The sequence below is a fragment of the Arachis stenosperma genome, chromosome 9 (assembly GCF_014773155.1).
Source record: "Arachis stenosperma cultivar V10309 chromosome 9, arast.V10309.gnm1.PFL2, whole genome shotgun sequence".
Lineage (NCBI taxonomy): Eukaryota > Viridiplantae > Streptophyta > Magnoliopsida > Fabales > Fabaceae > Arachis > Arachis stenosperma.
This window is the reverse complement of record NC_080385.1, coordinates 18964641-19036729: the sequence shown is the minus strand read 5'-3', so window position 1 is coordinate 19036729 and position 72089 is coordinate 18964641. Positions and strand designations below refer to the sequence as shown.

General features: G+C 37.4%; 1 protein-coding gene, 2 non-coding genes and 1 pseudogene across 3 annotated transcripts; all 4 read right to left on the bottom strand.

Annotated features, from left to right (window-relative positions):
* Positions 1-26251: 26251 nt before the first annotated feature.
* On the bottom strand, positions 26252-36367 carry LOC130949198 (uncharacterized; annotated as a pseudogene).
* Positions 36368-36743: 376 nt separating this feature from the next.
* On the bottom strand, positions 36744-41600 carry LOC130948468 (uncharacterized). The gene is made up of 9 exons (XM_057877212.1): positions 41244-41600; positions 41041-41171; positions 40669-40818; positions 40310-40501; positions 40146-40226; positions 38955-39035; positions 38768-38824; positions 37214-37294; positions 36744-36831 (listed from the first exon to the last, which is right to left on the bottom strand). The coding sequence occupies exons 1-9, from the start codon at positions 41276-41278 to the stop codon at positions 36809-36811; spliced, it is 831 nt and encodes a 276-aa protein (XP_057733195.1). The 5' UTR covers positions 41279-41600; the 3' UTR covers positions 36744-36808.
* Positions 41601-57864: 16264 nt separating this feature from the next.
* On the bottom strand, positions 57865-57972 carry LOC130953804 (small nucleolar RNA R71). The gene has a single exon (XR_009075965.1). It is a non-coding gene; the product is annotated as a small nucleolar RNA R71 (small nucleolar RNA).
* A 7554-nt stretch (positions 57973-65526) lies between these two features.
* On the bottom strand, positions 65527-65634 carry LOC130952546 (small nucleolar RNA R71). Its single transcript, XR_009074725.1, has one exon. It is a non-coding gene; the product is annotated as a small nucleolar RNA R71 (small nucleolar RNA).
* Between the last annotated feature and the right edge of the window lie 6455 nt (positions 65635-72089).

The window sequence follows — 72089 nt, the reverse complement described above, 5'->3', positions numbered from 1 at the left end:
CAAAACAGAGTCAGACAGAGCCCCCACAGTCAAACTCTAAGTTTGGTGTTGGGAGGCCACAACCAAATTCTAAGTTTGGTGTTGAACCCCCACATTCAAACTCTAAGTTTGGTGTTGGGAGGTTCCAACATTGCTCTGAGTATCTGTGAGGCTCCATGAGAGCCCACTGTCAAGCTACTGACATTAAAGAAGCGCTTGTTGGGAGGCAACCCAATGTTATATTTAATCTATTTCCCTTTGTTATTTTATGTTTTCTGTAGGATGATGATCATGGGAAGTCACAAAATCAATTGAAAAAGCAAAAACAGAATGAAAAATAGAAAGAAAAATAGCACACCCTGGAAGAAGACCTTGTTGGCATTTAAACGCCAGTAAGGGCAGCAAATGGGCGTTTAACGCCCAGTCTGGCACCATTCTGGGCGTTTAACGCCAGAAAGGGGCACCAGACTGGCGTTAAACGCCAGGAAAGGGCAAGAAGTTGGCGTTAAACGCCAAAAATGGGCACCAGCCTGGCGTTTAACGCCAGAATTGGCACAGAGAGCATTTTTGCTCGCCATTTGGTGTAGGGATAAAATTTTCTTGACACCTCAGGATCTGTGGACCCCACAGGATCCCCACCTACCCCACCACCCTCTCTCTTCTTCTTCACCCATTCACCAACCACCTCAACCACTCTTTCCCAAAAACCCCTCACCTATCAAATCCCATCTTTCTCTTCATCACTCACATCCATTCTTCATAAAACCTCACCTACCTCACCATTCAAATTCAAACCACTTTCCCTCCCAAACCTACCCATTCATAACCGAACCCTACCCCTCTCTCCACCCCTATATAAACCCATCTTCACTCCTTCATTTTCACACAACCTAAACACTACTTCTTTCCCTTTGGCCGAACCACAAAGACATCTCCATCTCCTCTATTTCTTCTTCTTCTACTCTCTTCTTTCTTCTTTTGCTCGAGGATGAACAAACCTTTTAAGTTTGGTGTGGTAAAAGTATTGCTTTTTGTTTTTCCATAACCATTTATGGCATCCAAGGCCGGAGAAACCTCTAGAAAGAGGAAAGGGAAGGCAAAAGCTTCCACCTCCGAGTCATGGGAGATGGAGAGATTCATTTCAAGGGTGCATCAAGACCACTTCTATGAAGTTGTGGCCTTGAAGAAGGTGATCCCCGAGGTTCCTTTCAAACTCAAAAAGAGTGAATATCCGGAGATCCGACATGAGATTTGAAGAAGAGGTTGGGAAGTTCTTACCAACCCCATTCAACAAGTCGGAATCTTAATGGTTCAAGAGTTCTATGCCAATGCATGAATCACCAAGAGCCATGATCAAAGTGTGAACCCGAACCCAAAGAATTGGCTTACAATGGTTCGGGGGAAATACTTAGATTTTAGTCCGGAAAATGTAAGGTTGGCATTCAACTTGCCCATGATGCAAGGAGATGAACACCCTTACACTAGAAGGGTCAACTTTGATCAAAGGTTGGACCAAGTCCTCATAGACATTTGTGAAGAGGGCGCTCAATGGAAGAGAGATTCAAGAGGGAAGCCGGTTTAACTGAGAAGGCATGACCTCAAGTCTGTGGCTAGGGGATGGTTGGAGTTTATCCAATGCTCAATCATTCCCACTAGCAACCGGTCTAAAGTTACTATAGACCGGGCCATCATGATTCATAGCATCATGATTGGAGAGGAAGTAGAAGTTCATGAGGTTATAGCCCAAGAACTTTATAAGGTGGCGGACAAGTCCTCTACCTTGGCAAGGTTAGCCTTTCCTCATCTCATTTGTCACCTCTGTTATTCAGTTGGAATTGACATAGAGGGAGACACCCTCATTGATGAAGACAAGCCCATCACTAAGAAAAGGATGGAGCAAACAAGAGATCCCACTCATCATGAAATCCCTGAGATACCTCAAGGGATGCACTTTCCTCCACAAAACTATTAGGAGCAAATCAACACCTCCCTAGGAGAATTGAGTTCCAACATGGGACAACTAAGGGTGGAGCACCAAGAACATTCCATCCTCCTCCATGAAATTAGAGAAGATCAAAGAATCATGAGAGAGGAGCAACAAAGGCAAGGAAGAGACATTGAGGAGCTCAAGCACTCCATAAGATCTTCAAGAGGAAGAACAAGCCGCCATCACTAAGGTGGACCCGTTCTTTAATTTCTTTGTTCTTTATTTTTCTGTTTTTCGAATTTTCATGCTTATGTTTATCTATGTTTGTGTCTCGTGATCATTAGTGTCTTAGTGTCTATGCCTTAAAGTTATGAATGTCCTATGAATCCATCACCTTTCTTGAATGAAAAATGTTCTTAATTGAAAAAGAGAAGAATTGCATGAATTTTGAATTTTATAACAGATTAATTATTTTGATGTGGTGGCAATACTTTTGTTTTCTGAATGTATGCTTAAACAGTGCATATGTCTTTTGAATTTGTTGTTCATGAATGTTGGCTCTTGAAAGAATGATGAAAAAGGAGACATGTTACTAAGGATCTAAAAAATCATAAAAATGATTCTTGAAGCAAGAAAAAGCAGTGAATTCAAAAAAAAAGAGAAGAAGTTTATGCGAAAAAAAGAGAAAAAAAGAAGAAGGAGAAAAACGAAGAAAAAAAGGGGAAGAGAAAAGAAAAAAATAATGAAGTTGTGATCCAAGGCAAAAAGAGTGTGCTTAAGAACCCTGGACACCTCTAATTGGGGACTCTAGCAAAGCTGAGTCACACTCTGAAAAGGTTCACCCAATTATGTGTCTGTGGCATGTATGTATCCGGTGGTAATACTGGAAGACAGAGTGCTTTGGGCCACGGCCAAGACTCATAAAGTAGCTGTGTTCAAGAATCATCATACATAACTAGGAGAATCAATAACACTATCTGGATTCTGAGTTCCTATAGAAGTCAATCATTCTGAATTTGAAAGGATAAAGTGAGATGCCAAAACTGTTCAGAGGCAAAAAGCTAAAAGCCCCGCTCATCTAATTAATACTGATCTTCATAGATGTTTTTGGAATTCATTGTATATTCTCTTCTTTTTATCTTATTTGATTTTCAGTTGCTTGAGGACAAGCAACAATTTAAGTTTGGTATTGTGATGAGCGGATAATTTGTACGCTTTTTGGCATTGTTTTTAGTATGTTTCTAGTAGGATTTAGTTAGTTTTTAGTATATTTTTATTAGTTTTTAGTTAAAATTCACTTTTCTGGACTTTACTATGAGTTTGTGTGTTTTTCTGCGATTTCAGGTATTTTCTGGCTGAAATTGAGGGACCTGAGCAAAAATCTGATTCAGAGACTGAAAAGGACTGCAGATGCTGTTGGATTCTGACCTCCCTGCACTCGAAGTGGATTTTCTAGAGCTACAGAAACCCAATTGGCGCGCTCTCAAATGCGTTGAAAAGTAGACATTTTGGGCTTTTCAGCAATGTATAATAGTCCATACTTTGCCCAAGATTTGATGGCCCAAACCGGCGTTCCAAATCAGCTCAAAACTGCCCGGCGTTAAACGCCGGAACTGGCACAAGAATGGGAGTTAAACGCCCAAACTGGCACAAAAGCTGGCGTTTAACTCCAAGAAAAGTTTCTACACATGAAAGCTTCAATGCTCAGCCCAAGCACACACCAAGTGGGCCCGGAAGTGGATTTTTATGTCATTTACTCATTTCTGTAAACCCTAAGCTACTAGTTCTCTACAAATAGGACCTTTTACTATTGTATTTTCATCTTTTAATCACTTTAGATCTCTAGATCATCTTTAGATCTTTGAATCTTTGGATCCTTGATCATCTTGGTTCTTTAGGTTCCCTCTCTGGGGCCGAAGCCAATGATCACTTTTGTTCTTATGTATTTTCAACGGTGGAGTTTCTACAAACCATAGATTAAGGTGTGGAGCTCTGCTGTACCTCGAGTATTAATGCAATTACTATTGTTCTTCTATTCAATTCAGCTTGTTCTTATTCTAAGATATTCATTCGTACCCAAGAACATGATGAATGTGATGATTATGTGACGCTCATCATCATTCTCACTCATGAACGCGTGCCTGACAACCACCCCCGTTCTACAAGCAAACAAGGCTTGAATGTTTATCTCTTGGATTCTTTAATCAGAATCTTCGTGGTATAAGCTAGAATTGATGGCGGCATTCAAGAGAATCCGAAAGGTCTAAACCTTGTCTGTGGTATTCTGAGTAGGATTCAATGATTGAATGACTGTGACGAGCTTCAAACTCTTGAAGGCTGGGCGTTAGTGACAGACGCAAAAGAATCAATGGATTCTATTCGAACCTGATTGAGAACCGACAGATGATTAGCCGTGCCGTGACAGGGTGCATTGAACATTTTTACTGAGAGGACGGGACTGTAGCCACTGACAACGGTGATGCCCAACATACAGCTTGCCATGGAAAGGAGTAAGAAGGATTGGATGAAGACAGTAGGAAAGCAGAGAGACGGAAGGGACAAAGCATCTCCATACGCTTATCTGAAATTCTCACCAATGAATTACATAAGTATCTCTATCTTTATTTTATGTTTTATTCATAAATCATCCATAACCATTTGAATCTGCCTGACTGAGATTTACAAGGTGACCATAGCTTGCTTCATACCAACAATCTCCGTGGGATCGACCCTTACTCGCGTAAGGTTTATTACTTGGACGACCCAGTGCACTTGCTGGTTAGTTGTGCGAAGTTGTGATAAAGAGTTGAGATTTCAATTGAGCGTACCATGTTGATGGCGCCATTGATGATCACAATTTCGTGCACCAGACGTGAACTCTATCGTTAGGTGGGCAACACACAGAGGAGATGCACCGCATTAATAAGGAAGCCTCCACTTCAGGTGGACGTTAGATGTTACTTTTTGGTTGTGATTTCGATGCTAGTTTTGTAATTTTTGTTATTGTTAATGGTTATTCAAATGCAAATTTTATGATTATCATTTGCTATTTATTGTGCTTTAATGATAGTTCTTATGTTATAATTTAGTATTTAACAACAACAACAATGATCATAGAAGTCATAATAATCATCATGATATCGATAATAACAATAATAACCACTAAAATAACCATAACTATACCTAGTAACCATAAACAATATCATCATAATTGGCAAAAAAAAGTACATTACTACTCTCGACCATAAGCAATATCAAATACATGTACTACTCTCGATCTTCACGGTCATGTTGACCACCTTGTGCGGCACAGGTAGGATGAGGTGCCTCTAGACAACCACCCATACCACATAGCGGAGGATGGACATCTCTGTATTCTCAAACAAGTGGAGGGTATGTTGGTGGATATGCGGTCTAATTTACGGGTGTATCTCATGGTGGGGGTGGATCGGATGCCCCATCGATGTGATAGCTCATGTGGCCTTTGAGATCCCCCGAGCCTCTGATGATGAAGATGATAGATCATCCATGTGACGTGGGACATATGCTGAGAGAGATAGAGAGGTATGTATTTGTGCAAACGATTGTGTCTGTGTAACACTAATCATGGCTCCCAAGACATCGGAGGTTGGGTCGAACAAAGTCTGAATCCAATCCAATATAAACCCAGTCTATGACTCAAAATCCTGTGCTTGAAGCACTGGCTGGTAAGACTGTGAGGCAAGAATATCTGTCTGACTAAATAAAGGATCAAAGGAAATATCTCATTGATACCTAGGATCTGCCTATGAGTCATGTCCCTGATAGATAGGCCCAGCCCCTGATGTCTATGTTTGGTGGGGTAGCCTGAGTGTCAAGAAATATGCGGTCCAAGTCCTCCAACAGAGGTAACCACCTCATGTGCACACGTCAGATGTATCTGGAATTAGAATGCCTCATAGGATATGCATAATGTACCCTCGGGAGTACTGAAGTAGTCGCTTATCTGTCACTGATGGAGAAAAAATTATCGGTAAAGATTTTCACTAAAATAGTAGCTTTACAAGTATAGTTCTAAACCGATAATTCAACCTCAATAAAATTTAATATGTTTGTCACTTAAGCAAACCCAGTAAAATTAACCGAAGTATTAAATCTCGGGTCGTCTCTCAAGGAATTGCAGAGAAGTGTATTTATAATTGGTTATGAAAAAGTATATTTTTGTGTTTTTAAAATGAGAAACAAGAAAGTAAAAATGGCAATAAATAAACTAATAAATAATAAAACTCTTAGTAAGGATTGAGAGTTAGAAATCCTATCCTTATTATCGTTATCAATTGTGATGGTAATTGCCTTTTGCTTTCACTTAGTTAACCTCTAACAATGAAGGTAAGTCAAGTGAGTGAAATCAACTTAGGTTCACAAGTCCTAATCTAAGACTAGATTTAGTGAAGTCTAAGCCAACTAGCAAGTCTCAATTACCAATCAGCAAAAGACTTTTGATAACTCAAGAGTCTCTAAGTAATCAATCCAAGTTAAGAACATAAAAACCTAAATTAAAATCCTTCCAAGCATTTTATCAAACACTTGGAAGGCACAAAATAAAAACATAGAAAAATAATAAGAGATAATAAAATCTAAGATACCCAATTGCAAGACAACAATAACAAATGAAGAGAGAAGCAATAAACATAAAATACCTCAATTGCATTAATAAGAAATTGAATCTAACATGAAGAATTCATAAACTAAATTAGCAAAATAAGAAAATCGTAAAGGAAAATAGATAACTGAAGTACTAGAATAATAGAATGTAGAAGAGAAACTAAATTGAAGCAATATAGAAATCTGAATTGGGAAAGAAATAAAACTAAAAACCTAAAACCTAAAGAGAGGAGAGAGCCTCTCTCTCCAGAAAACTACATCTAAAACCTAATGTATGAATAATGATAAGTGACTCCTTGATTCTCCCACTCTACAGCCTCTAATCTGTGTTTTTGGGCTTGAAACTAGGCCAAAAAGAGCCCAGAAATCGCCCCCAGCGAGTTCTGATATCTGCAGCACGTGACACTTTGTCACGCGTACGCATCGCTCGTCTTCTGCACCAGTCATGCGTACGCGTCATATCACGCGTGCGCGTCGCTGCCAACTTCTCAAAACTTTATTTTCTTGTGTTCCTTCCACTTTTGCATGTTTTCTTTCCATCCTCTAAGCCATTCCAGCCCTTTAAACCCTGAAAGCACTCAGCAAACATATCACGACATCGAATGGTAATAAGGAAGAATTAAAATTAGCAAAATTAAGGGCAAAGAAGCATGTTTTCAATCATAGTACAAAATTAGGAAGGAAAATGTAAAACATGCGAATTATATGAATAAGTATGAGAATAATGGATAAAATCTACTAAATTAAGCACAAGATAAACCCTAAAAATGGGCCGCATCCTTAGCCAACTCACTATAAATAGTGTCTTTGAACAACGATAAGTTGACGGTCCATTTATTCTACCCCTGTCTGTAATTTGAACATGGTACATGTCCTAGTAACTGCTGACACAAGTCCTTTATAAAACGCCCGTCATAGTAATGCTTCCAACTACTAACGCAGCCAATAACAGGGTCTCCATCAATATTCAGACCCATCTAATATGATACGTCCTATAATGTAATCGTCATCTCTCCACATGGAATATGAAAAGTATGAGACTCTGGCCGCCATCTCTCCACCAACGCGGATACCAAAGGTCAGTCATGGTCCCACTCAACCATGTAGGTCACATGCTTGAAACAATCCATCGGAGGTACACCCCGATATGCTCGTCGAGTCTCGCTGGTAAATTTTGATGTGTTCGCAAGACCCTATTAGGCTAAAAAAATATTTAAAATTTATGTCAAATACATGCTTAAACTAATGTACATATTTTATACTTATTAAACTCATAATTTAAACACAGTTGGCCAACTCTGCCAGCAATGTACTCTGCCTGGTCTAATCTATATAGCCTATCCTCGTAATCTACTGACGATCGGTCCATCAAAGTATCTAAAGTAAAATATTTACAAAATTAATATAAATAATTTTTAAATCCACAAAATTAAAAAAATACTAATTTAATACATTATTCTAAACAGTAAGGTTGTGAGAACCGGACTGATCAATAAACGGTCAACTGACTAATTCAATGGTTTAATAGTCTAAACAGAGTCAAATTGTGGTTGAACCGGTTTAATTGAATATAATATTATAATAAGACATTCCAATAAAAAGCAACAGGTCCATAAAATATATTTAGAAATATGAGATTACCAAATAGAAATCAATGTTAACAAATCATACTTCATTTACAATTCCCATTAAAACTTAATAAAATTATAGGCTCATCTCTCATATGATAATGACCTATGAGCACTATGTAATTGTAAAACTATTTTCATAGTTATGATTGAGTGAATCCCTATATTCATCTAACTAAGAGTGAGTACTCTGCATAAAATAGCTGCAACAACAAATAACACATCATGTTCCACCTCTGTCTTGTGCTTTCAACAGCGTTTACAATGATTTCACTAAGAATTCAAAATTTGAAAAAGGTTTCATTCAAAAGATATGATTTTGAACAATTAAGAAAAATAAACTCCACAACCACAAAGAATAAACCAAAGGCAACTAATATTACCTTCTAGATAAACATGTTCCACCTCAATGACGGCAACAACTACCTAGAGAAAAAGCACTGAATAAGCATTGAAGATTGAAGAATAAATCAATAAAATTTTTAAAAATAAAACTAATGAAGCACTTAAGCAAGCAAGCGACAAGCAGTGGCTAGTAAGGAAGGAGTCGAGGAGTACTTACCGTTGAGGTGAGCAACAGCGAGATCATTGAAGAGGAGAGCCACAAGATGAGCAACGCGCGACGGTGAGGTGGGCGACGTGAGCAACGTGCAACGGTGAGGTGGGCGATGTGAGCAACGTGCAACAATGAGGTGGGATGCGAGCGACAGCGATGGTAGAGGATTGGAGGCGTGGTTTTGGCATTTTGCTAATGGTTGGGGTTAGTGGGTTACACAAATTAGGATTGAGATTTTGGGAGAGAGAAGGGAGAGGGAGGTTCTCCGTGCCGGTTGCCTTTTTTTGGGAAATCAAAACGACGCAGTTTTAATTATGGATAGCAAATTGGCACTTTGAAAAACCGGGCCAGTTCATCCGATTTGCCAATTAACTACCGGTTTTGACAAGTTTTTTTTTACCAATTTTTTGCAGAATGATTTTAAGAGTCAACCAGACTGACTAGATTACCGATTCTGGTTAACCTGGTTGAACCAAATAGTTTAGTCCAATTTTTAGAACCTTGCTAAACAGCAAGGTTCTGAGAACCAGACCAATTATTGAATTGCTCTAGTAACTAGTTTACTGGTCCAATCGGTCTAACTGTGGTTCAACCAAAAAAATCGTCTTAGAATAAAATAATAAAAAATATAAATAAACATTCTAAAATATAATTATAGTAGTCTAATATAAATTTTAAAATATCTTCTAAATTTAAAACACTACAGAAAATGTTATCTTCCAAATTAATAATCATCATAGTCTCAAATCTTAAAGATTTTTAGTACAATTAACCACTCAGAAAAAAATAAAAATAAAAAATAATAATTAATTATCATGTCCCAGCCAAACAACTTAAGGACCATGTCTAAAATATTTCTGCACAGCAACATAAGCAGAATGAAAAATTCTCCAAAAAGTCCTCCTTCCCAAAAAGAATATAAGCTTTAAGTAGATACTCATAAAAGGGATCAACCCCGATAAAATAATTCAGGAAAAAATCCATACAAGAAATATATAGGTAAGTTCATTAGCATTTGTGGGTTAAGATAAAAGTATTATAATGTATCAACAGCATTACCATAAACAACAGCAGCATGTTCATATTAAAATCAACGGACCATCCTTGCCTGATAATGTTCACTGGCACCAGAAAGTATGCCCTGTTTTGGCACATATTGTTACTTTAGAGTAGATAGATAACATAAATTTTAATAATATGAAAGTCAATGTAATTATATCAATAGTTTTAATACAAAAATGAATACTAATATGCAAACTGCATGAGTGCGCAAAATAACTAATTTCAACAGATGTTATTCCTTAATCACTGGTAGTTCAAACAACTTTAGCTATTTCTCAAGTCAAGAAATCTAAGATATTTTTTAGTATTGAATATAAGTGCCACTATAGCAAGAAATCTAAAATATTTTTTCTGAACACTCAAGCTTTCTCTTGTGAAACACTTAAAAGGGAGATCGTACCTTAACCTTCAAGAGTTTCCTTTCCAAAACACTTTTAAGCTCCTCAGTTTCCTAATGGTCCAAAAGAAAATTACCCAAATTAAAAACTTCAAAAACCCTAATGCCATAAAACGATGAACTTCAAAGGGGCTTTGAACAAAAGAAAGGGATATAAACGACATGCGTTTGGGGAATCAAAATTTAGAAAGAGTAGCAGCATAACAAAGCCATTTTCATCAATAATTTCAACAATGATATTGAAATCAGAAATCATAACAAAGTCATTTTCGTCAACAATAATATTAAAATTAGGAATTAGAAATCAGAAATCATAACAAAGTCATTTTCATCAATAATTTCAATAACACAAAATTTATGTAATCATAACAAAGTATAAAAGGAAAAATCCTATAAGCACTGTCACTAACCTTTGACAATGATGGAGCTCGACAGCGGTGGAGCACGATGAAGAGCAGGACGACGACGAGACAGCGAGCAACTTGAATAGAGAAGCCGCGGGAGGATGGACACCGAGCAAAGCTAGAACCGAGGGTTTGGTCTCAGAACCTTGGCGAAGAGGGAAGCCGTGGAAGTGCCGACAACCACAGATAGCGGCGGTGGAACCGTTAAAGAAGCTATGGTTTTGGTTTTGGATTTTTGTCTTTTGGAATTTTGAAGAAGGAGGGTTTTTTGTTGAGTGAGAGTGACAAACGCACGAAGAAGGGAGGGTCGAGGAAAAGGGGGTGTTGTTTTTTTTTTAATATACAAAATGACATCGTTTAGAAAGAACCGGTTGATTTTCGGTTCAGTCCAACTGGCCAATTCAACAGTTTTTGAAAATTTTTCTAATTAATGGTTTTACTCATAGAATCAGACCGATTTTATCGTCGATTTTTGGTTGGACTGGTTTTACCAGCTGGTCCAGTGCAATTTTCAAAACCATGCTAAACAGTTAACAAAAATATCTCTAAATAACTTTTATAATGATTTTTAAAGCATTAACTCTAATTTTTTATTCCTATACTTCTAAGTAATTAACTAAAAATAATTATTCCTATATTTTGTTGAATAATTAATTCTAAATGATTATTTTTATATTTCTAAATAATTCATTTTAAATGGTTATTTTTATATTTTTAATTAATTAATTCTATATAATTAGTAATTTAATAATATCTAATGCTAACTAATTATACCAAAAATTTTATTATAAACTTAATAAAATAATATCAAAACAAAATCATTTAAAAACAAAAAAGTAATTTATATATAACTTAATTGAAATTTTACTTGAGAAGAGGAGAGAGTAAAGATGAAAATAAAAGGAAGAGTGAAAGAGTTCGTCGCATGTGAAAAGTGAAAAAATGAGGAGGACCATCTTATTTTTATACTTAATATGAACTTATCTGTATCAGTAGACAAACTCTTTACTTTTTATGAAATTTATTGATGCAGTAGATGAACTTCATCAAATTAGCTAAATTTGCTAATGTATTGGACGAACTTGCTCCAACTTTCAAAAAAAATTCGAAAAATAAAGATAAAAAATTTTTCACCAATGACATGTATTTTTTCAAGACATTTATGCTGTGAGAATTGCTTAAAGATGAAATGCCCAAAGAAGTATTTCCTATAATAGTTCTACAATGTCTTTAAATACAACATTAAATAAATAATTTTGTTAAATAGATATCTTTATACCATTATAAATGATGTTATATATATATATAGTTTTAAATGAATTGTGAAACATGACAACATGCTACTAGATAACATTAAAAAGTAATATTTCAAGCAGTTTGGCAAATCAAGAGAAATTATTTTCCGTCAAGTGGGTTAACTTCATGAATAAGTCTATATGATTTAACCACTTGAATTTATTAGCTTTATTAGCACTAATGTTGTTTGTCACTTGCACAAAGCACTCTATGGTTTGAAATAAGTTCCTTGAGCTTGGTTCATTACCCTTAGTGCTACTCTTTTTAAATATGGATTTACTAACGCTAAATTTGACTCTTCTCCTTTTGTTCATTTTTTTTCTCATTCTTGTGTTTATATTTTGGTATATGTTGATGATATCTCGTCTTTGGTTGTCGAACTAAAATCAATTTTTTAAAGACCTTAGAACTCTTCATTATTTTTTAGGCCTTGAAGTGACATATCCATCTAATTCTAAACTTCATATATCTCAAACGAAATACATTACTGATTTGTTTAGAAAAACAGACATGGACAAGTCAAAAAGTGCTCTTATATTTATGCTGATAACTGAGAAACTTAGTACAAAAAATACTGATATCTTTGACAAATTTATCATGTATAAATCTGTTGTAGAAAGTTTGCAATATGCAACATTCACACATTCTGAAATAGCATATTCAGTTAATCGTGTGAGTCAATTTATACAAAAATCCCTTTAACAATATTAGATAGCAGTTAAACGAATTTTTAGATATTTTTTGAGTTGTTCCTCTCATGGTCTTCTTTTTTCAAATATTAATGAATTTTGAATTCTTGCTTTTTTCTGACAATAATTGAACAAATGACTTGGATGACTATAAATCAGTGAATTCTGCATTTATGATGGCTCAAATCTTATCTCATGGTCCAGCCGCAAATAACACACAATTAGCAGGTCTTTTATGGAGGTAGAATATAGGTGCTTGGCAGATACAAGTTTAGATATTATGTGGATAAAAAAGTGAATTTATTTTATTATTGAAAAAGAAGGTGAAATTTAACTGGTTATTAAAAGAAATTGTATTTTACTGGGATCTGGGAGCATGTTTTTTAATTTTGAGGATGCACAATACGCAAAGTGTATTTCTCTGACAATACGTAAAACGCGTATTGTTTGCATGGTCGACATGCATGGAATCTCAATAAGCCCGTGAATACGGTGAATTATTACTCTCTCTCTTTAATTCGCATATACTTTTTTCACTCACCGTTCTACACTTTCAATTTCCTTTCCTTCTATTCTCCAATGCTTCCATAGTTCTATAATTCCTTTTGCACGAGGCTTCCATGTCCATTTGCCAAGTCTTTTTTTTCAAAAATTAACAAGTTATTTTAATAATAGCAATGTAATTAGTAGATTAATTATGTGTCTTTTTAATCTGAAGTAAAAATAATATAATAATAATATTTATAGTTATTATTTAAATTAAATAGGATTTATTAGTAATAAGAAAAAATATATAATTAAAAATGATACTTTTATTATATATTTAGATGAATGAGGATGATGTTAATTAATATTAAATATATTTTAAATTTAAATATATTTTTTAATTTAAGTTATTTAAATCCGAAAATAAATATAATTGTAAATTTAATTTATATTTTAAAAAATTCAAATTTAAATATATTTCAAGTTTAGATATATATGTAAATTTGACGTTAAATATATTTTAGGTTTATTTATAAATTTAAATTTAAATATTTTTAAATATATATTTATAATTTGAATTTAAATATATTTTAAATTTAAATATATATTTAAATTTGACTTTAAATTTACTTTGGTTTTAATTATAAACTTAAATTTGAATTTAAATATATTTTGGTTTTAATTAAATATTTAAACTTAAATTTGAATAAAATTTAAATATACAAAAATATATATATTTATAATTTAAAATTAAATATTTTTTAGATTTAAATACATATTTAAATCTGTCTTTAATTATATTTTGGTTTTAGGTATGTATTTAAACTTGAATGTAAATATATTTAAATATATATTTATAATTTGAATTTAGATATAAATTAAACTATATATCTAAGTTTGAATTTAAATATATTTTTAATTTGAATATATATTTCAAACTGAAAATATTTTTAATTGTTAATTTAATATATATTTAAAATATGAATTTAAATATATATATTTAAGTTTGATTTCAAACATTTTTGAATTTAAATATATTTTAAACATATTAAATATATTATATATTTTTATACATATCTAAATATAATAAATTTAAATAAAATATAAATATCTAAATTCGAATTTAATTTAAATATCAATATTTAAATTTAGATTTATTAAAGATTATATTATGTTTTTTTTCAAAAAAAATAATAAACGCAGAATATGGTTCGTGACATTACGTGTCTTGAAGATTTCATTGTTGAATACTTTGATCGTTCACCCTAAGTAATTATTTTTTATCTTTGTTCATTTATTATTATTGTTGTTGTTGTTGTTGTCAATTTGTTTCAGAATTCAAGAAATTTGGAATCAAGATATCTCCACCAAGATATGTATGATATCCAAATTGAAATCGAGTTATGGAATAGTGAATTTTATCACATATCTCAGATACTTGAAAAACTTTACACAATGCACTTATCAATGCCTTGATCGAGCGATGGCGCCCAAAAACTCATACATTCCACTTTTCACACACGGTAAATGCATGATTAACTTTAAAAATATTGCAATATTTTTTGGAATCCCACATATGGTTTACTAATATCAGGATTTACAGATAGCAGTAGTAGTAGCCTTGAAAATGAATTCATGAAACAATTTGCGACAGTACCTACTGCAGCTGATCACAAAGGAAATGGTGTCAAACTTGCATGGCTCCGCACCCTAAAGCAGCGCATGCAGTTGGATATCATCCTTGGCAGACAAATGTACATAAATATTCATATATTATTGTTGTTCGGCACAAATTTATTTTGTGATAAATCTGGAATGGCATTTCACTAAAAGTTCTTGCCTTTACTCCGACATTTTGCTGAGATTAGGGACTTTAATTGGGTTTCGCTTGCCTGGTACATTTGTATAGGACTTTATGTCAGGCATCACATTATAATTGTAAAAATGCAGATGGTCTATTGGCGTTACTTTGTGTATGGGTTTGGGAACAGTTACCGTTCCTAGCACCTGTGCAATCGCAGCCAAGCTTTCCACTTGCGTGCAGGTAAAATTACTTATCTTAATATAACATGTTACTATAAATTATTTAATATGTATTGTTCAAATATATTTTTTAAATATATCGGTTTAGAATAATACGATTTCATTTTATTTAAGATGAGAAGACACCACATCCAACTCAAAACCTTAAGGCAATAAGTTAATGGGTCTCTCATCTTATAAACTTCTCACTCTTCCTTTCTTTCTTTGATGTGGGACTAATTTCATGCACTCCTCATCTTTCTAGCTCCTCCATCATGAGTATTCGGGACACGCGCTGCTCGGACCACTTTTGCCAGGAAGACTTTCGATGCTTCACCTTGAATACCCTTTAAAACCACCAGATCGATTAACCATCGGCTCTGATACCACTTGTTGGGCAACTGTGGGGAGTTCTCGACTACTAGGGAGACTTCGGGAACGAATCAAGTGAGAGAACATAAGATGAGAAGACACCATATCCAACTCAAAACCTTAAGGCAGTAAGTTAATGGGGAAATGGATCCTCTCTAGTTTTTTTAACACTTGAGAGAATAAAGTGTGATCTCCTACCGTTAATTTTATAAGTGGGACCAAAAATAAATATGAAAGAAAGCAATAAAGGGTGAGATTAAGCAATTGACACTATCCAGTTTTTCTCCACTGGAGAGGATCCACTCCCGTTAATGGGTCTCTCATCTTATAAACTCATCGGTCTTCCTTACTTTCTTTGATGTGAGACTAACTTCATGCACTCCTCACATTTGCAACATTAACAATCCACTCCCGTACAAATGGTATAATCTATAATTCCCGCAATAAAAGTCTTTCTAGAACTGAATTCCATGCCAACAACGAATTCAACGTCCGTAACAACAACAACAACAACAACAACAACAACAACAACAATAATAATAATAATAATAACTACTTACCTGAGTTGACATATAAAAATTTTATTGCATATAATCAATCTTATAAAATAACGAGTGTAGTCTTTTGTTTTTCAATAAAAAATATATAATACATACAAAATGTTTTCTATTTTGTAAGATTAATATTATGCAATAAAATTTTTATAAAATTAAAAATGTTTATCAAAATTTTAATTTATTTTAATTACAAAATATAAAAGACTTAAATTATGAAAATGATTATAAAACATTATTATGTACTAATCTACCATTTAATAAAGCAATAAAAGAATAATAAAAATGCTAAATAACTAAACTTTTATTTTTTAACTAAGTTTAAATAAGTCAAATTTATATATGCATATTTATGTTTTTATTCTTCTTTTTCTTCCTCTTTCATCATCATTATTATCATCTCCTCTTCCACCACCTCTTGTTTTTCTCTTTGATTTCATCTCATTCTTTTTCTCCTCCTCCTTCATTATTATCATCATCAATATCATCATCATTCTCATCTTCTTTTTCTTTTTTTTTGTTTTAGTTCAGTATTACATAATTAGTTTCACAATAACAGAAGTGACACAAGAATTTTAAATCAATGTATTAATGGATAATTTAGATATATATAGAAATATTATATTAATAATATTTTTATAATTTAAGTATAAATATGGTACTCCAAGAGTACTCTCATGTGTATCTTTACTAGGATAGAAAATTATGCATTCTAATCTGTTAGGATTGTAAATTATGTTTTTTAAGATAGGAAATATTTGATATAGTTTCATATCAAAAGTTGTATATATATGTGTTCATGACTAATAGAAAAACAGGTTAAATTTTTTATATAGTATCAGAGCATACTCTAATATCGACAAACACAAAAGGAGCCTAGGCTGCATAACCATGGCAGCAGAGTTAGGAAAGAACTCTGTAAATATATCAGAGACTTCAGAAAAAGGAACTAAAACAACTTACTCGCCATATGACAACCCAGAAAATGTAATCACACAAGTGTAGCTACATGGAGAAAATTATGAGGAATGGACTAGAGTTGTGAAAATATCACTTCGGGCTCAGAGAAAATGAGGATTTATCGATGGAACTCTCACAGAACCAGAATAAGGTGCATCTGATCTTGAGGATTGGTGGACAGTCCAATCCATGATTGTATCATGGATCTTTAACACGATCGAACCAAGCCTACGATCGACTGTTGCGTATGTAGAGAATGCACAGACACTGTGGAAGATATCAAAGAGCGGTTTTTTGCTGTGAATGGACCATGAATATAATAACTGAAGTCAGATTTGACGAGATGTAAGTAGGAAGGAATGGCCATGACAGCGTATTATGAGAAATTGAAAATACTGTGGGATGAATTAGCACAGTGCGGGCAAATTCCCAAATACACGTATGGTGGATGTAAGTACGGGATTGGATATCAACTTGAGAAGCGAAGGGAAGAAGAGAAGGTCTATCAATTTTTGATGGGCATAGATGATGTGAGTTACGGAATAGTGCGGTCAAATATTCTGGCAACCGATTCTTTGCCATTGCTGAATCGTGTGTATGCAATACTTGTCCAAGAGGAGAGAGTGAAGACGATGGCTGAGGTATCAGAAGAGAGAGGGTTGGTTGTGGGACTCGCAATGCAGGCAGGGAATAGGACGAAAGGACGAGGAGATCCTAGCAAAAAATCAACTATATGCTCTCACTGTGGCAAAAGTGGATATGATGTTAAAGGATGCTTTCAGATTGTAGGATATCCAGAATGGTGGGGCGATCGACCAAGGAATGAAGGAAGAGACGGTGGCAAAGGTTACGGACAACAGGGCGCACGTACTCGAGGAATTTCAGCGCGTGCACATGTGGCACACACTGATGGAAGTGGTAGGCATGCTACAAACATGGAAGACACAAAACGTGAGATGTCAAGATTGACCAATGAACAATGACAAGTATTGGTAGATATGATAAACAAGCAAAAACCAAATGACTCTAAGAAAATGACTGGTAAGAGAATTTTTATTTATGGATCATTGATAGTGGAGCTTCCAACCACATGATTGGAACCCTAAAAAATTTATGTGAAAAGAAAACTATACGCGGGTGTCCAGTAGGTTTACCGGATGAAGAGCAGGTGATAGCGTGCAAGCTGCAAGCAAGGAACAGTGATACTTGAAGGAGGACTTGAATTAAAAATTATTCTCTATGTACCTCAATTAAAATGCAACTTACTCTCAGTTTCTCAATTAACAAATGAAGAACACTGTCTAGTACAATTCACTGATAAATTTTGTGTCATACAGGACCGCACTTCGAGGACGCTGATTGGAGCGGGTGAGCGGAATGATGGGCTCTATTGGTATCGTGGGGCACACAAGATTCAAGTTTGTCGTACCAAAACAGAGAATCAACTAGCACTTTGGCATAAGAGACTAGGGCATCCATCATTTTAAATTGTGCAAATGCTCCGTAATGTAAGTGAAAAATATACAACCAATAAGATTTGTAAAATTTGTGAAAAATCTAAGCAAACAAGAGATAAGTTTTCTTTGATTGACGATCAAGCTTTCAATATTTTTTATTTAATCCATTGTGACTTGGCGACCCTATAGAACTCCCTCCTCGTGTGGTGCTTCGTATTTCATAACTATTGTGGATGCTTATTCACGAGCGGTTTGGATATATTTGTTGAAAGAAAAGCCTGAGGTATCAATCACATTGAAAAAAAATTTTCACTTTTGTTGAACGCCAACATAACAAATATGTTAAAATGGTGCGATCTGATAATGGAACGAAATTCTTGTGTTTAAAACAATACTTTCTATAACAAGGCATTGTTCACCAATCGTCATGTGTTAATACACCACAACAAAATGGACGAGTGGAGCGCAAACATCGACATATTCTCAATATTGCTAGATCATTACATTTTCAAGGCAATTTTCCTATCCAGTTTTGGGGAGAATATGTCTTAACTACTGACTATTTAATTAATCGTACGCCATCCTCAGTATTGAAGGGCAAGACTCCGTGCGAGGTTTTCTATGGGACAATTCCAAGTTATGAGCACTTGCAGATTTTTGGCTCTTTGTGTTATGCTCAAAATCAGAATAGGCAACGGGACAAATTTGCCAGCCGTAGTAAAAATTGTGTGTTTGTCGGGTATCTTTTTGGGCGAAAAAGATGGAACTATTTGACTTGGAAAAAGAAGTTTTCTTTGTTTCTCGTGACGTTCATTTTGTCGAAGATGTGTTTCCCTTTAAAGCGAATCAGGTTTTGGAACCAAGAATTGAAGATATTGGACCTCCTGTGACAGAAACAATTATTGAAGAAGACATACACAACGAGACTAGTACTCCACACTTGAATGACTGTGCTGGGGACACCCTTATTGAAGAACCTATTGACCAACAAGGGGGACATGAGCTCAATGAAGAGATTGAAGAGTACATCACTGACGATGCATCAGAACCAAGTGTAGTAGAAACAACATCGATTTTTGATCTACCACTAGTCATGACGGATGTTCCACTTGGTCGGGGTCACCGCATGAAGACACCCTAAGTCAGGTTGCGCGATTTTGTCTCTGCTGCTACGATACCAATAGGCCCTACCGACCAACCTCCATCTCCATCAAAATCCTCAGGTGTGTCCTATGCTATACAAAATTTTGTGAATTATAATTCCTTTTTCAAACAATACCGCAGTTTTCTTGTCTCTCTCCAAATAGAAAAAAGGAGCCTTTATTTTTCTCTCAAGCAGTTAGAGATGAGTGTTGGCGCGAAATCGATGTCCCAAGAAATTTGTGCACTTTAACTCAATGACACTTGGAAGCTCACAACCCTTCCCCAGGAAAGAAAGCACATGGGTGTAAGTGGGTTTATAAAATTAAATACAACTAGTAATTTTGGAAAATAATCAAGTGAAAGGTTTGGACTACAATGAAACATTTTCTCAGTGATAAATATGGTAACAATTCACACAACACTCGCAACCTAAAATTGGGAACTCCACCAAATGGATGTCCACAATGCATTTCTTCCTGGAGAATTTGATGAGGATGTTTACATGAAGCTTCCTGCTGGTTTTCAAGTGTCTCAACAAGGACTGGTTTGTAAACTTCAGAAATCTCTCTACGGACTGCGACAAGCTCCACGATGCTGGTTTGCAAAACTTTCTTCTGCTCTCCTTCGATATGGTTTCAAGCGATCCCCAAAAGACCATTCCTTGTTTAGCCTTCGCCACAATAGCGTGCAATTGGTAGTTTTGGTATATGTTGATAACCTTGTAATGGCAGGAAATGATGGTGTTGCAATTCAAAGTTTCAAAGAGTATTTACACACATATTGGATTATTGGTCAAGTTGGGCATTCAAAACTTGCATGCTCCAACTTGAGGGAGTATTAATAGATAATTTAGATATACATAGAAATATATTAATACTATTTTTATAATTTAAGTATAAATACGGTACTCCAAGAGTACTCTCATATATATTTTTACTAGAATAAAAAATTATGCATTATAATCGGTTAGGATCGTAAATTATGCTTTTTAAGATATATATATATATATATGTGTGTGTGTGTTCATGACTAATAGAAAAACAGGTTGAATTTTCTATGCAATGACACAAAAAATTTATTAGAAATAACACCAAAATTTTTAATAAATGACACAATTTTTAAAGAATCATCCTTCCAAAATTTTAACTCACTACTCAACCACAAAGACACAGGAATGGTTAGACCTCTTATATACGAGTTTAATACAACTTCAATTTGTTCATTGATAAGAAAAATTGGTTAAAAAGTATTCTATGTTACCGTTAAAAAATTTCAGTATCAAAATTAAAGAATTTCTTGTGTCATAGTTAAAAAATTTCAGTGTTATTTTTTTAATAAATTCTATACAATTTAAAATTCTCTTTCCTCTTTCACTTCTTCTTCATCATCATCTTTTTCTTTTTTTTCTTATTTTATATTCTCATAATTTTTCTTATTTCACCTTCTTAATAAAAATCTATGTCAGTTAAAAAATTTCGATGTCAAATTTAAAAAATCTTCTGTATCACAATTAAAAAGTTTCAGTGCTATTTCATTCTAATAATTTCTACAAATTCAAAACTCTATTGCACCCTCCTTTTTATCATCATCATCATGATGTTTCACATTCTCATAAATTTTTTTTATTTTACATTCTTAACAAAAATTTGTGACACGATTAAAAAATTTTGATGTCAAAATTTAAAATTTTTTGTGTATAATATAAGATAATATAAGATGATAGAGAAAGAAAAAACAAAAAGAAACATGTAAACTGTTACACCTTGTATCGATTTATGATGATAGTTATTTTGTATACTAGCCCGGGACAAATATTATTACGTTGTAATAAGATGTTGGTGATTATCAATTAATATTAAATTATTTTTATTCTCAAAAATTTTTGTGTATAAAACTTATATTTACCGTCCATAAGACTATTATATCAAATACTTTTAAAGGAAAAAAAAATTTTATTATGTTTTTCTAGTTTTTAGAGATTAAAATAATTTTATTGTATTTTTTTATATTAGTAGATTATATTTAAGTGTAGCAGTTATTATGTTTATATATTTAAATAAATGGTATTATTTTCTGTTATTGTCAGATAACAAAAACAATATTCAAATGGTAAGAGAAATAGTTTATATTGTAATCTTACAATGTACGAATAGCAAAAAAAAATGGTATTTAATTATATTATTAATAAAATAAAAACTACTAAAAAAGTTGTTTAAATTGTAATCACGTTATGTGCAAGTCCTATACTTAAACCACTTCATTATATTTAGATATAGTTTGTTTAAAAAAATATTAATATAGTATAAAAATGAATTAAGTGATCAGTCAATTTAGTTATGTTGATGTTCAATTTGGTTTGAAAAAAATTAAGTGATCACCTCAAAACATAAGCAAAGAAATATAATAAAAAGCAAAAATAGATTATAAAGAATAGAGAGCAAAAAAAAATAAAAATAAAACAAAAGAAAAAGAAATTCTTGGCTCATTCCAAAAATCATATTTTTAAATGACTATACAAATTTAGATCTAAATTGAAAAGACAGACTGTTTTCTGTATAGTAACATTAAGTAATTAAAGTGTATATTATTAATATCTTTTTTATTGTTAGAATTTCCTGCTATCTATCTATTATAAAAAAGGTGATTATTTTTAGTTGTTAGTTGTATCTATTTGTTTAAATTATAGTAGTTTTATATATACTTTTTATAAGTTTTATAGTTTATTAATCTAACGGTTCCATTATATTGACATATAATATTCATGTAACTGGAAAACAATTTGTTTATCTATATTTTGGAATTTGAATAAATATAAATATAAGAAATTAAAATAAAAACTGTGCACTTAAAAAAAGAAGATATAATTTCATATAACAAAAATATCAATATTTGGCTACTGATGGATTTTACCACCGTTATAAATTCCTGATTTGGTAAAAATAATAATAAATACATGTAAAAATTTTATGAAATCGTTTAATATCAGTCACCGAAAATAATCATTTTCTATCACATCACAATTTTTTGTTTTAACAGGAAAAAGTATAAAATTTCATGCGGGTTGTTTAGTCTCACTTAAAATTCTCAAACTTGCGTTACCTACTATTAAGCAAAAGTCAAATTATTTAACTCTAAATTAATAATAATTTTTTTCCAAAAGAAATAAATCCAAACCGAAAACTAATTACTAACCATCATTTTATATTTCAAACTCAATCTGACTAATCCTGTTATAAAGGATTCCACAAAAAAAATTGAGCCTTCAGTCTATTCAAATTGTGCCAATTGTGCTTCATAAATTGAGATGAGTTTGGCTCTTTATTTTAGATTTGATGTCTCATTCAAATTTCAAACCTTGAACCGTTGGTATCATTAATATATTACCAACTGTAATAATGAAGGCAAGAATCATTGGTATTTCCATCCGGGCAGTTACTACTTCATATTAATACATCACCAACTACTATATTTTTCATTAAATCGGATTGAGTTCACAATCAACAGATTTGTTGGGCTATCTAGCTTCTCAGCACGCCTTGCATCTGCTACACAAATAGATCCCCAAACATATAAGGTGAAGCCAACTTCAACTTTGAAAAATGGCATTAGGAGACAAACTCAGCATAAACACAAGTTTTTCTCTGGTATACTCTTCTCCCACAATAGCAAAAACAGTTTCCTGGGTAGTAAGCACAGGTTATTGTTGCCGTTACAAATCCACAAAGCAAGATCAAATCAAAACAGGTGAATCAAAATATATGAATTCATCTATTGATATTCTGCCTTTTGTTATAATCTAATTATCTCATTTTGTTAATATGTGCATCGACTTGGATCTGACAATAGGGACATGTTCAACCTTTGGAGTTAAGTTTTCCATGATAAAACCTGCAATGTGTACTCGTTAAGGGACTGGGTAGAAGAATCTATTTGGTATGGAAGCTGCTATATGAGAATCAGCAATGTGCCTCTCTACGTACAACTAATAACGGGTAATCAACTAATCTGCTTATGCCCGACTTTGCATATGAGTTGTGATGGATTTGTGGAATTTCGAATCGGTTATGAAGGAAGCGCAAGGTCGTGGTTTTGAAGCTCCCGTCGGATATGGTAGATGCAGCAAAGAAAAACAGCGTTCGAGAAATGTCCCTCCAAAGTTGCTTGGATTTACCGGTCGGTTTCTTTCAAAGTTTGAATTTTTAGTTAGGGAAATGAAATAGCTGTTTCAGTTGCTAAGTTCGATGTTGGTGTTGTGTTGCAGGGTCCCGGTCAGCCACTATCGTTTATGATGAAGCACAGTTCTATTCTGAGAAACCAAATGCTTGATGATCCTTCTTTTCTATTTAAAGTTGGGATAAAGGTTTATTTCGAAATCATTGAAGTGTTACTTTTTCACTCTTGATATAGATGTCATGGGCTGGTTTATAGAAAAGGAAAATGGTTATGATTTTGATATGAATTTGAGATGTGGTGTTAGGTTTTATAAACCACAACTAATGGTGTTATTGATTTGTTGACTTCTTGGGGGCCAAGGGTGCCTTGCCGCCATGTAGGAACTCCGATACACATGATACTCCGCATCGGACTTCCACTCAGGTTTGGGTCTTATGAAATTGTGTGCAGTCGAAGTTATTGTTTGCAGTTGGAGTCCTTTGAATGGGAAGCTTTGTTCTGTTCCATTGCAGCTTCCTCTAAACAATGGGATGATGCAGGTTGTTTTGGTTCTTCAATCGTCACAAGGTGAGTTTTCAGATTTCTTCTTATGGATGCTGAGCTGCTAGTGGTCAGTTACATGCATTAGAATAATTTCATGAAGTTTTCATAGATTATCAATTTTCGTTGCGAGTTCCTCTTTGGATTTCTTAGTTTCGAGTTAACCTTGGTTGAATTGTCTGAAAGAAAAGAGACTGTTTGAATTTAGAAGGTGAGCATTTTATATCTCATGTTAATGTTATGCCAGTATTTTTGGGTTTAATTAGCGTATTATCTTCCTGAATTCAACTCAGAATTCAGAAGTCTTTTGGTGTAGCTGAATTTCAGCTTAATGTGCAAAACACTTCATCAATCTCGCAAAACCTGGATTATTGTTTTTTTTTTAAATTCTTTTTGGGAGTTTAATCTATCCATATGTAACGGGAATTCCTGTACAATTCCCTTGGTTTCTTACATAGACAGGCTGGAATATTTAAACTTTGGAAGCTGCCAGTTGTTTTTTATTCTCATATGAATAGGAATTTTCTAATTTATATGGATGGTTTTTGGTTCAATTTCCAACTCTTTTTATTTTTGAATCAGTGCAAATGAATGGTTCTATTGGATTAGGTCGTTGGTAGGTTAGTAATGGGTTTTTTTCTTTTATCTAATTTCATCTATTTTCAAGTGGTGTTTAATTGAAGATGTAACTATTTCTAGCTTAATTTTTGTACCATTCCTTTTGATTTTAGCAATTAGAGTCTTAGGTAGAACAGTTCAACGCTTGTGTGTATTCTAGTAAGCCTCAATTGTTTTCCAAGCATCTCAACTATGGATTTATTGATGTTTTTATTGTGGTAACTGATGATCTTGGTATCAACTATGTGTACTACCTATAAGAGCCAACTCTAACAAATTTTTCAAATTTCACTTGTACACTTTAATGTCAAAGAACCAGATAAACAATTCTCAAAAGGACTGAAAAAATGAGAATTTTGATTGATTCAACAGTGCTGTGATTTATATTAGGATTAGTTAACCATTTCTTCTGTGAAGTATATGGAGCCTGGTATGAATTAGTAAATAGTAATTCTAATTTGGTTTTTTTGGTAATCGATTTGTGACAATTGTAGTACATCAAACAATGAATAAGGGTTAGTCCCACGCATATTCATGCCTACCTTTTTCGTTTGTAAAGATTTTTATAAACCAAGACTTGGCTGGTATTGTTAGAATAATTCATGTTCACATATCCTGTGTGTGTATCACGTACTTAGTTATTTATCCTATTTTTTAATTATATTACTCTGGTAAAGGGATATCGGGTTCACGCTCATGGATACTGATCCACTATGTCTCAAAAATTTTGTATCACTTCATTATGCATAAAATATGTATATATACTATTAATGATATCACTAAATAAATTTATATATGTATGCAACCTACTAAATACAAATGTTTTAAAAAAATCTACACTACAACTCTCTCAACACTTTTGTCAAACAGGACAGTCTTCTAATCGCAAAAATATATTTCCTGGCATACACTAACAACTCGAAATATTATATGAACATGGTTGTGATGCTTGAAAAGATAATATGTATGTGCTTCTCACCTTATAATTTCTTTGTTCCATCACGCACTGCAGGTTTCGTGACCATCATAGCTTACGCAATATGGTTATGGCAGTAGATTTATGGGTTCCAGATTATATTTCTAGTGGGTGCATTGGTAAGAATTTATAAATTACTTTTTGCCAATTAAATGCTTTGACTGCTTTCCTTAACTAAAGGTGCTTGAATGACCAATTCTTGTTGCATTAAATTGTGTATTTTCAAATTTAAATATGCATAAAGGACTATATAATGAAATTGTCAAATTTATGCCAATAGCCATACCTGAATGAAGCTAATCTTTTTGCATCCAAGGTCTCATATATATGCTGCATGTTAGACTTCTATTAGGCTGAAGTACACCTGTTTAAGCCACATTTCTAAAAACTTCTTTAAAAACAATATTATCGGTCTCTGCACAGTTATCCTCATCATGACATAAAAGTATCTTAAGACCTCCCCTGTGTGTCACCCTAGATGCTGCAACATATAGCTGACTGTGGGTGAAAATAGGTTTTTTCAGAATTAATCCAACATTTGCTAATGATTGCCCTTGGCTCTTGTTTATAGTCATCGCGTATGATACCATTATAGGAAATTGTCTTCGTTGGAACTTAAATGGTATTCGATGATCGGAAGGACTTAGAGTCATCCTAGGAATAAATACTTTCTGACCTTTGTTCTTTCCGGCATTACCACGTGCTTCTATAATGTGTTTTCCATGCTTGGTGACAACCAAACGTGTTCCATTGCACAATCCTGCTGAGTGGTCAATGTTCCTTAAAAGCATGATAGGAGTTCCAACCTTTAATGTCAGCTCATGATTGGGCACTCCTGAGCATCTAATTGTATTCAGGAATTCAGGTGTGTGAATGGACGCCAATAAGTCGTTGTTAGACTCGGTTGGGCATGCCTTGTCTGAGCTATAGTATGTCTGTGCTTCAGTAGGGTTTAAGCTCATCATGAATTGGTTTATCTCATCAACTATTTGCAATGTTAATGCAAGTATTGCTCGGTCTTCAATGTGTTCATCAGTAATGGTGCCATCAAACAGTTTTGGATAAGTAACCTTGCAAATTGCCTCAATTGGATCATCCCAATCTTTAACCAGTATGTCATCTGGGATTAGAATCTTCTGACATTGTTCTGTTGGAGTTCCGTGACTACCATCACCAATACCAAGAATCCAATCGGCAAATTCTTTTAACTCAGACGACCTTGTGTTGGAATCACCCGATCTCAATCTCATATTCTTTGTCAATTTCAAGAGCTTGCAATCATTCCAGATGTAAGATGAGTTTATAGTGGCATTAACAATCTCTTGCCGAGTCCCTTTAGGGATCACCAGCAATATCTGTCAAAAATCACCCCCAAAAACAACTGTCTTCCCACCGAATGGCTGGTGAAGACTGTTTGGATTCTTGAATCTTAAGATGTCACGCATTGTCCTATCAAGAGCTTCAATACAGAATCTATTTACCATAGGAGCCTCATCCCAAATGATAAGCTTTGTCTTTATCAACAGCTCGGCTAATGCACTTCCTTGTCTTATATTGCATGTTGAGAATTCATCTAGATTGAGTGGGATTGAAAAACGTGAATGTGTTGTCCTACCCCCAGGTAATAAAAGAGATGCAATACCACTCGATGCAACAGTAAGAACAACTTGTGATTTAGATCTCAATGCAGCTGCTAAAGTCTTCCAAACAAATGTTTTGCCAGTCCCACCATACCCATACAAAAAGAATACTCCACCCTTCCCATTTTCGGCAGCATCCATGACTATCTTATAAACAAAATATTGCTCGTCGGTTAGTTGTTGCAAATAGGTGGTATGGTCTAGAGCTAGCTGTCTTTTATCATAGCGGAGCTCATCGGAAATTAACCTATCATTCCATCAGCATGTATTTGACTATATAAAATATTTCAATTCGAATATGTGTTTTGCAAAAATCTGCTATCAGAAATTATACTCTATTTACTAACTATTGCAAATGAAGAAGAAAAAATATTTAGACTAAACTAACTATTTGAAGGGTAATGTTATTATCATTAATGGATTGTTCATAAATTATGAGATGACCGTGTAAATTTGTTATAATAGAAGTTATATTGACAAATTTACTTATGAAGTTAATGTATATGTATTTTATATAATTAGTTTTGAAAACCATGATAATAAGTCCTTCATTAGAAAAAAATAATATTAGAGATTTGCAATTTATATTTATATATTTATTATATAATCCAAATAAGTAACTACTTTTGTATCTTCATTTGTAGAATGATATTTTTAGAAAAAGATAAAATTAATTAAATATTATTTAAATAGAATTTTGTAGTTATGTATTTTAACCTGTTCATTCCATCAGCATATAGTTGACTATTCAGTTGGCTTATATCTGGGACTGGCATCGGAGAGAAATCGTGCAGACTCTTATTATATGAGTTAAGTGTTTTCTCAATTTCTATCAACGTCAACTCCTTCAGTTCATCATCGGAAAGGAATAAATCTGTCAATAGAAAGACCAAATTTGTATGAATGAGTCTTGAAGAACAACTTCAGTTACGTAACCGAAAAAAAAAATATGAACAAATAATATTCTATTTTATCCTATTTGCTTAGATAAAGCCAACTTATTGAATACACTAGTAAATATCCCTCTTATAAGATAAGATTGCATGTCCATTATGGAATCTTGGTTCTATTCATTGAACTGCTAATTATATCCTATAATACACCTAAGTTCAATTATGATTAGCATTGCTACTAAAAACTTCTCGTTTTTTAAATCTTTTATTATACACAATATTCTTACATAGACTAACAAAATTTCTCGAAAAATCCTACAAACACATATGGCATTGTTAACGATGAATTTCGATTTAACATAAATATCAATATATTACTGATATTGACATTCCATTTAGTTGAAAAATACAAAACCTTATACTGCGACAATAAATTACCTGGATTATCAAGAAGCCTCCTCTACCTATGAAGTATGTCATCAGATAATAGATGCCATGTCTTCTGCCATACGTGTTCTGGTGTATCCATTGAATTTGAAAACAACAGCGTGGCAAACAGCTTCCTCAAGTATGTACCCGATCTCCAGTGGCTTGCTTCCACTATTGCATCTATATATTCTTTGTCATCATCTAAGAGGCCATGTGCGTAACATGCATCTTTAAAAGTAGGATATAAAACACCATCTATAGTACGAATGTCCTCATAAGAAGTTGGGCCTCTTACAAAATTGAGCAATAGCCGCATGTAATAACTTTCACCAGATCCTTGAGGTACATAGAAAATCCTACCGATAACAGAGTGTGATTTTCTAGGCAACCAAACCCTCTCATGTGGCTTCCATACGAATTTAGTTGGAAGTTCAGCATATGTCAGTGCCCTTGCTTCTGCATAATCCTTGTTTGCTTGAAACCATCCTAAAAACATAGATTCCTTTACTGATGCTTTTCTAACAACATCCTCCAGATTTTCGTGGTCTTTGAATATAACATTCTGTTCATCGGATAAGTGAAAACCCAATCTCACAACAGATGGATCTCTGTAATGGATGTTAAAACCAAAAATCCTCCATGCTGCTTCACATGGTGATATGTATCTACAATCGTAATACATACTCACCTCATCGTATTCATCTAACTCAGCATCCGCTGTGACACTTCTATAGAAGGAAGCAGTTACACGATCATGACCTTTGTTCACATATTTAAACAAATACTTTATTGATCTTGATTGATTGCACCACTCCACATTTATATGTGCACCATATCTCATAAGTAGTTGTAATACCCGGTCTAACCGAAATTAATTAAATAATGAGTAAGTAGGAGCGAATATGGTTGGAAGATTTGGCAATTGGAATTTGATGATTTCAGTATGATATTTGGATTCAGTGAATTTTTCCGAGTCGGAAGACAGAGTTTTCTGCGTAAAAGTGCGCAGTAAAATTTTGACCGGCAGTACCAGCTGAGACCTGTCTGGTACTGCAGCTGAGAAAGTTGATTATGAGTAAATAAGATTACGAAATGAGGAATTATAATTAGGGGAGGTAGAAATATTTGAAGTGCGATTTAGAGCGCTAATCTTAAAAGTTTTGGTCCAAAATTGGGCCAACGGACAAAAATAAGTGAACTGGGCCTAAGTGGGCCCAAGACCCAACATATATAAACATTAGTTATGAGTATTTCAGCTCATTTTTCCCTAAAGAAGGGGTGTTGGGCGCTGAAATTGGGAGAGAGAAGAGAAGAGAGAAAACCTAACTCTCTTTGATCTTCAAATCACCATAACTTGAGCTACGGAGCTCCGATTGACGAGCCGTTTGCGGCCACGCGTCGCTCTTCTCATCCTCTACAATTCTATCTAAGTTTTGTGGTGAGTAATCCACTGTCCTCTTCCCAGTTTTCATTTTTCTCTTCAAATTCGAATTTGGTTTGGGTTTTGAGGAAATCTTGTGATTTTGATTGTTTAGGAGTGCTCTAGTATGAGCCATGGGTGATATTCATCACAAACTTCAGTGGGTTAAGGTAAGAAACCCTCCAACCCTTGTGATTTGTCATTTTTATGAGCCCTAGGTTGATGTGTGTATGTAATATTGGTTATGTTAGTGCATTTGATGGTTTTGGTGCACAATTGGGAGATTGGTGTTGCTTGAGGAGCTTTGGTGAGGCTTGGGGCTAAGGTTGGTGGAGACTTCCAAAGAAGAGGCTCAATTGATTTGGCTACAAGAGGTACGGTTTAAGTTTTATTTAAGTACCGTGTGGTGTGATGAGAATTCCTAGGCTAGATGCCCCTAGGATTAAGTTTGGATTGTGTAGATGGTTGATGCTAATATGCATAGTTGGTATGTAATGTGAATTGATGATTGGGTTGAGAATTGTGTGGCCTTGTATGCTTGGTGTATTGGAAATTTGATGTATTGGGTAATGAGTATTAATTTGTGGTTTATGCATTTAAATTGTGAAATTGGGCCGGAGGCCGTATATTTTGGGCCGGAGGCCGGAAAGAGGTAAGGGAGGTAAGTTGATGTGTGCATTGTATGATGACACAAGTGATTGGATGAATTTCATATAATGATTATATGAATGATTGGGTTGGTTATTGAATAATGAGGTTTGAGGAGTTGAAGTGTGAAATTTGGTAATTTTGGGTGAAATTGTATAGATGAAGTATGTTTGATTTTGGTTGATATATATCATGTGGTCATATATGTGAGTATGATTATTGATGCCTTGATGGTATGATAATGCATGAGAGATATGTATGTCGTGATATATGTTTGTGGAATGATTAAGGTTGATTTGGGGGTGAAACCACGTGATAGTGAGTATGATATTGGTTATGTATAATGATGGTTGATTGGAAATAGTATTGTTGGAAATTGGAATGAGGAAGGATGTATGACATGTTGATATGTTTGTAATTTAGCCATTTGTTTGAAATGGGTAAAAATGGTTATATGGCGGTTTTGTGAATCGTGGTAAAGTGTTAATGTATGAGTTGAGGAGGCTTGATGTTGATTTTGGTATATTTTGATTGGTTTCAAAAAGGGTTGAAATTGGCATGTTTTGGTTGATTTTGAAAAGAGTTGAAAATGGCTTGTTTGAAAATGGCACTTTGTGGTTTTATATGAAAAACATGGTTTTTTGGGTATACTTTGACGGGACATAACTTGGACTACGGATCTCTGCTTTGTACCAAATCTGTTTAGAAATGAAATTGGATCCGGGATGTCCTTGCCGTTCGAAGAACGGGTGAAAAACGATTTAAAATGAAGAAGTTATGTCCGTCAGAAGATTGGGGGTTGAATCTGTGAATTCTGCAGCTTTTAACTTAGAAAATTTTTAGCAGAATGACCCTCCACGCGTAGGCGCACTTGGCGCGTACGCGTCGTTCTTCAAAAAGGCACCATCCACGCGTGCGCGTGGTGTGTGCGTGCGCGTCGATGCGCTGCACCCAATGTCCAGCCATTTTCCTGAGAGTTGTGCCAGAGTTGTGCCAGTTTTGTGCCTGGGGCGCAAATGCACCCACGCGTACGCGTGGCTGACGCTTACGCGTCGTCTGGCTGTGTTTCGATCCGCGCGTTCGCGTGTATGACGCATACGCGTCGAGAAGCTTTGTGGGCATCCACGCGTGCGCGTGGAGTACGCGTACGCGTGGCCCTGTTTTCATGCCAAAGTTGATATTTGAGTTTTAAAAGCCAAATCTCATACTTCTAAGCCTCCGATCTCACCCCTTATGTATTAAATCATTATGATATGCCTAGCAATGAGAAAGGAGCTAGGGGATGTGGTAACTTGCGAGTGAAGCAAGGGAAAAAGTTATGATCAATGATGATCAACGATGATTATATGAGATATGGAGGATGACGGTGGGAGTACCGTGTATGCCATGAGCCGAAGGGCTGTATTTATTGATAAATGGCTGGTTCTTGATTGAACCATGAGCCGGATGGCTGAGTTATTGCCGGGTCACGGCAAAGCCATTATTGATTATGGCTGAGAATAATTGCATATATGATTAATGAATGAATGTGTTAAATGGATAATAATGGAAGATGTTGAAATGTGATGTGTAACCCCGGGTAGTAGGCAGTGGCGTTGTCCACTTGCTCCGGGTGTGAGACGGAAAAGGATGTTTATGATAAATGAGTTTAATCATGTAGTTTTGAATGAATGTATTTGTGATACCTGGGTAGTAGTAAGGGTTGTGGTTCGTCCCACTTGCTCCAGGTTAATGTTTGAGATTTGATAACAATGAGGATTGATAATATGAATTGAGATTGAATGAATATATGCTTAAGATACCTGGGCAGTAGCAAGGGTTGTGGTTCGTCCCGCTTGCTCCGGGTCAATGCTTTTGAGATAGCAAGGGTTGTGGTTCATCCCGCTTGCTCCGGGTCAATGCTTTTGAGATACCTGGGCAGTAGCAAGGGTTGTGGCTCGTCCCGCTTGCTCCGGGTCAATGCTTTTGAGATACCTGGGCAGTAGCAAGGGTTGTGGTTCGTCCCGCTTGCTCCGGGTTAATGCTTAAGATACCTGGGCAGTAGCAAGGGTTGTGGTTCGTCCCACTTGCTCCAGGTCAGAGATTGTGACGCCTGGGTAGTAGCCGCAGTAGTGGGTGTTCCACTGGCTCCAGGTTGAGCTGTTAAACACCCGCCTGGGTAGTAGCCGCAGTAGTGGTTGTTCCACTGGCTCTGGGCTGAGCGGGTAGTAGCAAGGGGGTTGTAGCTCAAACCTACTTGCTCCGCAAGGGGTGTTTCTGTCTATGGTTAGCTACCAGGACGTGTCGGGTTGGCTATATAACCGACAGATGATATCATCAGCCATAGGGCAGGCATACATCATTTGCATATGTTTGAATTGTTTGGGTTTGCCTATTTGTTTTGGATTTCTATATCATATATGCTATGTTACCTGATTACATGCTACTTGTTCTACTTGTACCTTATTTGTGTATTACTTGTCTGTATTGCTTGTGTTTGTACAACTGAGAGATCCCTCATGATGGTGTTGGTGGATGTTGGGGGCTGTCCTTGATGAGATGAATTGATAATGCGATTGCATAATGATGATGATTTTTGAATGAGATCATTTGAGCCCCCTGGATAGACGCAGTGATGTGATTTCACTAGCTCCAGGCGAGGGTATGATGTATTGATATAAAGTTGCTGAGGCAGAACAACTGATGATGGTTTTGCTTATGATTTTGAGTCTGATTCGTGGAAGAATCAGCGAATTGGGAAACATGTGTAACATGAACTAGATTTAGTATCCCCTTACGACAGATGCCTATTTATGGATTAGTGAGAATCTAGGCTGGATACTTGGTGAAAAGGAGTTTAGGATGCTTAGTGAGTTTTTATTGCAGTGCATTGTATTTATTTGGCACTTTTACCGTACTGGGAACCCATGGGCCCGGGGTTCTCATTCCGTATATATCTCTTGTTTTTTAGATACAGGTTCAGGTGCTCAGAAGTGAGCAGCGGTTCGTCTGAGAGACGGCGAAGATATTTATTTTCTCTACTTGTATTTTGCTTAGAATCTCTCCACCTTTGTTTTGAAAGGATTATATTATGTGTTGAACTCTTTTGGAACTTGCCTATAGAGGCTCTTATGTTTCCTTTGGGAGAGATTAGGATGTACTGTTGTCAACTACTTTCATACTATACCCTAGCCGGCCTAAACTTCGCGGGTCGCGACTAGTGGCTATTACTTATGTTATATATATCTATCTGTTATCTATCTCTTAATCTCCTTTATGCCTTGTCCGTATATCGCTTTCGGCTTCACGTTCTATCTTTTCGTTGTTGAAACGTGAGTGATACGTCTTCGCGATTTTATTTCTACTCTTTTCAGGCTTCTCGATTAATACTCCTTTCGAAATTACCTATATTTATATATTAAAAATCCACCTGAGAGTCGTACCACCGTAATATCATTGACTTATGACTCGAGCATAAGGATTTGAATATTAGGGTGTTACAGTAGTAGTCTGTTGTGTGGAACCACATAACGGCTATCAAGGTCAACCCCATACTTGTTGATAGTTCTTCCATCTTCCCTACGCCTATATACTGGATACCCATCATCATCAATAGTTGTGCAATCGACAAAATGCTTAGGAAAATGACGTACACATTTTCCATTTTCCATACAAGGTGAATCTTTCCTCGCTAAACCACATGGACCATGCATCATGTGCTTTTCCACTGCTTCAAAGTATTCAGGGTCTAGTTCCTTATCCGGAATCTCAGCAGATATGATCTTGTCAATGTCTTCAGCTGTCGAAAACTTGTCATCCTTATGTAAGAACAATAGTATATGTGCATGTGGTAGTCTCCGTTTTTGAAATTCGATTGTGTATACAACTGTGTCAACAAAAAGACATAGATAAGCTGAATCTGAGATAATATTTAAACGCATGGACACTGGATTTTTAAACACAATATTTAAAATAATAATTAATCGAATGTAATTTAATTTCATCTCTAGACATACCTGCACAAACCCTGCCAAAAATTTTGTTTGCTCTAATATCTTTAATCATCAAATCCAGCTTTGCCTTGAATGTCCTGCATATTATATCAGGTCTATCTTCTGCATTTAATTTCCTGTTCTTAAGAAAGTCTTCTACCTCGGGCCACTTAGGATTGCATGTGAATGTAATGAATAGGTCTGGATAACCGACAACCTTACATATTGCCATTGCATCCTGGTAATTCTGAATCTTATATCTTGGGCCACCTGTGAATGATGATGGTAATATAATACGTTTCCCACGCGATGACGGTGTTGTTTCCCCGGACAAAACTGCTTCCTTTATACCCTTGTACATCTCACACCTGAGTTTTTCCTAATCAACTCGTATATAATTTAAGCGAGATGATTCGATCATGGAGAACCCATCAACCAAGAATTGCTGGAATAGTCGTCTAGAATATAACAAAGGAGATCCATCAGCTAACCTTTTTTGTATCCTGAATGCAAAGAATTCTCTTAATGAAACCTCTTGTCGCCCTTTGCTACCACTTTGACTACCCTTGTTGAAAGGTATGTCTTCCTTGTAACCATCCTCTCCAAATGGACATAACAATGGGTATTGTAATCCCAAATAAGCAGGATTGAGTTGATTAATCCTTTGTAACCTTCCACTTTGTGTCTCTACCACAATGTCCCTATCAGTTTTATCTATGTCAAAGTCACCCACAATCAATGCAGCTACCTCATCCGTGTTGGGCAGGTTGTATCGCCTACCATCCTTCCCCCTTTTACCCAAAAGCCTGAGCTTTATTGTATTATTAGGCTCTCTTGCAAGTGAGTCTCTAACCATGCAAAATGCCTTCACCAGTACATTGTTATCATCAAGCATCTGTTTCAATTCTCTAACAATATCTTCATGTATCTCTTTGTGATGTTCACCCCTATTTACAACAACAGAATTTGTATAACCAGTTTTTAATGGGATCATTGTTATTGAAAAACTCCCAACTGTTACTTTAAATCCTAAATCTATTACATACATAAATAACCTTAAAACTTACCGAATAGCTGCCATGCGATTTTCAATCTCATTCTGAGTATCAAATACATACAGTTGAGAAAATTTTGCAATGTTCCCCTCTGGAGGGATCAGACTACCCATTAGATGATAATTCTCTCCACAAAGGATAAATGTTGGTGGCCCTCTTGCTTGACTAATGCCACGATCTATCTTTGCACCCATTGATGTGAACTGAAACATGCTATTATAAGCTCTGATGTTATCCCGAAAATGCTTGCTCTTAGGGGTATTGTTGAACAACAAATCATACAACACTCTTGGGGCTTGTTGTAATTGTGGAAGTTGAACCTTTCCTCCTTTACAGCATAATGTGAATTTCGGATCTGTTGTGTTGTAACTTTTGTTTGACCTCTCAGCATACCAATAAAGAGCATTGCAATATTCACATTCATACATTGCATATCCGATATTGACATACTCTGCATATTGATCAACAAAATAAAAAATAGGATTGAGATATTTTTTTCTACCTAAAAGTTTCATTTAATATGACTCTATATCGAATTCAATTAAGTAAGCTCATACCCTTATTTGACCGTTCAGTAGATTTAATGTGTGTGTTAGATCTGTATGACGCCTTATTGCCTGTTGTGAAGTTAACTCTTGATAATCAACGGTGCAAAAAGTAACCTAATTAGTTGTAAATTGATTGACTTAAAACTAAGAAACTGAATGGTAAGAACCTAATGTTCGAATAGTGGAAATAAAAAATTATGCAGTTTGTTTAGCAGATCTGTTAGAGTTATAAAACCGTAACTCCCAATAATGCTCCCCTCAACCAACTCATAGCATACCACTATTTTGCTTGCAATAGTCTCTGTCGGCTTCAATAGGTCTTTATCTTGGAGTCCTTACCGAGCCTAACATACAAAGTACCCAACGTGAGTTTTTAATAAATTCATATATTTTGATTTGATTCTGTAATTAAGAACCCCACTTTAAGTAGTAATCCCTAAGAATAAAAATTATTTAAACTCTCTTATAATTTTTTTTGTAGCCCATGTTGCTCCACCTTTGGCAACCACTTTATTTTTTTTCCACCCATTGTACAATTAGTGGTAAACAATAAAGTAGGCCAAACTTTTCTTAAACAATTTTTTTACTTCCTAACTTAACTCAGTTGTCAGATATCTTAGCTGAATAATCTTAAATTCTTAATATAATGGACGCGAGGGTGAATATAAATTCTTAATAATGCCTTAAACTAAAAATACTACACTACATACAAAGAGTTTAGCACACCTTGCATGTGTTTGGAGATATCAGGACTCCTTTTTGCATCCATTAGTTGCCTTCTATACCTTCTAGCATATGTTGTTTGATCTATTCCAACGGTAATTGATAAGTACACATACACCATACTTAAATTAAAAGAAACCATCTTTACATTTGAATTTAGGAAGAATCATCAAGTGCAATATAATACAAGTATCAAGTTGAATATGGTTGTTGTCATAGTATTAGCAACTACATTAATCGCTTGAAGTAGATCAAAATTGTAGATTTATTTCATCAATAATTAAGAGATACAAAATAAATAAATAAACGTACTTAAATAGCCAAAAAAAGGAAGTAATAAGTTTCTATAAGTCTCAAATTTTAAGTCATTGCACTAAATTTTATTTTTAATTGAGTCCCTATACTTTTTTTTCCTTTTATTTGGGTCCTGCACCAATTTTTTTTCTTAATCTAGTCCCTATATAATTAAACTAATTACTATTAAAAGGGACCTAATTGAAAAAAAAATTTCGTGCAGAGACCCAATTAAAAGAAAATATAAGGACCTAATTGAAAATTTTGCGAAGCTATAGGACCAACAGAGTAATTAAACCTATTTTTAATTTAAAATATTGGTATAAAATAAAAAGAAATTCTTTATTTTTAATTAAAAAAGAATATATTATTACTTATTTAAAAAAAATATTGAATATGACATATTTCATATTTTGATGATCTAATTACATTGACTGAGTTTTATCTATTAAAATTAATGAGTTGATTTTATAGTTATATTATTGAGAGGGGAGGAGAAAAAGAGTTTAGGTTTTATCACAAAATCACTAACTAATATATCCTACAAAACAACACTTGTTTTTTTATACTTTCTTATGAATAGTTTAAATTACTTCCCTAAGATTTACTTTTATTCTCTATTCAACAAATTTTAATAGTTTATACACCAAAAGATTAAAGTAGATAACTATGTATACACTATTTTCCCCAATTATGAAGCACGTTATATATAATTAATATTTTTTTCTTTCCGTTTGGGGTTATAATGGTTGGTAGGTTGATGCATTTTTAAATTTTTTGCTAAATAACTACTGACTAATGACTGTATACATAGGTTTTATCTATTACAATTTGACATTTTTCTAATGTAATGCTAAGAAAGCAAGATAATAACATTATTTTATTCTACTTTAATATTTATATGTGTATTATGTATAACTTTGAATATTATATAATGGTTATAGCTAAAATTATCTAATTAGTGAAGTAAGAATTTTGAAAGTAAAAATAAAAAGGTTTAATATAAACTAAAATAAGTTTAAACTACTGCAAACTAATAATATATTTCCTATCAAATATTTTTTCAATAAAAAATTAAATATTCTAGAGTATTAGCAACTCCATTAATTGCTTCACCTGTGAATTAATTAGTGATATGGATATGTCTCATTGTGAATCCTAAGTGCAGGGATCATGATGCAATTTTTTTTCAATCACTGTACATATAACATATAACTGAGATCTTTCAATTAATTATATAAAAATTCAAAAAGATTGTGATACCTTCCATCGAAGTCACTTGCATGGTTTGTGTGGTGAATGTGCTTGCAGACTTAGTTCCTGCGAGCAAAAAATTAGGGCCATGTAAAAGTTTAGACAGTTTCACTTCACCCGTATAGTAGACAACATGATCTAAAGTATTGTATGAACATGGCTTTGTGGTAGTTGTTTTATTATTCGTGATTGTTACCTTCTTGGGTGCGTGAGACTATGGTTTGCTTTCTTTTAGCTAATATGAATGCTCTCTCAATCCTCGCGTGATGTGCTGCCCCTGTAGAGATCATTTTGTATTTAATATCAAAATATATGTCTAGCTATTTACCTCAATCTACATTAGCTTTGTTTTTGCTCGTTTACCTTTTGATGGTGAACTTAGTGGCCATTGGCTTACTGATGAATTCGGTATAGAAACATTTTTCTTAATCTGGTTTTCACTTCTTCCATCACATTGACCTTGATCTATATTACATCCATCAACTACAAACTCCATTAGATTTTCCTTGTCCTCTATATTGAAAGTTGTTTATATAACTCCTAAAGTGTTTACCTTAGCTTCAACAACCAAACATGTGCACTTATTAAAGGGAAACAAAAACTACTTCTTGGATTTATGTATGCCTAGGTTCTTTTGCTGATATTTTCATCATATTGTGTGGATCCATAATCACTCGAGTGTATCAATTCATGTTTAATTTTGGTTTTAAACATGATGGTACATGTCCACAACTATAAGAATAAGTTGAGTGATTATTAATTAGATCACATGATAACACCTTATTTAATTACTCATATAATCATAAGATACTAATGACTTTGTAAATCTAATAAGTCTTAGTTTCTAAAAATTGGTTTTTTGAAATTCTATACCGTATTTTTTTATATATATATAAAATTTCATCATGTATTGACTATACAATTTTACTATTTTTTATAGCATCAACAATCATTCAGCATGCAATCTATCACATCATTGTATCTTTGTTCTTTTAAAACTTAGCTTCACCTTCTAAATTTTTATCATTATTTCTTTACATTACAATATTGCTCCAAGCTAAGATTAAAAAAAATACCATTATATTTAATGATGAGAAGTTTCATTTTCTTAAACCAATTGTTTACCAGTGTATGAGTATTTACTTTATATTTGTGCTTTTCTAAATAGCATAACAACTCACCTCATTATATACCTAATTTTTGTGTATTTTTTAAAATTTCACCATGTGATATAATCACTTGTATTCTCCACTAATTTTACTATGTGCTAACTAACCTCTCCTATAATCGAAGTTATCTTACTATTCAATTCAATATAGCAATAAGCTCCTACTTGGAAAGAAGGCTATTTCTTTGGATATTGTACTATAGAGTATGGTATGTTTACCTTGTTGGGAATGGATGTCCACACACTTCCTTTTCTTAGCTATCTTGGTTGCTCTTTCCATCCTAGCATGCTTTGAGTCATCTAATATCAAAATAACACTTCATAGTCTAACATACATAATCACATAACTCTTCTGGTTCAAAGTCTTTGTTTATGATAATTACCTCTTGATAAAGTCACCTGTGATAGCACATTAAACCCCAAGAACGGCGAGTCCTCTGTTGTCTGAATGCTGGATTTTTCATTTACGTCTATAGTTTCTGCAACATTAGTTGTTCTAAAACCAATGCTGAAGCTGTTATAAAAAATTCTACGTGGTTGCTCTTCAGCAATTCTTTGAATAGCTAGTACCGATCCTGTATTTTTTGTAATAAATGGCTATAATTAGACCTATATTACCCAAAAACCATCAACCCCAACAACTTGCTAATATAAAAAATGTTGTTGAAAACTTCTATGATGAAAAGATTTATTTGGTTGATATAAGTTATTTCTACACTTATATGAATTTACAGGTTCTTACCTAAGCTTGGAATGTCACTTGCTTTTTTCTGTTGAGTTGTTTCATTAGCTAAAAAACTACAACCTGTTCTGTTCGTGAAGCTTAACCATTCATTGCTACATAGTTCATTCACCTTCCTCTTATTGTTGAAGCTACAACACCTTTCATCAGCTGCGTAATTAATAAGTGGAAGTTAAGAGTGGATAGTATAAACCGTTTTGACAACGTGAAGATCCCTTTTCATTCCAATTGTAAACCAAAGCCATAAAATCTTTGTCCTTTTATTGTAATTACCCCGTACATCTACAGAAGACTCGCTAAGGGAGCAATCAAAATAAGTGTGAAAACTGAATAGCAAGCTATCTGGTTTCAATAAGTTGTTTGTAAATTTACCTGAAATATTACTTCTTGTATTGGAATGGACCTCTGAAAGTGGGGACCTTAGTGAGTTCGAAATTGGAGCCTTTTCTTTTGAGGACAGGACATGGTTCTCCTTCTCGTCCAGCTTTGTTGCACCATCCATCCTATCAACATTGAAAAGTTATAACTAAATTATCTTCTGCTGTATTTTAAGTTTCTCCAAACTATGAAGTTACCTTTCGATGCCTGAATAGAGCTTTCTATGGCTCATAATTCTGGTGATGGTGAGATTAAGGGAAAAGCAATGCAGACGAGAACAGAAGAGATTTGGCTGAAATTATCATGAGATCTCCTCGCTTATGACTTTCCTTATGTCTTGTAGCCAAGATCCAGTATTTGTTGCGGGTTCCTCTTTGTCTTTCTTCTTTTCGAGTTCAACTCGGTTGAATTTTCTGGAAGCAAAGAGACTGTATCAATTTAGAAGTTGAGCATTTTGGTGTAGCTAAATTTCAGCTCAAAATTCAAAAGTCTTTTGGTGTAGCTGAATTTCAGCTTCATGTGCAAAACGCTTCATCAATCCCGTAAAACCTGGATTCTTGTTCTTTAAATTTTTTTTGGAGCTTTATAAAATAGTCATATGTTACGGGGTTTTCTGTAAAATTTCCTTGGTTTCTTACATAAACAGGCTGGAATATTTAAACTTTTGTAGCTGCCATTTGTTTTTTATTCTTATATATGAATAGAAATTTCCTAATTTATATGGATGGATTTTGGTTCAAATTCCAACTCTTTCTATGTTTGCATTCAATGCAAACAAATGGTCCAATTGGATTAGGTCGTTGGTAGGTAACTAACGTGTTTCCTTGAACTGGATATCCAATTTCATATATTTTCAAATGGTGTTTAGTTGAAGATGTAACTATTTCAAGCTTAATTTTTGTACCAATCCCTTTGAATTTAGCAATTAGAGTCTTAGGTAGAACAGTTCAAAGCTTCTTTTAATTTTAGTTAGCCTCAATTAATTTCCAGGAATCTCAACTATGGATTTAATGTTTTCATTGTGGTAATTAATTGTCTTTGTATCAACTATGTGTACTACCTATAAGAGCCAACTCTAAAAGGACTGAAAAGATGAGAATTTTGATTGATTCAATAGTGTTGTGATTTATTTTAGGCTTAGTTAACCATTTCTGCCGTGAAATAGATATAAAGCCTGGCATGCATTAGTAAATAGCTTTTCTACTTCACGTTTGAAGTTGATTATTTTATTTTTTGGTAATTGATTTTTGTGACAATTGTAGAATAGCAAACAATGAATAAGGGTTTGTCCCTCGTTTATTCATGCCTACCTTTTTAGTGTGGTTGACATTTATACCTAGACTTGTCTAGGATTTGTTAGAATAATTCTTGTTCACATATCCTGTTTGTGTATCACCTACTTGGTTATGTATCCTAATTGCAATTATATTACTCTGGTAAAGGGGTATCGGGTTCATGCTCATTGATTCTATTCCACTATGTGTCAAAAATTCTGTAGCACTTTATTATGCATGGAATACGTATATATACTATTCATGATATCACTGAAAACATTTATATATGCACAAAACCTGTTAAATACTGAAATTTTAAAAATATCCATACTACAACTATCTCAACACTTTTGCCAAACAGGACAGTCTTCGAATCACAAAAATATATGTCCTGGCATACAAAAACAACTCGAAATATTATATGAACATGGTTGTGATGCTTGATAAGATAATGTGTATGTGCTTCTCACCTGTAAATTTCTTCGTTCCATCACACACTGCAGGTTTTGTGACCGTCATAGCTTATGCAATATGGTTAACACAATAGATTTATGGGTTCCAGATTATATTGCTAGTGGGTGCATTGGTAAGAATTTTAAAATTACTTTATGCCAATTATCTTCTTTTAATGATTTCTTTAACTAAAGCCAGGTTAAACCCTATTCTTGTTGCATTAAATTGTGTATTTTCTAATTTAAATATTTTTAAAGGACTATATAATAAAATTATCAAATTTCCCCTTAAAAATAGTAATTATGGAGAACAACAAATAAATTTGCATTATATAAATGTGATATTCATAATTTATTCAATTCCTAATAGGGTTTAACCTACTACTTCTATTTCACAAGGATGGGGCTTACCTTACAATATTTCATAATATAAAGATAAATAACTTGTTTACATAGTTAGACGCTAACAACATGAACTACTTTCATTCGAAAAGGATGGGACTTACCTTAAAATATTCATGGTATCAAAAGAAACATAAACTCCTAACAGACTTAGATACTAAGTACATAAACTAAATCTGGGAACCATCAACAACTGTGAAATCCTATAGCATACATTTCTATTTTAGGGATTAAGTGATAATTTTAGCTATAAACTAAACCATGAAGAGTCCTTCAGAGTGCAATGTGATTGTTTTCACATTCACATGCTCCTGCCAAGTGCGGTGCACCAAATTCTCCCTTCTTCCTTCCATATACTTGAGTCTTGAAATTAAAACATCCGTACCTTCGGTGTCATTAAAACCCTTATGACCACTTCTAGCCTCCATGACTGATATAATGTCCTTGCCAACGAATAATGTTGGAGTGTATGGAAGACCAAATCCGGACACCTTCAACATCTTCTCCCACTCCAGATCATGGTCCCAATTCCTCCTCAACTGCCAAACCATGACCTGTGTAAAACCCGGTTAATTAACGGCTAATTAACCCATAAATGAGAATTTATTCTAGAAAGCCTAAAATGTGATTTTTATGGCTAAATGTGATAGAGGAGACTGAGACGAGAATTTTGGTACCAATTTTATAGAATTCGGACCAAGATTGGACCGAACGGGCCAAACCGGGCCAACCGGACCCAAAGTGGGCCCTTGGCCCAACATAACTTAACCAAAACCCTAGTTTTCAGCACTCTCTCTCCTCATTTGTTACACACACAAGCTGAAATTAGAGAGAAAGGGAGGAAGAACACTCTCTCAAGTTCTCTCCCTTGGTTGATCTTCAAACCATCATAACTTTTGATCTAGAGCTCCGATTGCCGCCCCGTTTGCGGCCACGCGTTCACCGCGGAGAGCTCTATAAAACCCATATAATCAATCTTGAGGTAAGCCACGTGTTGCTGTTCGAAATCTCAGCCCTTATTTTCGAGTTTCATGGGTGAAATGTTGAGATTTTGGGTTCTTTGATGTTATAGGACCAAACTCTCTTGAAGGAGAAGGTTAATCTTGTCTCCTTGGACCTTGGGTGTGGTAAGATTCTCAACCCTAGTGTATTTTGTTGTTTTATGATGCTTGGGTTTTGAGATGTTGTGTATGGGTATGATGGTTGTGGCTTAGGTTGTGTATGTGTGGATATTGGAGCTTGATTGGTGATTTTGAAAAGCTTGGAAAGGGTTTGGTGGTGAAAAATCTGTTCTTGGAGGTATTGAGGCCTTGAGAGCTTGTGGATATTTGGTTTGGAAGTGCTCCGGTGGAGCTTGGGAAAATCGGCTAAGGTATGGTTTCGGTTTCCTGTATCTAATATGTAATGTGGTAGGAAATACTTAGGCTAGAGGCCCTAAGATAGGCATTGAATTGTTGATGTTGTTGAATGATTGAGATATATGATGTGGTCATATATGTGATGATGATTATTGATGCCTTGGTGGTATGATGTATGAGAAATATGCATGTTGTGATATATGCTTGATGATTGGTTATGGTTGAATTGTGGGTTGAACCATGTTGATGGTGAGTATGATGTTGATTGTGTACAATAATGATTTATTGGAATTGGTGTTGTTGAGAATTGGCATGAGGAATAGCATATGATATGTCAATGTGTTTGAGTTTGAGCCACTTGGGTGAAGTGGGATAAAATGATGAGATAGTGATTTTGGTAAATTGTGGTAATGTGTCAATGTGTGAGTTGAGGAGGCTTGATGTTGAATTTGATACATTTTGATTGATTCCAAAGAAAAGGGATGAAATTGGCATGTTTTGATTGATTTTGAAAGGAGTTGAAAATGGTTTGTTTTGAAAATGGCATATTATGGTTTTGTATGAAAATATGGTTTTTGGGCATACTTTGATGGGACATAACTTGGACTACGGATCTCCGTTTTGTACCAAATTTGTTTAGAAATGAAATTGGATCCGGGATGTCCATACCTTTTGAAGAATGGGTGAAAAACGATTTAAAATGAGGAAGTTATGTCCGTTGGAAGATTGGGGTGTAAATCTGTGAAATTCTGCAGCTTTTAACTTAGAAAATTTTTAGCAGAATGACTCCTTGCGCGTGGGCGCACCTGGCGCGTACGCGCCGATCTTCTGAGAAGTGCCATCCACGCGTACGCGTGATGTGCGCGGGCGCGCCGATTGTGCTGCACCCAATGCCCAGCCATTTTCCAGAGAGTTATGCCAGAACTGTGCCAGTGTTGTGCCTGGGGCACGAGAACACCCGCGCGTACGCGTGGTTGACGCGTGCGCGTCGATTGGCAAAGTTGTAATCCACACGTTAGCGTGCATGACGCTTGCGCGTCGATGAGTTTTTGAGGCCATCCACGCGTGCGCGTGGAGTGCGCGTACGCGTGGCCCTGTTTTCATCCCAAAGTTGATTTTTGAGTTTTAAAAGCCAAATCTCATACTTCTAAGCCTCCGATCTCACCATTTATGTCTTAAATCTTTATGGCATGCCTAGCTATTAAAAAGGGGCTAGTGAATGAAGTAACTTGCGAGTGAAGCAAGGGAAAAATGAATGATCAATGAGGATCAAGATGATTATGTGAGATGCGGAGGATGGTGGTGGAAGTGCTTGTTATGCCATGGGCCGAAAGGCTGTAATTGTTAATGAAATGGCTGGTTATGGATTTAACCGTGAGCCGGAATAGCTGTGTATGCTATGAATATTGGCTGGTTATGGATTTAACCGTGAGCCGGAATAGCTGTGTATGCTATGAATATTGGCTGGTTCTGGACTGAACCGTGAGCCGGATGGCTGATATGGATGTTGATCCATGGATGAGAATTCATGCATGTTGATGCTGAATTATTGATAATTGTGAATTGCACTTCCACTATCAGAGATACGAGTTTCCCTGGGTAGTAGCATTGGCTAGCCACCACGTGCTCCAGGTGGAGGCTCGAGACTCTGTTGACCCTATGTCGTAAGTGTGGCCGGGCACTGTGAAAGACCCGGATGAGCTCGCCCCCGAAATATTCACCAGTGAGGGTGATGGATATAGATCATGTTTATGATCAAGTTTATAACGAGTATAACTCGAGTTGGGGATGCGCGACAGAGGGACAGTCCAATGGTTAGCGACCAGGACTTGTCGGGTTGGCTCTATAACCGACAAGATGATATCATCAGCCACTAGGGACAGGCATTCATCATATGCATACTATGTGAATTGTTTGAGATTGCCTATTTGACTGCATATTACTTGCTAATTGTCTAAATGTCTTAACTGCTCCTATTTGTATATTCTTTGTCTGATATAACTGTGTTTGTTACATTATACTCATGCTGGTGGTTGGGAGGTGAGAAGGAATTGGAAAGGGAAGTATTAGCTAGACTGAAGAATCTTTAGTCAGATGCCCTTATATGGTTTAGCTTGTTTATAAGCTTTGATATTATCTGGAGGAAGTTCTAGGATTGCCTTTGGCTTTCCTCTATTATTATGTATTATATATGTGGAAGCTGTTACCATGCTGGGGACCTCTGGTTCTCACCCATGCGGATTTTGTGGTTTTCAGATGCAGGACGTGAGGTTTCCCGCTGAGGCATGCTGGAGACTTCTAGATTTGCGAAGATTCCTTGTTCTTGGGGACTATGTTTTGGTTTATATGTTTTGCTTAGATACTCTTATCTCCATTAAATAATACAAACTGTGATGACTCCTCTTATGGGAGATTTTGGAGAATAGGTTTTATGTATTTGTGTCCCTTTGGGTTTCCTTTGGGGTTTTCCTTATTTCATCATATGTATATACTGCTATGCTCGGACCGGTTATCTTCGCAGTCGGATCTTGAGTCTTGATATTCCTGTTTTTGACACTCCTTTGTATATATATAATCTCGCGTTGGTTATCCTTGTTCGTTACGTTATCGATCGGAGTGTTGCGCTTTCGAGTTGCGATTTTTTTGTTTACCCCTTTTTCTACAAAGGCTCCTAGTTATAATTAATGATTCATACTACTATACGTACTAAATTTTTATTTTTTAGAGGTCGTAATACCTTGCCATCTCTGAATTATGACTTAAGCATAAGGCTCTGTATGGTAGGGTGTTACATTATGGTATCAGAGCAGTTCGTTCCTGTAGAGCCTGAGGGATGGACTGACTATGCTTCTGTGCATTCTCTGTGTGTGTGTTATGTGATATTAGTATATCTGCTTGATATAATTGGCATAAACGTTCATGAGCATGCATTTGGGACTTTGAAGCACTAGACTTCCGATATTGAGACTGATCAACTTAATATCGATTGTTGGGTGTGTATAGGAACCAGATGGCGCCTCGTGGACGCGGTAGAGGTAGTGCGAGAGGTCGTACGAATGCTCGTGCACCGGAGAATAACCCTAATAACCCGGTGAACTTTATGGCTGCGTTGGAGAACATGGTTGCTGCTATGCAAGCCATTGCTGAGGCTCTTGGTCAACAGATGAACAACCATGGTAATGATGGAGGTGGAGTTCAGGGTCCGATGACCTTGGCAAACTTTTTGAAGGTTAATCCGCCTAAGTTCAAGGGAACTACTAGCCCGACTGAGGCTGATACATGGTTTCAGGCTATAGAGCGAGCATTACAAGCACAAGTGGTACCTGAAGGACAGTGTGTCGAGTTTGCCACTTATATGCTCACCGGTGAAGCGTCGCATTGGTGGCAAGGTATCCGACGTCTTCTGCAGCAGGGTGATGACTATATCACCTGGAATGTCTTTCAAGAAGAGTTCTATAAGAAGTACTTTCAGACTTCTGCTAGGACGGCTAAGGAACTTGAATTGTTACAACTGAAGCAGGGTACTATGTCCATATCAGAGTATACTGACAAGTTTGAGGAGCTGTTCAGGTTCTCTCGTATGTGCCAAGGGACTCCGGTGGAATATGAGGAATGGAAGTGTGTTAAGTATGAAGGAGGACTCCGGAGTGATATCTTCAGTTCAGTGGGACCAATGGAGATTAGGACTTTCTCCGAATTAGTGAACAAGTGTAGGGTTGCTGAGGAGTGTGTGAAAAGGGCAACCGCTGAGAAAGGGAGTCACAAAGGTTCATTCCCACAGAACCGAGGGAAGAGCTTTGCACCTAGAGGTCCATCTTTCAAGCGGGGAGGCTCTTTCAGGAGGCCCAACAACAACAACTCCCAAGGAAAGAAGTTTGGGAAGCAGCCTCAGAATGATCAAGCTTGTTCTAGGTGTGGGAGTCACCATCCGGGAGCACCATGCAAGGCCGGATGGGGCTTGTGCTACAATTGTGGAAAAGCAGGGCATAAGATCGCAAGCTGCCCGGAAAAGCAGAAACAAGGTGCTGGGAAGGCACAACAGACTGGACGGGTGTTCACCACTTCAGCTGTAGGAGCTGAGGGATCTGAGACACTCATTCGAGGTAACTGTGAATTAGCTGGTCAAACTTTAAATGCTTTATTTGATTCGGGAGCATCACATTCATTCATTGCATTTGAGAAAGCCCATGAGTTAGGGTTGAAGATTGTAACTTTAGGTTATGATCTAAGGGTGTACAATGCTACCCATGAAGCCACGGTAACTAGGCTAGGATGCCCGGAAGTTTCCTTTAGGTTCAAGCAGCGTGATTTTGTTCATAATTTAGTCTGCTTGCCGATGGTCGGTCTTGATCTTATCTTGGGATTGGACTGGTTATCTAAGAACCATGTTCTGCTTGATTGTTCTACAAAGTCGGTGTACTTTATGCCGGAAGATACAGAAGGGCCGGTCGTGGTGAATAATTATTACTTGAACTCGATTATGGTGAACTGTTCTGGCATCGAATGTCAGGGTATCATGTTGTTAACCGCAGGCGTTTCGGGTGATGATCAAAGGTTGGAGCAGATTCCGGTTGTGTGTGAGTTTCCGGAAGTGTTTCCCGATGATATTGATGAGTTTCCACCTAACCGAGAGGTTGAGTTTGCTATTGAGTTGGTGCCCGGGGCGGGACCAATCTCAAGTGCTCCTTATAGGATGTCACCGTTAGAGATGAACGAGTTAAAGTCTCAGTTAGAGGATTTGTTGGGAAAGAATTTTATACGGCCAAGTGTCTCTCCATGGGGTGCTCCAGTGTTACTGGTGAAGAAGAAAGATGGGAGTATGCGGCTCTGTGTGGATTACAGGCAGTTGAACAAGGTTACAATAAAGAATAAGTACCCATTGCCGAGAATTGATGATCTCATGGATCAGTTACAAGGAGCTGGAGTTTTCTCTAAGATTGATTTGCGATCCGGTTATCACCAGATAAGGGTGAGGGGTGAGGATATCCCTAAGACCGCTTTCAGAACTCGTTATGGTCATTACGAGTACACTGTGATGTCCTTTGGGTTGACGAACGCTCCTGCGGTATTCATGGATTACATGAATAGAGTCTTCCGTCCGTTTCTGGATAAATTCGTTGTTGTCTTCATTGATGACATACTGATTTATTCCAAGACTGAAGAAGAGCATGCGGAACACTTGAGGACCGTGTTGCAGATTCTAAAGGAGAAGAAACTTTATGCAAAACTGTCTAAGTGTGAATTTTGGAAGAGTGAGGTGAAGTTTTTGGGGCATGTGGTGAGTAAGAAGGGAATAGCCGTAGATCCAACTAAGGTGGAGGCTGTGATGGATTGGAAGCAACCAACCACCGTAACAGAGATAAGGAGTTTTCTGGGTTTAGCTGGCTATTACAGAAGGTTTATCAAGGGCTTTTCACAGATAGCGTTACCAATGATGAAGTTAACCCGAAAAGACACTCCGTTTGTTTGGACTCCTGAATGCGAGGAGAGCTTTCAGACATTGAAGAAAAGGTTGACCACTGCACCTGTGTTAGTGTTACCCGAGCCGAACGAGCCTTTTGAGGTGTATTGTGATGCCTCATTAAAGGGTCTAGGGTGCGTGCTGATGCAGCATCATAATGTGGTGGCGTATGCCTCACGACAGTTGAGACCTCATGAAGTTAATTATCCTACACACGATTTGGAACTCGCTGCGGTTGTGTTTGCCTTGAAGGTGTGGAGGCATTATCTCTATGGGGTTAAGTTCCAAGTTTTCTCTAATCATAAGAGCTTGAAGTACATCTTTGATCAGAAAGAGCTTAATATGAGGCAGAGAAGGTGGATGGAATTGTTGAAGGACTACGACTTTGAATTGCATTACCATCCGGGAAAGGCGAATGTAGTGGCGGATGCATTAAGTCGGAAGTCGTTATGTGCAGCTTGGATGATGCTCCAAGAGAAGAAGTTGCTCAAGGGATTCGAGAGTCTGAAAATTGGTACTCAAGAAGTATCCGGAACCTTGTGTTTGAGCCGATTAGAAATCTCAAGTGACTTTAAGTCCGAACTCCTGAAGGCTCATCAAAATGATGAAGCGTTATGGAAAGTGTTACCGGCCATTGAGCAAGGAAAACAGTGGAGAGTGTCGGAAGAAAAAGATGGGTTATGGAGATTCAAGGGTAGGATCATTGTGCCGGATGTTGGCACTTTGAGGCAAGATATCTTAAAGGAGGCACACAAAAGCGGATTCTCCATTCACCCGGGCAGTACTAAGATGTACCATGATTTAAAGGTGATGTTTTGGTGGCCGGGTATGAAGAATGATGTGGCGGAGTATGTTTCAAAGTGCTTAACTTGTCAAAAGGTAAAGATTGAACATCAAAGACCTTCCGGGATGTTGCAACCTTTAGAGATTCCACAATGGAAGTGGGAAAGTATTGCAATGGACTTTGTGTCAGGATTGCCAAGGACTAGGGCTGGCTTTGATGCTATCTGGGTGATTGTGGACCGATTGACGAAGTCAGCTCACTTTTTGCCCATTCGTATGACTTACACCCTTGAGGAGCTAGCACCGTTATACATAAAGGAGATTGTGAGACTTCATGGTGTACCTGCTACAATAATCTCTGATAGAGATCCTCGTTTTACTTCAAAGTTTTGGGGTGCATTTCAGAAAGCTTTTGGAACCCGATTAAGCTTGAGCACGGCTTACCATCCTCAAACAGATGGTCAATCTGAGAGGACAATCCAAACACTAGAGGATATGTTGAGAGCTTGTGTTTTGGACCAACCGGCGAGTTGGGATCGGTATATGCCATTGGTGGAGTTTGCATACAATAATAGTTATCATGCGAGCATCGGAATGGCTCCGTATGAGGCCTTGTATGGGAGAAAATGTCAATCTCCGCTATGTTGGTATGAAGCTGGAGAGAAAAGCTTGTTGGGGCCGGAAATGATAGCGGAGACTACTGAACAAGTCAAGAAAATCCGTGATAGGATGCTTACGGCACAGAGTCGTCAAAAGAGTTACGCCGATCAAAGGCGAAAGCCCTTAGAATTTGAGGAAGGAGACCATGTTTCCTTAAGGTTACTCCGACTACAGGAGTAGGTAGGGCGATTAAAGCAAAGAAGTTGAATCCTCGATACATTGGTCCATTTCAAATCCTGGAGAGGATTGGACCGGTGGCGTATCGGATGGCTCTACCACCTCATCTTTCGAACCTGCACGACGTGTTTCACGTGTCGCAGCTTCGGAAGTACACCCCTGATGCTAGCCACGTGTTGGAACCCGAATCGGTTCAATTAAGGGAAGATTTGACGCTTCCAGTGGCTCCAGTCAGAATTGATGATACTAGTATTAAACGGTTGCGTGGAAAAGATGTTTCATTAGTCAAAGTGGCATGGAGTCGAGGCGGTGTTGAGGAACACACTTGGGAACTTGAGTCGGAGATGCGAACGGATTATCCGCATTTATTCTCAGGTAATTGCATTTGAATTTTGTGGGCAAAATTCCCAATTAGGTGGGTAGAATGTAAAACCCGGTTAATTAACGGCTAATTAACCCATAAATGAGAATTTATTCTAGAAAGCCTAAAATGTGATTTTTATGGCTAAATGTGATAGAGGAGACTGAGACGAGAATTTTGGTACCAATTTTATAGAATTCGGACCAAGATTGGACCGAACGGGCCAAACCGGGCCAACCGGACCCAAAGTGGGCCCTTGGCCCAACATAACTTAACCAAAACCCTAGTTTTCAGCACTCTCTCTCCTCATTTGTTACACACACAAGCTGAAATTAGAGAGAAAGGGAGGAAGAACACTCTCTCAAGTTCTCTCCCTTGGTTGATCTTCAAACCATCATAACTTTTGATCTAGAGCTCCGATTGCCGCCCCGTTTGCGGCCACGCGTTCACCGCGGAGAGCTCTACAAAACCCATATAATCAATCTTGAGGTAAGTGATGAGCGGATAATTTATACACTTTTTGGCATTGTTTTAGTATATTTTTGGTATGATCTAGTTAGTTTTTAGTATATTTTTATTAATTTTTAGTTAAAAATCACTTTTCTGGACTTTACTATGAGTTTGTGTGTTTTTCTATGATTTTAGGTATTTTCTGGCTGAAATTGAGGGACCTGAGCAAAAATCTGATTCAGAGACTGAAAAGGACTGCAGATGCTGTTGGATTCTGACCTCCCTGCACTCGAAGTGGATTTTCTGGAGCTACAGAAGCCCAATTGGCGCGTTCTCAACGGCGTTGGAAAGTAGACATCCTGGGCTTTCCAGCAATATATGATAGTCCATACTTTGCTCAAGATTTGATGGCCCAAACCGGCGTTCAAAGTCACCCTCAGGAATCCCAGCGTTAAACGCTGGAACTGGCACCCAAATGGGAGTTAAACGCCCAAACTGGCATAAAAGCTGGCGTTTAACTCCAAGAAGAGTCTCTACACGAAAATGCTTCATTGCTCAGCCCAAGCACACACCAAGTGGGCCCGGAAGTGGATTTTTATGTCATTTACTCATCTCTGTACACCCTAGGCTACTAGTTTTCTATAAGTAGGATCTTTTACTATTGTATTGAGATATCGGGGTAGCTATCTTCGTGTTTTATGCTATCTTAGATCATTGGGAGGCTGGCCATTCGGCCATGCCTAGACCTTATGCTTATGTATTTTCAACGGTGGAGTTTCTACACACCATAGATTAAGGTGTGGAGCTCTGCTGTACCTTGAGTATTAATGCAATTACTATTGTTCTTCCATTCAATTCCGCTTGTTCTTGTTCTAAGATATCACTTGTTATTCAACTTGATGAATGTGATGATCCGTGACACTCATCATCATTCTCACTTATGAACAAGGTGACTGACAACCACTTTTGTTCTACAAGCAACCACGGCTCTAGTGAATATCTCTTGGATTCCTGATTGCACGATGCATGGTTGATCGCCTGACAACCAAGTGCTCGCCTGACAAACGAGCCAACAATTCCGTGAGATCAGAGTCTTCGTGGTATAGGCGAGAACTGATGGCAGCATTCAAGAGAATCCGGAAGGTCTAACCTTGTCTGTGGTATTCTGAGTAGGATTCAATGATTGAATGACTGTGACGTGCTTCAAACTCCTAGCAGGCGGGGCGTTAGTGACAGACGCAAAAGAATCGATGGATTCTATTCCGGCCTGACCGAGAACTGACAGCTGAATTCCGCGTGCTGTGACAGAGCATTTGCAAACGTTTTCACTGAGAGGATGGGAGGTAGCCATTGACAACGGTGAAACCCTACACGAGCTTGCCATGGAAAGGAATAAGAAGGATTGGATGAAGACAGTAGGAAAGCAGAGAGACGGAAGGAAAGGCATCTTCATGCGCTTATCTGAAGTTCCTACCAATGAATTACATAAGTATCTCTATCTTTATCTTTTATGTTATTTTCGTTCATCACCATATCCATTTGAGTCTGCCTGACTAAGATTTACAAGATGACCATAGCTTGCTTCATACTAACAATCTCCGTGGGATCGACCCTTACTCACGTAAGGTATTACTTGGACAACCCAGTGCACTTGCTGGTTAGTTGTGCGAAGTTGTGTAATGCCATGGAATTGAGCTACCAAGTTTTTGGAGTTCATGACCGGGGATTATGAGAGTTGTGAAAAAGTATTGTTCACAATTTCGCGCACCAAGTTTTTGGCGCCGTTGCCGGGGATTGTTCAAGTTTTGAGCAAGCTCTTTGTCCGGTAACATCAGTGCCAAAATCCGGCAACAGCACCAAGTTTTTGGCGCCGTTGCCGGGGATTGTTCAGTTTGGACAACTGACGGTTCATCTTGTTGCTTAGATTAGGTATTTTTTTTCAAAATTCTTGAAGATGAATTCTAGAGTTTCATGATGATTTGTTGAAGTCTGGCTGGCTGAGAAGCCATGTCTAATCTCATTGGACCGAGGTTTCAACTTATCATCACAAGAGCTTGTTGATTTTTATCAATCTTGCTTTTGGAGCAGTGATCTGCTAAAGCTTGGCTGGCCTTTGGCCATGTCTAGTGTTTTGGACCGAAGCTTTCTTTGAAAGCTTGGCTGGCTGTGAAGCCATGTCTAATTCCTGGACCGGAGTCTTAGACTAGCATTGCACTGATTCCTGGAATTCTCATTAAGAATTTTGATACCTTTTTCCACTTAATTTTCGAAAAACACAAAAAAAAATCAAAAAAAATCATAAAACCCAAAAATTTCTTGTTTGAGTCTAGTGTCTCATCTTAAGTTTGGTGTCAATTGCATGCATTCATTCATGTGTCTTAGTGATCTTCAAGATGTTCTTGATGATTTCCGTGCTCTGATCTTTGAATTCTATTGACTTGAAGTGTTTTGTGTGTCTCATATGCATTCTCATTAGTGTCAGTAGTATACAAACTACTAAGTTTGGTGTCTGGCATGTATTGTTATTTGATTTTAGTTGCATTTTGATTATTCTTTATTATTAAAAATCCAAAAATATTTTTAATTTGTGTCTTTTCAAGTCAATAATACAGAGAATTGAAGATTCAGAATATACAGCAGAGGAATTGCACAGAAAAAGCTAGGCGTTCAAAACGTCCAGTGAAGAAGGACAGACTGGCGTTTAAACGCCAGCCAGGGTGCCTGGTTGGGCGTTTAACGCCCAAAAGGGTATAGTTTTGGGCGTTAAACGCCAGAATGTGCACCATTCTGGGCGTTTAACGCCAGGATGGCTAAAGGGGGAAGATTTTGTTTTCAATTCAAATTTTTTTTAAGTTTTCAGAATCTTTTCAAAATCAAATCTTTTTCAAATCAATTTTTCAATAAAATCTTTTTCAAAATCAATTTCTTGGAGGAAAAGGCATCAACTGGTTAACCAAGCTTTTTAATGAGATTTTAAGGTCAAAGAAGATGCTTGATGAGTGGAGAAAGAGCACCTTGGTACCTATCTACAAGAATAAGGGGGATATACAAAGTTGCGGAAACTATAGAGGGATTAAGCTTATGAGTCATACTATGAAGTTATGGGAAAGGGTGATAGAACGGAGGTTGAGAAAAGAGACACAAGTAACAGAGAACCAATTTGGATTTATGCCAGGCAGATCTACCACTGAAGCGATATACCTATTAAGAAGGATGATGGAGAGGTATCGTAGTAATAAAAGGGATCTGCACATGGTGTTTATTGATTTGGAAAAAGCGTATGATAGGGTACCAAGGGAGGTCTTATGGAAGGTTTTAGAAAAGAGGAGAGTAAGGATCGCATATATTCGGGCAATCAAAGACATGTATGATGGGGCCACAACTAGTGTGAAGACTCAAGGTGGTGTGACAGAGGAATTCCCTATTGGTATAGGATTACACCAGGGATCATCCTTAAGTCCATACCTTTTCACATTAGTCTTGGAAGTACTCACAGAGCACATCCAAGAGCTTGTGCCATGGTGCATGCTTTTTGCCGATGATATCGTCCTTATGGGAGAGTCAAGGGAAGACCTAAATAAGAAGTTGGAGTTATGGAGAGAAGCTCTAGAAGTGTATGGTCTGCGCATAAGTCGTAACAAGACGGAATATATGGAATGTAAATTCAGTCTGAGAAGGGAAAACTCCAATATAGAGGTGAAGATTGGAGAAAACATCCTACGAAAAGTTAAAAGTTTTAAGTATCTTGGGTGCATCATACAGGATAATGGAGAGATTGAACAGGATGTAAATCATAGGATCCAAGCAGGTTGGTCAAAATGGCAGAGTGCATCTGGTTTATATGCGACAAAAAAGTGCCTTAAAACTTAAAGGTAAATTCTATCGCACCGCTATAAGACCGGCTATGCTGTATGGTACGGAGTGTTGGGCGGCTAAAGGGGAGTACGAACATAAGCTGAGTGTGGCAGAGATGAAGATGTTGAGATGGATGAGTGGTCATACGCGATTGGATAAAATAAGGAATGAAGATATAAGGGAGAGAGTTGGAGTAGCACCCATTGTGGAAAAGATGGTTGAATCGCGTCTCAGGTGGTTTGGACATGTGGGAAGAAGACCGATAGAACATCCAGTCAGGAGGGTGGATGAGATGGAAGATGGACAAAGAGCGAAAGGCAGAGGAAGACCTAAGAAGACCATCCGTGAGGTGGTCAAACGAGATCTACATGTAAACGGTCTCTCTGTAGACATGATACATGACAGAGCACAATGGCGTCGTTTGATTCATGTAGCCGACCCCACTTAGTGGGACAAGGCTTTGTTGTTGTTTGTTGTTGTTGTTTTCAAAGATACTTGGTAACAATTAATGATTTGATTGAACATTTCAAGTATGTTGCCTTTTCTGTTGAGAAAGGTTTAATGTTTGAATCATATCTTTTCTTGATAGCCAAGTTATTAATTTTTAAAATCAAATCTTTTTAAAATTGTTTTCAAATCATATTTTCTCAATCACATTTTTAAAAAAAAAAAAAACCAATCATATCTTCTTAACCACATCTTTTTCAAAATAGTTTTCAATCAAATCTTTTTGATTTCTAATTTCAAAATCTTTTTCAAAAATCATTTTATTTCTCTCCCACTTTCATTTTCGAAAATTAAGTAATGTTTTTCAAAAATGTTTTCAAAATCTTTCACTTAATTTTCGAAAATTACTTCCCCTCTTCTCACATCCTTCTATTTATGGACTAACACTATTCCTTAATGCAAAATTCGAACTCCATCTTCTTTGATAAGTTCGAATTTTCTACTTCTGTCTTCTACTTTTCTTTTCCTCTGACACCTAAAGGAATCTCTATACTGTGACATAGAGGATTCTACATTTTCTTGTTCTCTTCTCTTTCATATGAGCAGGAGCAGAGACAAAGGCATTCTTGTTAAAGCTGACCCTGAACCTGAAAGGACCTTGAAGCGAAAGCTAAGAGAAGCTAAGGCACAACTCTCTGTAGAGGACCTGACCGAATTCTTCAAAGAAGAAGAACACATGGCAGCCGAAAACAACAATGCCAACAATGCAAGGAAGGTGGTGGGTGACTTTACTGCACCTACTCCCGACTTCTCTGGGAGAAGCATCTCTATCCCTGCCATTGGAGCAAACAACTTTGAGCTTAAGCCTCAATTAGTTTCTCTAATGCAACAGAATTGCAAGTTTCATGGACTTCCATTGGAAGATCCCCGTCAGTTTTTAGCTGAATTCTTGCAAATCTGTGACACTGTCAAGACTAATGGGGTAGACCCTGAGGTCTACAGACTTATGCTATTCTCTTTTGCTGTAAGAGACAGAGCTAGGACATGGTTGGACTCACAACCTAAAGAAAGCCTGGACTCATGGGAAAAGCTAGTCAATGCCTTCTTGGCAAAGTTCTTTCCACCTCAAAAATTGAGTAAGCTTAGAGTGGAAGTCCAAACCTTCAGACAGAAGGATGGAGAATCCCTCTATGAAGCTTGGGAAAGATACAAACAATTGATCAGAAAATGTCCTTCTGACATGCTTTCTGAATGGAGCATCATAGGTATTTTCTATGATGGTCTCTCTGAACTATCCAAGATGTCTTTGGATAGCTCTGCTGGAGGATCTCTTCATTTGAAGAAGACGCCTACAGAAGCTCAAGAGCTAATTGAAATGGTTGCAAATAACCAATTCATGTACACTTCTGAAAGGAATCCTGTGAACAAAGGGACTAATCAGAAGAAAGGAGTTCTTGAGATTGATGCTCTGAATGCCATTCTGGCTCAGAACAAGATATTGACTCAACAAGTCAATTTGATTTCTCAAAGCCTGTCTGGAATGCAAAATGCACCAAGCAGTACTAAGGAAGCTTCATCTGAGGAAGAAGCCTATGATCCTGAGAACCCTTCAATGGAAGAGGTGAATTACCTAGGAGAACCCTATGGAAACACCTATAATTCTTCATGGAGAAATTACCCAAATTTCTCATGGAAGGATCAACAGAGACCTCAACAAGGTTTCAACAACAATAATGGTGGAAGAAATAGGTTTAGCAATAGCAAGCCTTTTCCATCATCTTCTCCACAACAGACAGAGAGTTCTAAGCAGAATACCTCTGACTTAGCAACCATGGTCTCTGATCTAATCAAAACCACTCAAAGTTTCATGACTGAAACAAGGTCCTCCATTAGAAACTTGGAAGGACAAGTGGGTCAGCTGAGCAAGAAAATCACTGAACTCCCTCCTAGTACTCTCCCAAGCAATACTGAAGAAAATCCAAAAGGAGAGTGCAAAGCCATTAACATGGCCGAATTCTGGGAGGAAGAAGAGGCAGTGAACGCCACTGAGGAAGGCCTCACTGGACGTCCACTGGCCTCCAATGAGTTCCCCAATGAGGAACCATGGGAATCTGAGGCTCAAAATGAGACCATAGAGGTTCCATTGGAATTACTTCTGCCATTCATGAGCTCTGATGAGTATTCTTCCTCTGAAGAGGATGAGTATGTCACTGAAGAGCAAGTTGCTAAATACCTTGGAGCAATCATGAAGCTAAATGACAAGTTATTTGGAAATGAGACTTGGGAGAATGAACCTCCTTTGCTCACCAAAGAACTGGATGACTTGTCTAGGCAGAAACTGCCTCAAAAGAGGCAGGATCCTGGGAAGTTTTCAATACCTTGTACTATAGGCACCATGACCTTCAAGAAGGCCTTGTGTGACTTAGGGTCAAGTGTAAACCTCATGCCCCTCTCTGTAATGGAGAAGCTAGGGATCTTTGAGGTGCAAGCTGCAAAAATCTCACTAGAGATGGCAAACAACTCAATAAAACAAGCCTATGGACTTGTAGAGGATGTTCTGGTTAAAGTTGAAGACCATTACATCCCTACTGATTTCATAGTCCTAGAGACTGGGAAGTGCATGGATGAAACCATCATCCTTGGCAGACCCTTCCTAGCCACAGCAAAGGCTGTGATTGATGTTGATAGAGGCGAGTTGAGCATTCAAGTGAATGAAGAATCCTTGGTGTTTAAGGCCCAAGGATATCCCTCTATCACCATGGAGAAGAAGCATGAAGAGCTTCTTTCAAAGCAGAGCCAAACAGAGCCCCCACAGTCAAACTCTAAGTTTGGTGTTAGGAGGCCACAACCAAACTCTAAGTTTGGTGTTGAACCCCCACATTCAAACTCTAAGTTTGGTGTTGGGAGGTCCCAACATGGCTCTAAGTATCTGTGAGGCTCCATGAGAGTCCTCTGTCAAGCTAATGACATTAAAGAAGCGCTTGTTGGGAGGCAACCCAATGTTTTATAATTAACTATTTTCTTTTGTTATTTTATGTCTTTTGTAGGTTGATGATCATAAGAAGTCACAAAATTAATGAAAAAAAAAAAGCAAAAACAGAATGAAAAACAGGAAGAAAAACAGCACACCCTGGAGGACGCACCTACTGGCGTTTAAACGCTAGTGAGGTTAGCTGTTGGGCGTTTAACGCCCAGTCTGGCACCATTCTGGGCGTTTAACGCCAGAAAGGGGCACCAGACTGGCGTTAAACGCCAGAAAAGGGCAAGAACCTGGCGTTAAACGCCAGGAATGGGCACCAGCCCGGCGTTTAACGCCAGAAAAGGCACAAAACGTGATTTTGCATGTCATTTGGTGCAGGGATGACTTTTCCTTGACACCTCAGGATCTGTGGACCCCACAGGATCCCCACATACCCTACCACTCTCTCTCTCTTCTTCACCAATCACCTCAACACCTCTTCCCCAAAAACCCCTCACCTATCAAATCCCTTCTTTCTCTTCACCACTCACATCCATCCTTCATAAAACCCCACCTACCCCACCATTCAAATTCAAACCACTTTCCCACCCAAACCCACCCTCAAATGGCCGAACATCCCTCTCTCTCTCTCCTATATAAACCCTCCTTCACTCCTTCATTTTCACACACCTTAAACACCATATCTCTCCCCTTGGCCAAATACAAAGCCATTCCCTTTCTCCTCATTTCTTCTTCTTCTACTCTCTTCTTTCTTCTTTTGCTCGAGGACGAGCAAACATTTTAAGTTTGGTGTGGTAAAAGCGTTGCTTTTTCGTTTTTCCATAACCATTTATGGCATCCAAGGCCGGAGAAACCTCTAGAAAGAGGAAAGGGAAGGCAAAATCTTCCACCTCCGAGTCATGGGAGATGGAGAGATTCATCTCAAGGGTGCATCAAGACCACTTCTATGAAGTTGTGGCCTTGAAGAAGGTGATCCCCGAGGTCCCTTTTTCACTCAAAAAGGGTGAATATCCGGAGATCCGACATGAGATCCGAAGAAGAGGTTGGGAAGTCCTTACCAACCCCATTCAACAAGTCGGAATCTTGATGGTTCAAGAGTTCTATGCCAATGCATGGATCACCAAGAACCATGACCAAAGTGTGAACCTAAATCCAAAGAATTATCTTACTATGGTTCGGGGGAAATACTTGGATTTTAGTCCGGAGAATGTGAGGTTGGCGTTCAACTTGCCTATGACGCAAGGAGATGAACATCCTTACACTAGAAGGGTCAACTTTGATCAAAGGTTGGACTAAGTCCTCACAGTCATATGTGAAGAGGGCCCCCAATGGAAGAGAGATTCAAGAGGAAAGCCGGTTCAATTGAGAAGGCATGACCTCAAGCCCGTGGCTAGAGGATGGTTAGAGTTTATACAACGCTCAATCATTCCCACTAGCAACCGGTCCGAAGTTACCATAGACCGGGCTATCATGATCCATAGCATCATGATTGGAGAAGAAATAGAGGTTCATGAGGTTATAGCCCAAGAACTCTACAAGGTGGCGGACAAGTCCTCTACCTTGGCAAGGTTAGCCTTTCCTCATCTCATTTGTCACCTCTGTTATTCAGTAGGAGTTGACATAGAGGGAGACATCCCCATTGATGAAGACAAGCTCATCACTAAGAAAAGGATGGAGCACACAAGAGACCCCACTCATCATGAGATCCCTGAGATGCCTCAAGGGATGCACTTTCCTCCACAAAACTATTGGGAGCAACTAAACACCTCCCTAGGAGAGTTGAGTTCCAACATGGGACAACTAAGGGTGGAGCATCAAGAACACTCCATCATTGATGAGCGGATATTTTATACACTTTTTGGCATTGTTTTTAGTATGTTTTTGGTATGATCTAGTTAGTTTTTAGTATATTTTTATTAGTTTTTAGTTAAAAATCACTTTTCTGGACTTTACTATGAGTTTGTGTGTTTTTCTGTGATTTCAGGTATTTTCTGGCTGAAATTGAGGGACCTGAGCAAAAATCTTATTCAGAGACTGAAAAGGACTGCAGATGCTGTTGGATTCTGACCTCCCTGCACTCGAAGTGGGTTTTCTGGAGCTACAGAAGCCCAATTGGCGCGCTCTCAACGGCTTTGGAAAGTAGACATCTTGGGCTTTCCAGCAATATATGATAGTCTATACTTTGCCCAAGATTTGATGGCCCAAACCGGCGTTCAAAGTCACCCTCAGGAATCCCAGCGTTAAACGCTGGAACTGGCACCCAAATGGGAGTTAAACGCCCAAACTGGCATAAAAGCTGGCATTTAACTCCAAGAAGAGTCTCTACACGAAAATGCTTCATTGCTCAGCCCAAGCACATACCAAGTGGGCCCGGAAGTGGATTTTTATGTCATTTACTCATCTCTGTACACCCTAGGCTACTAGTTTTCTATAAGTAGGACCTTTTACTATTGTATTGAGATATCGGGGTAGCTATCTTCGTGTTTTATGCTATCTTAGATCACTGGGAGGCTGGCCATTCGGCCATGCCTAGACCTTATGCTTATGTATTTTCAACGTGGAGTTTCTACACACCATAGATTAAGGTGTGGAGCTCTGCTGTACCTCGAGTATTAATGCAATTACTATTGTTCTTCCATTCAATTCCGCTTGTTCTTGTTCTAAGATATCACTTGTTCTTCAACTTGATGAATGTGATGATCCATGACACTCATCATCATTCTCACTTATGAACAAGGTGACTGACAACCACTTTTGTTCTACAAGCAACCAAGGCTCTAGTGAATTTCTCTTGGATTCCTGATTGCACGATGCATGGTTGATCGCCTAACAACCGAGTGCTCGCCTGACAAACGAGCCAACCATTCCGTGAGATCAGAGTCTTCGTGGTATAGGCGAGAATTGATGGCAGCATTCAAGAGAATCCGGAAGGTCTAACCTTGTCTGTGGTATTCTGAGTAGGATTCAATGATTGAATGACTGTGACGTGCTTCAAACTCCTAGCAGACGGGGCGTTAGTGACAGACGCAAAAGAATCGATGGATTCTATTCCGGCCTGACCGAGAACCGACAGCTGAATTCCGCGTGCTGTGACAGAGCATTTGCAAACGTTTTCACTGAGAGGATGGGAGGTAGCCATTGACAACGGTGAAACCCTACACAAGCTTGCCATGGAAAGGAATAAGAAGGATTGGATGAAGACAGTAGGAAAGCAGAGAGACGGAAGGGAAGGCATCTTCATGCGCTTATCTGAAGTTCCTACCAATGAATTACATAAGTATCTCTATCTTTATCTTTTATGTTATTTTCGTTCATCACCATATCCATTTGAGTCTGCCTGACTAAGATTTACAAGATGACCATAGCTTGCTTCATACTAACAATCTCCGTGGGATCGACCCTTACTCGCGTAAGGTTTATTACTTGGACGACCCAGTGCACTTGCTGGTTAGTTGTGCGAAGTTGTGTAATGCCATGGAATTGAGCTACCAAGTTTTTGGAGTTCATGACCGGGGATTATGAGAGTTGTGAAAAAGTATTGTTCACAATTTCGCGCAGCAAGTTTTTGGCGCCGTTGCCGGGGATTGTTCAAGTTTTGAGCAAGCTCTTTGTCCGGTAACATCAGTGCCAAAATCCGGCAACAGCACCAAGTTTTTGGCGCCGTTGCCAGGGATTGTTCAGTTTGGACAACTGACGGTTCATCTTGTTGCTTAGATTAGGTATTTTTTTTTCGAAATTCTTGAAGATGAATTCTAGAGTTTCATGATGATTTGTTGAAGTCTGGCTGGCTGAGAAGCCATGTCTAATCTCATTGGACCGAGGTTTCAACTTATCATCACAAGAGCTTGTTGATTTTTATCAATCTTGCTTTTGGAGCAGTGATCTGCTAAGGCTTGGCTGGCCTTTGGCCATGTCTAGTGTTTTGAACTGAAGCTTTCTTTGAAAGCTTGGCTGGCTGTGAAGCCATGTCTAATTCCTGGACCGGAGTCTTAGACTAGCATTGCACTGATTCCTGGAATTCTCATTAAGAATTTTGATACCTTTTTCTACTTAATTTTCGAAAAACACAAAAAAAAAATCAAAAAAATCATAAAACCCAAAAATTTCTTGTTTGAGTCTAGTGTCTCATCTTAAGTTTGGTATCAATTGCATGCATTCATTCATGTGTCTTAGTGATCTTCAAGATGTTCTTGATGATTTCCGTGCTCTGATCTTTGAATTCTATTGACTTGAAGTGTTTTGTGTGTCTCATATGCATTCTCATTAGTGTCAGTAGTATACAAACTACTAAGTTTGGTGTCTGGCATGTATTGTTATTTGATTTTAGTTGCATTTTGATTATTCTTTATTATTAAAAATCCAAAAATATTTTTAATTTGTGTCTTTTCAAGTCAATAATACAGAGAATTGAAGATTCAGAACATACAGCAGAGGAATTGCACAGAAAAAGCTGGGCGTTCAAAACGCCCAGTGAAGAAGGACAGACTGGCATTTAAACGCCAGCCAGGGTGCCTGGTTGGGCGTTTAACGCCCAAAAGGGTATAGTTTTGGGCGTTAAACGCCAGAATGTGCACCATTCTGGGCGTTTAACGCTAGGATGGCTAAAGGGGGAAGATTTTGTTTTCAATTCAAATTTTTTTTAAGTTTTCAGAATCTTTTCAAAATCAAATCTTTTTCAAATCAATTTTTCAATCAAATCTTTTTCAAAATCAATTTCTTTCCTTTTTCAAAGATACTTGCTAACAATTAATGATTTGATTGAACATTTCAAGTATGTTGCCTTTTCTGTTGAGAAAGGTTTAATGTTTGAATCATATCTTTTCTTGATAGCCAAGTTATTAATTTTTAAAATCAAATCTTTTTAAAATTGTTTTCAAATCATATCTTCTCAATCACATATTTTTTTTAAACCCAATCATATCTTCTTAACCTCATCTTTTTCAAAATAGTTTTCAATCAAATCTTTTTGACTTCTAATTTCAAAATCTTTTTCAAAAATCACTTGATTTCTTTCCCACTCTTATTTTCGAAAATCAATTAGTGTTTTTCAAAATGTTTTCAAAGTCTTTTACTTAATTTTCGAAAATTACTTCCCCTCTTCTCACATCCTTCTATTTATGGACTAACACTATTTATTAATGCAAAATTCGAACTCCATCTTCTTTGATAAGTTCGAATTTTCTACTTCTGTCTTCTACTTTTCTTTTCCTCTGACACCTAAAGGAATCTCTATACTGTGACATAGAGGATTCTACATTTTCTTGTTCTCTTCTCTTTCATATGAGCAGGAGCAGAGACAAAGGCATTCTTGTTAAAGCTGACCCTGAACCTGAAAGGACCTTGAAGTGAAAGCTAAGAGAAGCTAAGGCACAACTCTCTGTAGAGGACCTGACCGAATTCTTCAAAGAAGAAGAACACATGGCAGCCGAAAATAACAATGCCAACAATGCAAGGAAGGTGCTGGGTGACTTTACTGCACCTACTCCCGACTTCTATGGGAGAAGCATCTCTATCCCTGCCATTGGAGCAAACAACTTTGAGCTTAAGCCTCAATTAGTTTCTCTAATGCAACAGAATTGCAAGTTTCATGGACTTCCATTGGAAGATCCTCATCAGTTTTTAGCTGAATTCTTGCAAATCTGTGACACTGTCAAGACTAATGGGGTAGACCCTGAGGTCTACAGACTTATGCTATTCCCTTTTGCTGTAAGAGACAGAGCTAGGACATGGTTGGACTCACAACCTAAAGAAAGCCTGGACTCATGGGAAAAGCTAGTCAATGCCTTCTTGGCAAAGTTCTTTCCACCTCAAAAATTGAGTAAGCTTAGAGTGGAAGTCCAAACCTTCAGACATAAGGATGGAGAATCCCTCTATGAAGCTTGGGAAAGATACAAACAATTGATCAGAAAATGTCCTTCTGACATGCTTTCTGAATGGAGCATCATAGGTATTTTCTATGATGGTCTCTCTGAACTATCCAAGATGTCTTTGGATAGCTCTGCTGGAGGATCTCTTCATTTGAAGAAGACGCCTACAGAAGCTCAAGAGCTAATTGAAATGGTTGCAAATAACCAATTCATGTACACTTTTGAAAGGAATCCTGTGAACAATGGGACTAATCAGAAGAAAGGAGTTCTTGAGATTGATACTCTGAATGCCATTTTGGCTCAGAACAAGATATTGACTCAACAAGTCAATTTGATTTCTCAAAGTCTGTCTGGAATGCAAAGTGCACCAAGCAGTACTAAGGATGCTTCATCTAAAGAAGAAGCCTATGATCCTGAGAACCCTTCAATGGAAGAGGTGAATTACCTAGGAGAACCCTATGGAAACACTTATAATTCTTCATGGAGAAATCACCCAAATTTCTCATGGAAGAATCAAGAAAGACCTCAACAAGGTTTTAACAACAATAATGGTGGAAGAAATAGGTTTACCAATGGCAAGCCTTTTCCATCATCTTCTCAGCAACAGACAGAGAGTTCTAAGCAGAATACCTCTGACTTGGCAACCATGGTCTCTGATCTAATCAAAACCACTCAAAGTTTCATGACTGAAACAAGGTCCTCCATTAGAAACTTGGAAGGACAAGTGGGTCAGCTGAGCAAGAAAATCACTGAACTCCCTCCTAGTACTCTCCCAAGCAATACTGAAGAAAATCTAAAAGGAGAGTGCAAAGCCATTAACATGGCCGAATTCTGGGAGGAAGAAGAGGCAGTGAACGCCACTGAGGAAGGCCTCACTGGACGTCCACTGGCCTCCAATGAGTTCCCCAATGAGGAACCATGGGAATCTGAGGCTCAAATGAGACCATAGAGGTTCCATTGGAATTACTTCTGCCATTCATGAGCTCTGATGAGTATTCTTCCTCTGAAGAGGATGAGTATGTCACTGAAGAGCAAGTTGCTAAATACCTTGGAGCAATCATGAAGCTAAATGACAAGTTATTTGGAAATGAGACTTGGGAGAATGAACCTCCTTTGCTCACCAAAGAACTGGATGACTTGTCTAGGCAGAAACTGCCTCAAAAGAGGCAGGATCCTGGGAAGTTTTCAATACCTTCTACTATAGGCACCATGACCTTCAAGAAGGCCTTGTGTGACTTAGGGTCAAGTGTAAACCTCATGCCCCTCTCTGTAATGGAGAAGCTAGGGATCTTTGAGGTGCAAGCTGCAAAAATCTCACTAGAGATGGCAGACAACTCAAGAAAACAAGCCTATGGACTTGTAGAGGATGTTCTGGTTAAAGTTGAAGACCATTACATCCCTACTGATTTCATAGTCCTAGAGACTGGGAAGTGCATGGATGAAACCATCATCCTTGGCAGACCCTTCCTAGCCACAGCAAAGGCTGTGATTGATGTTGATAGAGGCGAGTTGAGCATTCAAGTGAATGAAGAATCCTTGGTGTTTAAGGCCCAAGGATATCCCTCTATCACCATGGAGAAGAAGCATGAAGAGCTTCTTTCAAAGCAGAGCCAAACAGAGCCCCCACAGTCAAACTCTAAGTTTGGTGTTGGGAGGCCACACCAAACTCTAAGTTTGGTGTTGAACCCCCACATTCAAACTCTAAGTTTGGTGTTGGGAGGTCCCAACATGGCTCTAAGTATCTGTGAGGCTCCATGAGAGTCCTCTGTCAAGCTAATGACATTAAAGAAGCGCTTGTTGGGAGGCAACCCAATGTTTTATAATTAACTATTTTCTTTTGATGTCTTTTGTAGGTTGATGATCATAAGAAGTCACAAAATTAATGAAAAAAGCAAAAACAGAATGAAAAACAGGAAGAAAAATAGCACACCCTGGAGGACGCACCTACTGGCGTTTAAACGCCAGTGAGGTTAGCTGTTGGGTGTTTAACGCCCAGTCTGGCACCATTCTGGGCGTTTAACGCCAGAAAGGGGCACCAGACTGGCGTTAAACGCCAGAAAAGGGCAAGAACCTGGCGTTAAACGCCAGGAATGGGCACCAGCCCGGCGTTTAACGCCAGAAAAGGCACAAAACGTGATTTTGCATGCCATTTGGTGCAGGGATGACTTTTCCTTGACACCTCAGGATCTGTAGACCCCACAGGATCCCCACATACCCTACCACTCTCTCTCTCTTCTTCACCAATCACCTCAACACCTCTTCCCCAAAAACCCCTCACCTATCAAATCCCTTCTTTCTCTTCACCACTCACATCCATCCTTCATAAAACCCCACCTACCCCACCATTCAAATTCAAACCACTTTCCCACCCAAACCCACCCTCAAATGGCCGAACATCCCTCTCCCTCTCTCCTATATAAACCCTCCCTCACTCCTTCATTTTCACACACCTTAAACACCATATCTCTCCCCTTGGCCAAATACAAAGCCATTCCCTTTCTCCTCATTTCTTCTTCTTCTACTCTCTTCTTTCTTCTTTTGCTCGAGGACGAGCAAACATTTTAAGTTTGGTGTGGTAAAAGCGTTGCTTTTTCGTTTTTCCATAACCATTTATGGCATCCAAGGCCGGAGAAACCTCTAGAAAGAGGAAAGGGAAGGCAAAAGCTTCCACCTCCGAGTCATGGGAGATGGAGAGATTCATCTCAAGGGTGCATCAAGACCACTTCTATGAAGTTGTGGCCTTGAAGAAGGTGATCCCCGAGGTCCCTTTTTCACTCAAAAAGGGTGAATATCCGGAGATCCGACATGAGATCCGAAGAAGAGGTTGGGAAGTCCTTACCAACCCCATTCAACAAGTCGGAATCTTGATGGTTCAAGAGTTCTATGCCAATGCATGGATCACCAAGAACCATGACCAAAGTGTGAACCCAAATCCAAAGAATTATCTTACTATGGTTCGGGGGAAATACTTGGATTTTAGTCCGGAGAATGTGAGGTTGGCGTTCAACTTGCCTATGACGCAAGGAGATGAACATCCTTACACTAGAAGGGTCAACTTTGATCAAAGGTTGGACCAAGTCCTCACAGTCATATGTGAAGAGGGCGCCCAATGGAAGAGAGATTCAAGAGGAAAGCTGGTTCAATTGAGAAGGCATGACCTCAAGCCCGTGGCTAGAGGATGGTTAGAGTTTATACAACGCTCAATCATTCCCACTAGCAACCGGTCCGAAGTTACCATAGACCGGGCTATCATGATCCATAGCATCATGATTGGAGAAGAAATAGAGGTTCATGAGGTTATAGCCCAAGAACTCTACAAGGTGGCGGACAAGTCCTCTACCTTGGCAAGGTTAGCCTTTCCTCATCTCATTTGTCACCTCTGTTATTCAGTAGGAGTTGACATAGAGGGAGACATCCCCATTGATGAAGACAAGCCCATCACTAAGAAAAGGATGGAGCACACAAGAGACCCCACTCATCATGAGATCCCTGAGATGCCTCAAGGGATGCACTTTCCTCCACAAAACTATTGGGAGCAACTAAACACCTCCCTAGGAGAGTTGAGTTCCAACATGGGACAACTAAGGGTGAAGCATCAAGAACACTCCATCATCCTTCATGAAATTAGAGAAGACCAAAGAATCATGAGGGAGGAGCAACAAAGACAAGGAAGAGATATTGAGGAGCTCAAGCACTCCATAGGATCTTCAAGAGGAAAAAAGAGCCGCCATCACTAAGGTGGACCCGTTCTTTGATTTCCTTGTTCTTTATTCTTCTGTTTTTCGAATTTTATGCTTATGTTTATCCATGTTTGTGTCTTGTGATCATTAGTGTCTTAGTGTCTATGCCTTAAAGTTATGAATGTCCTATGAATCCATCACCTTTCTTGAATAAAAATGTGCTTAATTGAAAAACAAAGAAAGAATTGCATGAATTTTGAATTTTATAATAGTTTAATTATTTTGATGTGGTGGCAATACTCTTGTTCTCTGAATGTATGCTTAAACAGTGCATATGTATCTTGAATTTGTGGTTCATGAATGTTGGCTCTTGAAAGAATGATGAAAAAGGAGACATGTTACTGAGGATCTGAAAAATCATAAAAATGATTCTTGAAGCAAGAAAAAGCAGTGAATACAAAAAAAAAACAAAAAAAAAGGGGGAAAGAGAAAAAGAAAGAAAAAGAAAGAATAAAGTTGTGATCCAAGGCAAAAAGAGTGTGCTTAAGAACCCTGGACACCTCTAATTGGGGACTTTAGCAAAGCTGAGTCACAATCTGAAAAGGTTCACCCAATTATGTGTCTGTGGCATGTATGTATCCGGTGGTAATACTGGAAGACAGAGTGCTTTGGGCCACGGCCAAGACTCATAAAGTAGCTGTGTTCAAGAATCATCATACTTAACTAGGAGAATCAATAACACTATCTGGATTCTGAGTTCCTAAAGAAGCCAATCATTCTGAGTTGCAAAGGATAGAGTGAGATGCCAAAACTGTTCAGAGGCAAAAAGCTAAAAGCCCCGCTCATCTAATTAATACTGATCTTCATAGATGTTTTTGGAATTCATTGCACATTCTCTTCTTTTATCTTATTTGATTTTAGTTGCTTGAGGACAAGCAACAATTTAAGTTTGGTGTTGTGATGAGCGGATAATTTATACACTTTTTGGCATTGTTTTTAGTATGTTTTTGGTATGATCTAGTTAGTTTTTAGTATATTTTATTAGTTTTTAGTTAAAAATCACTTTTCTGGACTTTACTATGAGTTTGTGTGTTTTTCTGTGATTTCAGGTATTTTCTGGCTGAAATTGAGGGACCTGAGCAAAAATCTGATTCAGAGACTGAAAAGGACTGCAGATGCTGTTGGATTCTGACCTCCCTGCATTCGAAGTGGATTTTCTGGAGCTACAGAAGCCCAATTGGCGCGCTCTCAACGGCGTTGGAAAGTAGACATCCTGGGCTTTCCAGCAATATATGATAGTCCATACTTCGCCCAAGATTTGATGGCCCAAACCGGCGTTCAAAGTCACCCTCAGGAATCCCAGCGTTAAACGCTGGAACTGGCACCCAAATGGGAGTTAAACGCCCAAACTGGCATAAAAACTGGCGTTTAACTCCAAGAAGAGTCTCTACACAAAAATGCTTCATTGCTCAGCCCAAGCACACACCAAGTGGGCCCGGAAGTGGATTTTTATGTCATTTACTCATCTCTGTACACCCTAGGCTACTAGTTTTCTATAAGTAGGACCTTTTACTATTGTATTGAGATATCGGGGTAGCTATCTTCGTGTTTTATGCTATCTTAGATCACTGGGAGGCTGGCCATTCGGCCATGCCTAGACCTTATGCTTATGTATTTTCAACGGTGGAGTTTCTACACACCATAGATTAAGGTGTGAAGCTCTGCTGTACCTCGAGTATTAATGCAATTACTATTGTTCTTCCATTCAATTCCGCTTGTTCTTGTTCTAAGATATCACTTGTTCTTCAACTTGATGAATGTGATGATCCGTGACACTCATCATCATTCTCACTTATGAACAAGGTGACTGACAACCACTTTTGTTCTACAAGCAACCAAGGCTCTAGTGAATATCTCTTGGATTCCTGATTGCACGATGCATGGTTGATCGCCTGACAACCGAGTGCTCGCCTGACAAACGAGCCAACCATTCCGTGAGATCAGAGTCTTCGTGGTATAGGCGAGAATTGATGGCAGCATTCAAGAGAATCCGGAAGGTCTAACCTTGTCTGTGGTATTCTGAGTAGGATTCAATGATTGAATGACAGTGACATGCTTCAAACTCCTAGCATGCGGGGCGTTAGTGACAGACGCAAAAGAATCGATAGATTCTATTCCGGCCTGACCGAGAACCGACAGCTGAATTTCGTGTGCTGTGACAGAGCATTTGCAAACATTTTCACTGAGAGGATGGGAGGTAGCCATTGACAACGGTGAAACCCTACACAAGCTTGCCATGGAAAGGAATAAGAAGGATTGGATGAAGACAGTAGGAAAGCAGAGAGACGGAAGGGAAGGCATCTTCATGCGCTTATCTGAAGTTCCTACCAATGAATTACATAAGTATCTCTATCTTTATCTTTTATGTTATTTTCATTCATCACCATATCCATTTGAGTCTGCCTGACTAAGATTTACAAGATGACCATAGCTTGCTTCATACTAACAATCTCCGTGGGATCGACCCTTACTCGCGTAAGGTTTATTACTTGGACGACCCAGTGCACTTGCTGGTTAGTTGTGCGAAGTTGTGTAATGCCATGGAATTGAGCTACCAAGTTTTTGGAGTTCATGACCGGGGATTATGAGAGTTGTGAAAAAGTATTGTTCACAATTTCGCGCACCAATCATCCTTCATGAAATTAGAGAAGACCAAAGAATCATGAGGGAGGAGCAACAAAGACAAGGAAGAGATATTGAGGAGCTCAAGCACTCCATAGGATCTTCAAGAGGAAGAAAGAGCCGCCATCACTAAGGTGGACCCGTTCTTTGATTT

Bases quoted from the DNA above. Each gene is read 5' to 3' on its own strand.
- LOC130948468 (XM_057877212.1), bottom strand. From the start codon at position 41,278: ATGAGCCATAGAAAGCTCTATTCAGGCATCGAAAG. The intron at 40,502-40,668 runs GTAAGAACCTGT...CAAAAAATACAG, and splicing joins AAGTGACATTCCAAGCTTAG to GATCGGTACTAGCTATTCAA. The intron at 38,825-38,954 runs GTAACAATCACG...TTTTGCTCGCAG, and splicing joins AGTCTCACGCACCCAAGAAG to GAACTAAGTCTGCAAGCACA.